The 62,200-nt window shown below is 33.3% G+C and overlaps 4 protein-coding genes and 1 long non-coding RNA gene across 7 annotated transcripts in view; 3 read left to right on the forward strand and 2 right to left on the reverse strand.

Annotated features, from left to right (window-relative positions):
• The window catches only part of LOC114378462 (protein NRT1/ PTR FAMILY 4.3-like), a 5,058-nt gene extending 4,906 nt beyond the window's left edge, over window positions 1-152 (forward strand). Inside the window, exon 5 of the mRNA XM_028337055.1 lies at window positions 1-152. This exon is cut by the window's left edge and continues 857 nt beyond it. Coding sequence (XP_028192856.1) covers window positions 1-44 — 44 coding nt within the window. The 3' untranslated portion in view covers window positions 45-152.
• A 20,136-nt stretch (window positions 153-20,288) lies between these two features.
• LOC114380144 lies at window positions 20,289-26,101 on the forward strand. Of its 2 annotated transcripts, none has more exons than XR_003659655.1 (5): window positions 20,289-21,317; window positions 21,544-21,653; window positions 23,820-23,868; window positions 24,103-24,246; window positions 25,340-26,101. It is a non-coding gene; the product is annotated as an uncharacterized LOC114380144 (long non-coding RNA). The 2 variants fall into 2 exon arrangements; XR_003659656.1 differs by having other exon boundaries at window positions 21,551-21,653.
• Window positions 26,102-27,475: 1,374 nt separating this feature from the next.
• On the reverse strand, window positions 27,476-28,179 carry LOC114378877. The gene has a single exon (XM_028337469.1). The coding sequence runs from the start codon at window positions 28,130-28,132 to the stop codon at window positions 27,698-27,700; it is 435 nt and encodes a 144-aa protein (XP_028193270.1). The 5' UTR covers window positions 28,133-28,179; the 3' UTR covers window positions 27,476-27,697.
• Window positions 28,180-29,624: 1,445 nt separating this feature from the next.
• LOC114379599 (auxin response factor 1-like) lies at window positions 29,625-36,176 on the reverse strand. Its single transcript, XM_028338285.1, has 14 exons — window positions 35,929-36,176; window positions 35,352-35,467; window positions 34,857-34,952; window positions 34,691-34,747; window positions 34,357-34,509; window positions 34,176-34,260; window positions 33,191-33,281; window positions 32,896-33,060; window positions 32,504-32,623; window positions 32,342-32,417; window positions 31,769-31,934; window positions 31,194-31,684; window positions 30,360-30,550; window positions 29,625-30,251 (listed from the first exon to the last, which is right to left on the reverse strand). Exons 1-14 carry the CDS (start codon window positions 35,945-35,947, stop codon window positions 30,080-30,082), a joined length of 1,998 nt encoding a protein of 665 aa, XP_028194086.1. The 5' UTR covers window positions 35,948-36,176; the 3' UTR covers window positions 29,625-30,079.
• Window positions 36,177-40,895: 4,719 nt separating this feature from the next.
• On the forward strand, window positions 40,896-58,040 carry LOC114380097 (squamous cell carcinoma antigen recognized by T-cells 3). Of its 2 annotated transcripts, none has more exons than XM_028339025.1 (16): window positions 40,896-41,165; window positions 41,246-41,385; window positions 41,460-41,517; window positions 41,748-41,963; window positions 42,781-43,056; window positions 43,189-43,323; window positions 43,550-43,675; window positions 45,517-45,561; window positions 45,716-45,817; window positions 46,034-46,176; window positions 46,277-46,400; window positions 53,620-53,694; window positions 54,551-54,904; window positions 54,971-55,063; window positions 55,747-55,903; window positions 57,385-58,040. In XM_028339025.1, the coding sequence occupies exons 1-16, from the start codon at window positions 40,953-40,955 to the stop codon at window positions 57,639-57,641; spliced, it is 2,514 nt and encodes an 837-aa protein (XP_028194826.1). In that variant the 5' UTR covers window positions 40,896-40,952; the 3' UTR covers window positions 57,642-58,040. The 2 variants fall into 2 exon arrangements, with proteins under 2 accessions (XP_028194826.1, XP_028194827.1); XM_028339026.1 differs by having other exon boundaries at window positions 57,388-58,040.
• The last annotated feature ends 4,160 nt before the right edge of the window (window positions 58,041-62,200 follow it).

Raw genomic sequence — 62,200 nt, forward strand, 5'->3', positions numbered from 1 at the left:
GCCACAGCTCTAAAAACTACTCTGGAGATGACAATATTCCGTAGCAAGTTGTTAATCATATATACTCTACATTAATTAATTAATTAATTAGTCTTGTATTAAAATTAAAGTATAAAGTACGTTATATAAGAAATCTGCACTTATCTCTTTCCGATCGGGCTAGCTATAGATTCTGTTAAGTTAATTTGCAACACACCTTACTCTTTATTTATATTATTCTTGAAACTTTAATGAACTTTAAAATTGGACTGCAATATTTCTTAAACTATATTTTTGAGAGATTGTATAGAGAGAAAAAAAGAGAAAGATAAAAAATAACTATATATAATATCAATTTTTATATTCAAATTAAACTAAAAATGAAAATAATATTGTGACGTAAATATATGATTAATGTGTTTTATGGTCGATGCAAGTAAAAATACCTTTACATATCATATATTCTATCAACATCTCACATGTATAGTTGTGATTTGTGAATTGTGACTTGTGAGTATATATATGTGTAGTGTTGGAGTACAATTATGATGTGAAGTCTCATATTGAGTAAAAGTGGAAAAGTTGATCACCATATAGGAGAAGAGAAAATTCATAAACCTGAATCTTAAGGTTTTGGGTTAAAGTGTAGTGTCAAGTCCCCTTATGTGGTTACCTCATGGTTCATTAGTGTAAATCTCCCTTGGTGCCACAAAGATATTTCTTAAAAGATACTCTGATTTGCTTACCAACCATGCAATGAGAACATTTCCCTTGGTGCCACAAAGATGTCTCCATATCCATAGCATTCACACCAAGTTACCCTTGGTGAGTTTTCACTTTCCATAACCAAAGTGGTTATCATAACCAGATCATCACTCTGGATATGCCTTGTTTTGCGACAATAATGTCACTCAACATTCTTGTACCGAGACCTAGACTTACTCTTGCTCTTATCTCTATCACCCTTCATCTTCTTCTGGTTTCTCCCCCTGTTTTCAGTAACAAGCACCTCTAACTGAGAAGAAGTACCTTGTGCCTTCCTTCTCATCTCTTCATTAAGAGCACTAGTCTTTGCCATTTGCAAAGGAACAATACCATTGGGGACAACACTAATCATGGAAACTCGGAATGTCTCCCACGAATAAGATACAGTTATTAATAGGAACAATCCCAACACATCATCATCAAAGTTTATACATACGGCTGACGACTGATCACAACGTCCTTGAAATTCACTCAAGTGCTCAGTAAATGGAGTTTCGTCCTTGTACTTCAATTCAACAAAGTTCTTCAATAGGTACAATTTGTTGCTCCCTGATTTATAAGCATATAAGGACTCAAGAGTTTGTCACATAGTTCTCGCATGTGTCTAAGAAATAAGATTATAAATAGGTTCATCTACAAAGTGTCTAATAAAATCGCATACACATTCATGTTCAAAACCCCACTCTTCATCAAACATAGAATCTATCTTTTGTGTGCCAAAGACCAGAAGATGCATATTCTTCACAAATAGCAAGTCCTTCATCTTGCCCTTTCAAAAGTCATAGTTTGCTCCACTCAAAGATATCATCTTCATATGTATCTCCATCGTTCAAGCAAGTAGAAAAATAACTCCTTAACCAAAGAGCTCTGATATCACTTTGATGGGAAAAACAGACCAACACAATAACAAACTCAATAACAGAGTAATAGACAACAAAAATAAATTTTCCAAAACTTACAAGAACCTGTGAAAAACATCAATAAAAATAGAATGCAAAATAGAAATCAAGAGCACACAAAAGACACAATTTGTATAACGTGAAAAACCTCTCCATCAAGGATAAAAATCACGGATCGTCCAGACCAAAGAAATAACTCAACTATAATCAATAAAGGTACAAGAGAGTCTCCAACAAGTGCACTGAAACGTGCTACAAACAGTCAAAAGCACTAATGCTTACAATAGAGAGACAAGAAAATGAAACTCCCAAATACAAAGTAGAGAATGTGAAATACTTATCTCCCTCTCCATATATTGTTTTGACAATCCAACCAAACAATTTGAAGTATCACGTGTGTAAAACCTTTTGTCCAAAAATCAACTTGATTCAACGATGAATGAATCTATAGTTGCAATTTGAAAAATGCTCTTTGGTGGATATGCGAAAATCACACTGATTTTTCCTCTCCTTTCTCTCTCAATGTTTTGTAACTATTTTTCCCTCACAAATAAGTCTCTCTCTAATCTAATCCCTTTCCATTTAAGTAAGACAAAATAAATCTTCTCATTTAAACCTTTACTCTGCATAGAAAAAGAGTCTAAAAAACCTAAGGAGCCGTAACGACAAACTCTGAATTAAAGAAAGATTCACTTTATTGGTATCCAAGCACTTTTAGGTTGGCCCTTAAGCATCAATAAGGACAAACTTAGTAACAAGATTCATTGCATTCTCTTCGTGTTTCTCCTTCGATATTCCTGACTATGGGATACTTTTCAGAGTTTTTCCTATATCAAATTCAAAGCAAACATGTGTAAGTGACATAACAATGCTTTCTCACTTTTAGGAGGGAACTTTGAGAAGAGATCCAACTATCATGATGCGATGCTTGCACAATATGAAACATAATGAAAGCTCCGTATTTAAAGTCAACAATAAATTGCGTGTGCGTGGTGGTGGTGGTGGGGTGGGGGTAAATACAATTCCTTTCTTCGTTAGCAGGGATTTCTTCTGCATCATTGAGTTCACTTTTTATTGGTCACAAAATTTTTTCTGCTCGTTACTTTCTTTTTTACAATCATGCACCTTTGTGTGACGAGACATGTCTCAAACATGTTTTACTGTTGAAGTCTGGCTCCACCCCCTCTCTCTCTGCACCCCCCAACTCTGCAAAACCATTTCAAATTGGCATCCTCCTAAGACAATAGATACATAAAAATGTAGGCTAAAAGATTAACAAAGCCCCCACTTCCCCGGACAAAAACAGAAAAAAGCTTGTATGCGTTGTGCCCACTTCGGTCGTTGGACTGATTATTGTTAATTGGTTCCACTGACCTCACTTGGTCAGCAATTTTTTATTCTTCTGGCTCCCTGTTTATCACTTTTTTAATTTTAGGTTTGACATTTGATGTGAAATGATGTTAAAATGGATATGTGTTAATGCGCACTTATGTTAGAGCTTCAAAATGTTTATACAAGTGATCGCAAGCAATAGTGAAACTAGTAGGGTTAAGGGGCATATAATATGCTGGTTTTAGTATAATTTAACAGCATTGATGTAGTGCAAATAATAATAATGATGATGACAACACATGTGATAAATTAAAAGAAATAATGATGACAGGAATAATCATGACAAGGAAAATAGAAACTAATGAATGTAACAATTGTTATTGAGAAAATGGTTATGATTTTGATGCTTCACGTAATTAAGTCAACTAAATATATTTTATATAAATATTAAAATAATCATTTCTTTAAAATATTTTTTTATAATCTATACGAAATCAAAAATAAAATATTAAAAAGTTTATAACCAAATGTATCAACAGACTCATCTGGTTAAGGATTCTAACAAAAATCCTTTTAGGAGTTATAACAATTATTTTTATTTTCAAATAATATTAGAAGGTTTTATTATTGTTATGGAAATTATATTTTTTCCTCGAATTTATTATCTTTTCTTAAGAGGATTCGAAATCGTAAAATCTTATATCAATTTGCAATCAATTCATTCCATTTTTTTTCAAAGATAAACTAATATATTTAAATCATGATATATATATATATATATATATATATATATATATGCCATTTTTTTTAGAAAATAAAAAATAAAAAATTAATAGATTTTTATTTTTCACTGCTTAATTAACCGAACTAAATTAGTTCCTTCAAAATAGATAAACAAAAGAAACCTCTCTATATTAGTAATCATTTCCCTACCATTTATGAGTTTAATTTGCTATTAGTTGTGTATTATTCTGTTTGGATAAATTTATTAATAAACATTTATAAATAAATTTATAAGAATTTAAATTATTGAGTTTCTTGTAATTTAAAATCAATTACGTATTGATTTTTTTTATAGAAATTTTGATAGGGATCAAAAAATTTACGGTAGTAGTGGGACAACTTTAGATATAAAATATTAGTTATTTTATATAATATATATGGATAAAGTTAATTTTAGCTTATAAAAAAAATTAACATATTTTATTCTCATTTTTTATTTACTTGTAAGTGCTTGTGAAAGAAATAATGTAAACCAGACCTATACCTCTGTACATCTCTCACGCTTGATTTATACAAAATATTTCTATTCGATATTATATACGTATTTATAGTGAAAATTGAGTTGTGTTGAAACCCACACACACATATATTGTTAATGAAGATTTCCATTAACTTCTATTTCTAACAGCATTTATAACAAGAGTTACTTAATGAATTGTTTATAAAAAAAATATATATATATTTTGATGTGCCATATTTTTTTTCACATACGGTAACTCACATACATGATTTTGAGTTGTTTAAATTGAAGAAAATTGTTTATATAAATAATTATTTCTCACGAGTTGCTTAAATTGGAGTTCTGCCTTCTTTTTTGGTACAAACATCTTTTTGGTACAGTTCTGTCTTCTTTATATCGATAAATTTTTACTTATATTGCTATTGACTTATTGGCTATAATATTCCTATTCATTGTGAACTTGAAAGAAACATTTTTAATTCCTCTGAAAGCCATAGAAAATAGCTACTGCTAAGTGTCAAATTATTGGTTTATTATCCAATTTGCATTTGATATTATACAGAGATAAGTGAAGACAAATTAATATTATCCATTTTTTTAAAAAATATACGGTTTTGTTCCCTTGGGGTCTGTCTTCCATGTGCAACTAGTAAACTTGTATCTGCAGGATCACCGATATGGTGTATGCAATAATTACTGTTTGCTCTGCCGTGTTTGTGTCATGCATCTTTGAGGATTTGATTCTAGTGTGCTAATATAGTCAGAGAAGCTTTGTGTGGCAACATTCTGTGAAATATATGCAGTACCTTAGGGGGTTAGATAGTAATCAAACAGGTCAAATAGAGTTCTTTGTAACAAATTTATGGCTGAACATTTAAACTGTTATATGTCTAAATATATGTTTTCCTAGGCTAATGCAAGTTACCACGTCGCATCAATTTGAATAGTTGGATAAAAATTTTGAGAGACATAGTCGTAGATAATTTTTTGAGCAACTCTGATCTCCAAGTTTAATAATTGCAAGCATAAATTTGCATTTAGTGTGAACAATGATTTTATTTTAATTTGTAAAGGGGATGTGACTGAGTCATTTAAAAGAAGTAAAATAAAGTAGGGATTTGTAAAGGGATGCTTATGGTGAGAACAAATCCATTGTCTTATGACATTATGGCAGCATTGGTTATGTACCAGCTAATTTATCTGAGCCATATGTTATTTCTACTGGGTTGAAAGCTTTAGTTTCTGATCTCGTAGGACTAATGACTTGAGTCATTTGTGGTTTCCAAAGGTTGACTGATTAGTCATTTTAGATTTATCATGTGCATGAGTTTTTGTTTCTAAATTTTTTACTTCTGATTATCCAATTTTAGTTGAAAAATTTGTGTCTAAGAGGATGGAGTTGAATGATTTTCCCATTATGAAATAGAAATAAAGATGAAATTACTTGTCTCTGATTGAATGCATTATATCTGTCTTGTTGGTTTTGCTTGGTTTCTACTAGTACGTTACTGTAATTGTTCTGCTTGGTTTCTAGCTACTCTCTGACACTTTGTTGCTAGCAGGGAAATGTTGTTATTCAATTATGTTTGTGTAATTGTGTTGCAAGGATTCAACGCCTTCCGCAACTTGTTACTTGAAAGATTCACGGATTACCCAACAGACAACAGTGAGAGACGGCAGAAGGAGAGGTGGAAGAAGGAAGTTTGTAATAAGGGGGAAATTTTTTAAAATTTAAGGAGGTGCAGGTAGCAACAGCCGAAAATAGGAATAGGATGGTTACATTCATCGGTGCACCCAGCAATATTGCTGGTGCACCTAGCAATTTATTAAATGGGCCATTTTGCCCTTAACTAAAAATTTAGAAAAGGAGCAGGCTCCCTCCCTCCCCCACCTTTTTGGCTTCTTTCTTTTCTTTTTCTGCTCCTTCATCTTCTCCGCGCCTTCCTACTGTCATTTCCGATCGTTTGTGCTGGTGCCGATACTGCGTTTTTGTAGTCGAGGTTAGTCTCCCCTAACTCCCCTCCCCTTTAATGTCCAATGGTCTTGTAGCATTTAGCCTAGGATAGAAGAACCTTAGGATAGAAGACGTCGTCGGAAAAAATGAGAAAAAGTGGACCTGAAATGTTTTTTTCGTCCAGATGAACATTTGGTTCTTCCGGAAGTAGGAATTTTTTTAAAAAAAATTGTTTTGATTTTTTTATAAATGAAGTTGTTATTTAATTTTTATAAATTAAGTAGTGTATGTTTTAGAATTTTTATAAAAAAAAATAGGTTTGGTTTTTTTATGACAAATGAAGTTGTTTTTTTTATAATTTAAGTTGTGTATGTTTATTAATTATTTATTTTTAAATTATCTGTGTTTTTGTTTATAAATAGAGTTGTTTATTTTTATAAATTAAGTTGTGTGTGTTTTGGAATTTGTTCTTTTTAAATAATCTTTTTTATATAAATGAAGTTGGTTATTTTTATAAATTAAGTTGTGTATGTTTTGAAATTTTTTTAATTAGTTTTTTTATATAATTTTAGTTGTGTATGTTTACTAATTATTTATTTTTAAATTAGTTGTGTTTTTTTGTTTATAAATGAAGTTGTTTATTTTTATAAATTAAGTTGTGTGTGTTTTGGAATTATTTTTTTTTTAAAATAGTCTTTTAAAAAAAATAGGCTTGGTTTTTTTATGACAAATGAAGTTGCTTTTTTTATAATTTAAGTTGTGTATGTTTACTAATTATTTATTTTTAAATTATTTGTGTTTTTGTTTATAAATGAAGTTGTTTATTTTTATAAATTAAGTTGTGTGTGTTTTGGAATTTGTTCTTTTTTAAATAATCTTTTTTATATAAATGAAGTTGGTTATTTTTATAAATTAAGTTGTGTATGTTTTGAAATTTTTTTAATTAGTTTTTTATAGAATTTTAGTTGTGTATGTTTACTAATTATTTATTTTTAAATTAGTTGTGTTTTTTTGTTTATAAATTAAGTTCTGTGTGTTTTGGAATTTGTTTTTTTTAAATAGTCTTTATTTTATAAATGAAGTTGGTTATTTTTATAAATTAAGTTGTGTATGTTTTGAAATTTTTTTTAATTAGTTTTATTTTTATATATAATTTTAGTTGTGTATGTTACTAATTATTTATTTTTAAATTAGTTGTGTTTTTTTATATAAATGAAGTTGTTTATTTTTATAAATTAAGTTGTGTGTGTTTTGGAATTTTTTTTTTTAAATAGTATTTTTTTATAAATGAAGTTGGTTATTCTTATAAATTAAGTTGTGTATGTTTTGAAATTTTTTTAATTAGTTTTGCTTTTTTTCTATATAATTTTAGTTGTGTATGCTTACTAATTATTTATTTTTCAATTAGTTGTGTTTTTTTTTTTTTACAAATGAAGTTGTTTATTTTTATAAATTAAGATGTGTGTGTTTTGGAATTTGTTTTTTTTAAATAGTCTTCTTTTTTATAAATGAAGTTGGTTATTTTTATAAATTAAGTTGTGTATGTTTTGAATTTTTTTTAATTAGTTTTGTTTTTTTATATAATTTTAGTTTTGTATGTTTACTAATTATTTATTTTTAAATTAGTTGTGTTTTTTTGTTTATAAATGAAGTTGTTTTTTTTTATAAATTAAGTTGTGTGTGTTTTGGAATTTGTTTTTTTTAAATAGTCTTTTTTTTTTATAAATGAAGTTGGTTATTTTTATAAATTAAGTTGTGTATGTTTTGAATTTTTTTTTAATTAGTTTTGTTTTTTTATATAATTTTAGTTGTGTATGTTTACTAATTATTTATATTTAAATTAGTTGTGTTTTTTTTGTTTATAAATAAAGTTGTTTATTTTTATAAATTAAGTTGTGTGTGTTTTGGAATTTGTTTTTTTTTAAATAGTCTTTTTTTTATAAATGAAGTTGGTTACTTTTATAAATTAAGTTGTGTATGTTTTGAAATTTTTTTTAATTAGTTTTTTTATATAATTTTAGTTGTGTATGTTTACTAATTATTTATTTTTAAATTAGTTGTGTTTTTTTGTTTATAAATGAAGTTGTTTATTTTTATAAATTAAGTTGTGTGTGTTTTGGAATTTGTTTTTTTTATATATAATTTTAGTTGTGTATGTTTACTAATTATTTATTTTGAAATTAGTTGTGTTTTTTTGTTTATAAATGAAGTTGTTTTTTTTATAAATTAAGTTGTGGATGTTTACTAATTAATTATTTTTACATTAGTTGTGCTTTTTTTATAAATGAAGTTGTTATTTTTTTATAAATTATGTTGTGTGTGTTTTGAAATAAATTTTTTTAAATTAGTCTTATTTTTTTATAAATGAACTTGTTTTATTTTTATAAAGTATTGTATGTTTTAAAATAATTATATGAATAGTTTATTTGACCCAAAAAAATATGTGTTCTACATGATTTGCAGATCATGGTTAGAACACGAGGTTTAGGTCGTGCTTTAGCTAGGGTTATAGGCAGAGGTAGATAGGATGAGCATGATGCAGTTGATGTTCCCCAGAGGCGTAGGCCTACTGCATCAATCCGTAGGCAACGGGTTCATCAGATGACTGAGGATGTCCCTCATATGGCTGAGGATGCACCTGAGATGACTGCGGACGTACAGGCGACTGTTGCAAAGGACTTAGGTCGTGATGGTGCTAAGGGGTCACATGCTGATGATGCTGAGGGATTTCCAGGTGGGCCACGTGACCCATCAGTGCTGACTTCATTTGCGGACCATGTTACACATGCCATTTGGAGTGGACAGGTATTTTAATTTGTTAATTATTTTTTATTGTTGATTTGTTTGTCATTAAAAAAAATTATATTTGTATATTTGGAATGCTTTGTACTTCAATTCAGGAACGTCCTGAGTTGAAGTTGGTGTCGCACGGGAGGAAGGTGACGTTAATTGGGAGGTCAGTGCCTGAGATTGAAGAACTAGTTGTTGCCACAGGATTAAGTCCATTGATCGGGTGTTCAGTTGTAGCCGGCGATCCTGGACTTATATCCGCATTTGTGGAGAGGTGACACAGGGAGACCAGCATCTTCCACCTTTCAGTATGAGAGTTGACGATCACACTGGATGATGTGTCGACACTCCTCCATCTACCTATCAGTTGCACCTTCCACAGCTTTCATGCTCTTTCTGTGGACGAGGCGGTATTTTTGTTGATGGAGTTGCTTGAGGTATCTAGTGAGAAGGCTAGAGTCGAGACAACACGATCACGCGGGGCATATGTACGGCTGGGATGGGTTCAAGACATCTATGAGATGAGATGCCAGGCACGACGATGGATTGTAGCAGCTCGTGCTTATTTGCTGCACTTGGTCGGTTGCACTCTTTTTTCTATGAGATGAGGGGCGCTCCTGTAATTCCCTTCATATGTGCCTTCGTTGTCAGCCACCGTGAAGGTGCTGACGAGCTACTACAATCCATCGTCGTGTCTGGCATCTCATCTCATAAATGTCTTGAACCCATCCCAGCCGTACATATGCCCCGCGTGATCATGTTGTCTCGACTCTAGCCTCCTCACCAAACACCTCAAGCAACTCCATCAACAAAAATACCGCCTCGTCCACATAAAGAGCATGAAAGCTGTGGAAGGTGCCACTGATAGGCAAATGGAGGAGTGACGACACATCATCCAGTGTGATCGTCAACTCTCCTACTGGAAGGTGGAAGGTGTTGGTCTCCCTATGCCATGTAACATCCCAATTTTTCGTAAATAAATTTAAAAAGCTTTTTAGTAAAAAATAAATAAATATAGAGCAAATAATAGACTGAGTACCCTAGGTATAAATAGTTATGTTAAGTCAGCTGCCTCCTTTTTGGCTTTATTTTCGTTTTTCCCATTCTCCTCTCAAAACCCTTTCTTTTTCTTGCAGCCCACCAAACCTGTCTTAGAAAAATGATGATCTCGAACCCGTTTACCGTTGGATCTTCGTGAAATTTGAGTATCATGTTCGCAACCCAATTCCGAACAATCTCACCGTTGGGAATTTCAAAATCATATCTGAGCTTAGAGGAAAACCCTTCGCATTGTAGCATTTTAATTTCCCGCAGAAACCCAAAACTGTCTCGGTAAAACTATGATCCCGGTTTCGTTAGCTGTTGGATTTTCATGAAATTTGGATATGTTATTCGAAATTCAATTCCGCACGCTTCCACCGTTGGGATTTGCGAGATAATATTCATGGAGGGAGAAAAAGGAATCGCATGAAGACAGTACAAGTGGAGGTTTCAATCTCTTCTCCGTCTCTCTGACGTTTGGGAATTCTATCGGAGCAGTCGGATGAATAATTGAAGGAATTTCAGGGAACCGCTGGAGATGTTGCTATCGCTGGCTGAAGACACGTGAGTCCGCTCAGAGGTAAGGGATGAGTTATTCACAGTTGAGGATTAGTGAGAACATGTGTAGGGATCCTTAGAGGATTAATTTGGGGTTTTATTTTGGGATATTTGTTAAATTGCAATTTTTTCTTTATGATTATAAATAAAATATTGATGTCCTAATGAAAATTGCTTGATAAATTGTGCTCTTAATATTTGTATATTTTGACCTACGATTTTGATATAATTGTGTAATATTATTCAAGGGGTTTTAGTCCTAATGTTGTGATAGTCCTTTATATAAATTGTTATATTGAGGATATGAAATGATGATTCAAATTGTGAGTATGTGATGAATTGTAGAAGAACATGTTGCTTTGAGATTATAATATTGTTATTGAGATTGAGTATAAGTGTAAAGTTCAACATGTGTTAATTTGTGAGATACGTGTAAACATGTGATGGTGAATTGTGATACTATGAGATGTGAAATTGTGAATGAGTTATAGTTGTGGATAAGTGTGTAGTTAACACTTGATGTGAAATTACTTGTGTTGTAAGCTATGAATTGTACAATAACCCGACCAGCGTTATCTTGAGAAAAGCGTTGATGCGCAGTGTTAAAGAGAAAATGTAGGTTTCCTATTTAGGAACCAGTGTTAAATCGTAGCGCAATTGTGTTGAACGTGTTTAAAACACGAGTGTAAGGTCGTGGGTATTGTATAATTCATGAGCAGTGTCTACATGTAAAAAAAAAAATTATTTTAGGGGTTGGACCTGAATCAGGAGGGAGAGGCCCTGACGGACTCTTCGGAGTGTAGGCCTTGGGGGTCACCGGGTTTGAGTGCTCCTTTAAGCCTATGCTGATCCCATAAGGTTGGAGCATTCTCGCAAAACATCGTGACCCTGACTGGTCTCCCTATGATCTTACTTAGTGAGAGTGACCTGACAAACTCATTGTTTGGTGTGTCTTGTTATGTACTCCTAAGCGCCCCAGGGTGGTTTTCACTGACATGGTACCACATTGCATATAGGATTGAGTCTTAGCATAACTATTGCATATGCTTGCTAATTGATGTGTTATTATATCTTGATCGAAGTGTGGGATTCTTGTGTAATGTGATTGATAATTGAAAAGTGAATTTTGAATGATGAAGTGGTGAAGTTATGTGAGCTATGTTTAAGCAAGTGGTATCTCATTTATATAATATGTATATTTAATTGTCTTGTTTCTCTATTAGCTAGGAATGTGATAACTCACTCCCTGTGTGTTGTTGTGTTTGAATCCTGTGATGATCTTGAACTTGTGTTCGGGGGAGCAGATGAATAGGTGGATGACTATGAAGAACCTCATGCTAGAGGACACGGGAACACAACGCTCTGATAGGATGTGACATTAGGATATAGGTTCTATATTAATTGTATGAAGCTTAGACGACCTTGTTGAGTCGAGAATACTTTATTATTTATTTGGACAAGTTTGAATATGATGTAGAAGAAAATGAATGTGAGCCTTTTTCCCCTTTGAAAGACTTGTTTAAAAAAAATGTTTTAAAAATACTTTTAATTAATATTTGAATTTTTTTATTCCTTATTAGTATATATGTGAGGGGTAGAGGGTGTCACATTTAGTGGTATCAGAGAAGGTCGAACCTTTCGGCCAGTATGTTATGTGCTTACCATATTCTGGTGTGCACTCTGTGTGGTTACTTATGAGTACTTTTGTTGAGCATGCTTGAATTTTTATTTGTATTTTCTCCTACATGATTAAATAAGACTTAATAATAATGCTTGTATGTGCCTTGCATCCTTAATGTCTGCTATACCATAAATTCACTGTTGAGTCATAAGTTATGAGACTGGCCATCTCTATAATTTGCGAAGTGCGGTTGGACATTATGGCAAGCCATTGGGTGATGCAAGTAGTCTTGATATTGATTGATAATGTGTTAACAAACCTCTAGCATCCTGTGTGTATGTTGTTAGTTAGCTTATTTCTCCTTTGATGCGTGGATTAGTGTTGCAAGAACCTTTTGGACCATATATATATCTTGGATGAGTGTGTCTTTCTTGATGTGTAAACGCATGACTACTTAACTCCCTTATTTTGTGTGTAGTCGTGAATGTAGTTATTGAAGCTTGTGATTCCTCAATACATCCTTATTAATTGTTTAATTCTTACTTCTTAAATGTACGTTATATACTTGTTATAGGAACCTTATAATTCTAAGTATATATAGTTGTAGTATGGTGTTCTGCCTTAATTGCATAGGTAGTATGGTTGTTTGTGATTTCTTGTTCATAGTGATGCTAATACTCTATAGTTGGATGACTCATATCAAGTTATATTTCATAAGGAATACTCTTTTGATCGTACCTTCTAATTCTAGTGCAACCTATTTTTTTTTGTGTTGCGTGCTTAAGTCAAATAAATTGATTTCACTTGAAAGCCTGAGTATAATTAATTCTTTGTGTTATGAGACTACATCAAACAATTGGATTACTGATGTTTCTATCACAATCAAGTGATTGTTAATGTCTTCATATGAGTGTACATTGTGGTCATGTTTTTGTTGCTAGAATTCATTGAAATATTGTTGTTGATTCTGAATAAGTGATCATTTTTTTTATTCAAAATTATTATCTCCTAATCAATCGAGTGTTCATCTTGTTATTAGTTGCTCATCTTCCAATCATGTCTAGTTAAACTACTTGATAATCTTTCTTGTTGTTACTTCTATTACGAATAAAGAGAGACTTCGTCCTTGACAATCACGTTAAGATGTTTTGAGAGGAAACACTTGAGTATGCATTATCCTTGTTACCCATAGACGAAAGTCAAACTTAGTAAGTCATGTATTTGTGTTCCTTGAGGATATGCTTAGTTACCACCTAAGTGCAAGATTGAGAATCTTATAAGTGTAGTACCCATAGAAACTTGTAATCGTAGTTCGTGAGAAATATCTAGTATAGAGTTGTTTGAGAACATAGGGTAGTTGGAAAGTTATGAAGTATAGCTAAGAGGTTTAATGTGGAACCTTAAGAAGAGTGTAAGGTAGTTAGTAAGACATTAATTGTTAAACATAGAAGGATTCAAGAGTGAGTGTTCTTGCGTAAGGTAGGTGACCTAAAAGATTATTGATGATAGTTGTATGATTAGCGAGATAAATATTAGTTCTTTTTACCTTAATATGGAAAAAGTTTGTGGATGCTTTAAGAAATACCTTAGTACCTATTGTGACCTCTATGTGTACCTGGTCATGTCATAATATGATTGATGTACATGTGTGTTCGTGGAATGCGGGACAGGATCTCCCACCCTGAGTTAGCTCTTGTTGTGGTTTTGATGATTAGTGTTTAGTATGTTTCCAGTTAAGTTGAATTATGATGTGTATTATAAGGTTGTTATAGACCCTTGGGACTCATGTTTCGTGCTAAGAGTTTTGTTATGCATTTTAGTTAGATGATGTTGACCCTTAGAGTATGTTATTTCTAGGTGAGAGATAACTTTAAATCCTTCTTGGGCAGAAGTTGTTTTGAGATGAATGAAACCTAAGATTAAGATAAAATTCCCTTAACCAGTAGTCGAACCAAAAGTTATTTTAGCATTCCTTGAATTAACCTTAATTCTAGTTGGAGATGACTCAAGTAAGTTTAAGTTTTCGGATGAGATCCTTGTAAGGAGTAAGTCATAAGTCCATAGAAAAGTCGGTCACTGTAAACTGTTGAGTGATATCTTGGTCGCGTAGATCCTTATTGGAGTAGTAAAATAATTGAAATAATTTTAAGTTTAGAGGAGTGCTTGTAGAAGGAGTGATCAATATTTCTTGACAACTTAAGACTTATGAAAAGATTTATCCTATATGTGATTTAGAATAGATAACCATGGTGTTCACCATAATATTTTGGGAGACATTACCGTTAGTTTGATACATTATGAGGATCTTTGGAGTTGAATCCAGAATAAAAGAGATGGATAAAATTCTCAAGAATCTTGTTGTGAGTTTAGTTTTAAACGTTAGAACTAGCTTAGTAGTTAGAGCTTGAATAGGAAACCGATGATATGACTAGTGTCCTAGTTATAGAGTTAGATATTGTAAACAACAATCGAAACCTCAAGTTCAAGTGCAAAGTTATAGGGTGACATGAGTATATATGTGTGAAGATTACCTTAAGGTGAACAAACTTACAGAAGTAGGGAGTAATCTGTATTGCTTATCTAATTAGCACCCAGTTAGTATCAAGTAGGCAACCTTAGAGTTGAATCGTTACAATTCTTGGACCTAAGTGAGATTTATGAGTCAAGTATACGAAAGTGAGAAATATCATGTTGAAGGAAGAGGCTTAGACTCAAGGGTAGGCAAATCATGTATTCTCGATAGTCATTGTGAACTAGGATTGGTGGAGCGTGAAAGTCTCGACACTTTTCTTCTTCCTTCTATTCTTGAATCGTCCCATGTTAAAAAAAAAAAAAGGGGTCGACCATGTGTTTAGTCGCGTTTTCTTGTGTATATTTGTTTGTTTCTAATTGTTATTCGTGTTTCTTATGATATTACCCTAATCCAAATAGTATGTCTTTCACATTCTATTATAGTTGAGATGTCACTCTCGTGAGAAGACTTACTTATGAAATACTATCATTGAGTAAACGAGGATCACCGAATTTAGTAGTTAAGTGCAGAGGAGTCTTGTGATCGAAGTAACGGAAAAAGAGTTTCAACTAGACACACAACTTGATATTGAGAATCATATGTGTGATATCTTTTTCTCGATCTTTCGGCAAGTTTCGGGGACGAAACTTCTTTTAAGAGGGGTGGAATTGTAACATCCCAATTTTTCGTAAATAAATTTAAAAAGTTTTTTAGTAAAAATTAAATAAATAAATAAATATAGAGCAAATAATAGACTGAGTACCCTAGGTATAAATAGTTATGTTAAGTCAGCTGTCTCCTTTTTGGTCTCATTTTCGTTTTTCTCCTTCTCCTCTCAAAACCCTTTCTTTTTCCCGCAGCCCACCAAACCTGTCTCAGAAAAACGACGATCTCGAACCCGTTCACCGTTGGATCTTCGTGAAATTTGAGTATCATGTTCGCAACCCAATTCCGAACATTCTCACCGTTGGGAATTTCAAAATCATATCTGAGCTTAGAGGAAAACCCTTCGCATTGTAGCATTTTAATTTCCCGCAGAAACCCAAAACTGTCTCGGTAAAACTATGATCCCGGTTTCGTTAGCTGTTGGATTTTCATGAAATTTGGATATGTTATTCGAAATTCAATTCCGCACGCTTCCACAATTGGGATTTGCGAGATAATATTCGTGGAGGGAGAAAAAGGAATCGCATGAAGACAGTACAAGTGGAGGTTTCAATCTCTTCTCCGTCTCTCTGACGTTTGGGAATTCTATCGGAGCAGTCGGATGAATAATTGAAAGAATTTCAGGGAACCGCTGGAGATGTTGCTATCGCTGGCTGAAGACACGTGAGTCCGCTCAGAGGTAAGGGATGAGTTATTCACAGTTGAGGATTAGTGAGAACATGTGTAGGGATCCTTAGAGGATTAATTTGGGGTTTTATTTTGGGATATTTGTTAAATTGCAATTTTTTCTTTATGATTATAAATAAAATATTGATGTCCTAATGAAAATTGCTTGATAAATTGTGCTCTTAATATTTGTATATTTTGACCTACGATTTTGATATAATTGTGTAATATTATTCAAGGGGTTTTAGTCCTAATGTTGTGATAGTCCTTTATATAAATTGTTATATTGAGGATATGAAATGATGATTCAAATTGTGAGTATGTGATGAATTGTAGAAGAACATGTTGCTTTGAGATTATAATATTGTTATTGAGATTGAGTATAAGTGTAAAGTTCAACATGTGTTAATTTGTGAGATACGTGTAAACATGTGATGGTGAATTGTGATACTATGAGATGTGAAATTGTGAATGAGTTATAGTTGTGGATAAGTGTGTAGTTAACACTTGATGTGAAATTACTTTTGTTGTAAGCTATGAATTGTACAATAACCCGACCAGCGTTATCTTGAGAAAAGCGTTGATGCGCAGTGTTAAAGAGAAAATGTAGGTTTCCTATTTAGGAACCAGTGTCAAATCGTATCGCAATTGTGTTGAACGTGTTTAAAACACGAGTGTAAGATCGTGGGTATTGTTTAATTCATGAGCAGTGTCTACATGTAAAAAAAAAATTATTTTAGGGGTTGGACCTGAATCAGGAGGGAGAGGCCCTGACGGACTCTTCGGAGTGTAGGCCTTGGGGGTCACCGGGTTTGAGTGCTCCTTTAAGCCTATGCTAATCCCATAAGGTTGGAGCATTCTCGCAAAACATCGTGACCCTGACTGGTCTCCCTATGATCTTACTTAGTGAGAGTGACCTGACAAACCCATTGTGTGGTGTGTCTTGTTTTGTACTCCTAAGCGCCCCAGGGTGGTTTTCACTGACATGGTACCACATTGCATATAGGATTGAGTCTTAGCATAACTATTGCATATGCTTGCTAATTGATGTGTTATTATATCTTAATCGAAGTGTGGGATTCTTGTGTAATGTGATTGATAATTGAAAAGTGAATTTTGAATGATGAAGTGGTGAAGTTACGTGAGCTATGTTTAAGCAAGTGGTATCTCATTTATATAATATGTATATTTAATTGTCTTGTTTCTCTATTAGCTAGGAATGTGATAACTCACTCCCTGTGTGTTGTTGTGTTTGGATCATGTGATGATCTTGAACTTGTGTTCGGGGGAGCAGATGAATAGATGGATGACTATGAAGAACCTCATGGTAGAGGACACGGGAACACAACGCTCTGATAGGATGTGACATTTGGATATAGGTTCTATATTAATTGTATGAAGCTTAGACGACCTTGTTGAGTCGAGAATACTTTATTATTTATTTGGACAAGTTTGAATATGATGTAGAAGAAAATGAATGTGAGCCTTTTTTCCCTTTGAAAGACTTGTTTAAAAAAATGTTTTAAAAATACTTTTAATTAATATTTGAATTTTTTATTCCTTATTAGTATATATGTGAGGGGTAGAGGGTGTCACATGCCACCTCTCCAAAAATGCGGATATAAGTCCAGGATCGCCGGTTACAACTGAACACCCAATTAATGGACTTAATCCTGTGGCAGCAACCAGTCCTTCAATCTCAGACACTGGCCTCCCAATTAACGTCACCTTCCTCCCGTGCGACACCAACTTCAACTCAGGACATTCCTGAATTGAAGTACAAAGCATTCCAAATATACAAATATAAAAAAAATTAATGACTAACAAATCAACAATAACAAATAATTAACAAATTAAAATATCTGTCCACTCCAAATGGCATGTGCAACATGGTCCGCAAATGAAGTCAGCACTGATGGGTCACGTGACCCACCTGGGAATCCCTCAGCATCATCAGCATGTGACCCCTCAGCACCATCACGACCTAAGTCCTTTGCAACAGTCGCCTGTACGTCCGCAGTCATCTCAGGTGCATCCTCAGCCATATGAGGGACATCCTCAATCATGTGAGGAACATCCTCAATCATCTGATGAACCCGTTGCCTACGGGCTGATGCAATAGGCCTACACCTCTGAGGAACATCAACTACATCATCCTCATCCTGTCTACCTCTGTCTATAATCATAGCTAAAGTATGACCTACATCTCGTGTTCTAATCATGATCTGCAAATCATGTAGAACACGTATTTTTTTTGGATCAAATAAACTATTCATATAATTATTTCAAAACATACACAACATTCTTTATAAAAATAAAACAAGTTCATTTATAAAAAAAATAAAGACTAATTTAAAAAAATTTATTTCAAAACACACACAGCAAAATTTATAAAAAAAAATAAACAACTTCATTTATAAACAAAAACACAACTAATGTAAAAATAATTAATTAGTAAACATCCACAACTTAATTTAAAAAAAAACAACTTCATTTATAAACAAAAAAATACAACTAATTTAAAAATAATAATTAGTAAACATACAAAACTAAAATTATATATAAAAAAAACTAATTAAAAAAAATTCAAAACATACACAACTCAATTTATAAAAATAACCAACTTCATTTATATAAAAAAAGACTATTTAAAAAAAAACAAATTCCAAAACACACACAACTTAATTTATAAAAATAAACAATTTCATTTATAAACAAAAAAACACAACTAATTTAAAATTAAATAATTAGTAAACATACACAACTAAAATTATATAAAAAAAGAAGCAAAACTAATTAAAAAAAATCAAAACATACACAACTTAATTTATAAAAATAACCAACTTCATTTATAAAAAAAAGACTATTTAAAAAAAACAAATTCCAAAACACACAACTTAATTTATAAAAAAAACAACTTCATTTATAAACAAAAAAAACACAACTAATTTAAAAATAAATAATTAGTAAACATACACAACTTAAATTATATATAAAAAACAAAACTAATTAAAATAAATTTCAAAACATACACAACTTAATTTATAAAAATAACCAACTTCATTTATAAAAAAAAATATTTTAAAAAAACAAATTCCAAAACACACACAACTTAATTTATAAAAATAAACAACTTTATTTATAAACAAAAACACAAATAATTTAAAAATAAATAATTAGTAAACATACACAACTTAAATTATAAAAAAAAGCAACTTCATTTGTCATAAAAAAACCAAACCTAATTTTAAAAAAAAAAATCTAAAACATACACTACTTAATTTATAAAAATAAAATAACAACTTCATTTATAAAAAAAAAACATAACTAATGTAAAAGTAATTAATTGGTAAACATCCTCAACTTAATTTATAAAAAAAAACTTCATTTATATACAAAAAAACACAACTAATTTAAAAATAAATAATTAGTAAACATACACAACTAAAATTATATATATATAAAAAACAAAACTAATTAAAAAAAATTTCAAAACATACACAACTTAATTTATAAAAATAACCAACTTCATTTATAAAAAAATAGACTATTTAAAAAAAAAACAAATTCCAAAACACACACAACTTAATTTATAAAAATAAACAACTTCATTTATAAACAAAAAACACAACTAATTTAAAAATAAATAATTAGTAAACATACACAACTAAAATTATAAAAAAAACAAAACTAATTAAAAAAATTCAAAACATACACAATTTAATTTATAAAAATAACCAAATTTATTGATAAAAAAATATTATTTAAAAAAAAACAAATTCCAAAACACACACAACTTAATTTATAAAAAAAAACAACTTTATTTATAAACAAAAAAAACACAACTAATTTAAAAATAAATAATTAGTAAACATACACAACTTAAATTATATATATAAAAAATAAAACTAATTAAAAAAAATTTCAAAACATACACAACTTAATTTATAAAAATAACCAACTTCATTTATAAAAAAAAATAACTTCATTTATAAAAAAAGACTATTTAAAAAAAACAAATTCCAAAACATACACAACTTAATTTTTAAAAATAAACAACTTCTCTTGTAAACAAAAAACACAAATAATTTAAAAATAAATAATTAGTAAACATACACAACTTAAATAATAAAAAAAAAAGCAACTTCATTTATCATAAAAAAAAACCAAACCTAATTTTTAAAAAAAAAAATTAAAACATGCACTACTTAATTTATAAAAATAAAATAACAACTTCATTTATAAAAAAAAAAACGTCCGTAAAACCTTCTCCGAAGTTTCTAGGTTTTCCCGGATGAACATTGCTTCTTCCGGACAAACCTTCTTTCAGGGAAACTTCTGGAAGAAGTTGTTCTCGAGAGTTACCGGAGAGAGGTTCTTCCGGATGACCATTTGTTCTTCCCGAAACTTTTCAAAACTACTTCTTCAGGAAGATTTGGAAGAAGTTTTTTGGGAAGTTTCCGGAAGAAGTTTTTTGGCTAGAAGATCCAAACGTTTCAAGTCCGCTTTTCCCCCATTTTTTATGACGACGTCTTCTACCCTACGGTTCTTCTATCCTAGGCTAAATGCTACAAAACCATTGTACATTAAAGGGGATGAGAGTTAGGGGAGACTAACCTGGACGGCAAAAACGCAGCAACAACATCAGCGCGATCGAAAATGGCAGCAGGAAGGCACGGAGGAGAAGAAGGAGCAGAAGAAGAAAAGAAAGAAGCCAAAAAGGTGGGGGAGGGAGGGAGCTGTGCGTTTTTTAAATTTTTATGTTAAGGACAAAATGATCCATTCACTAAATTCCTGGGTGCACCTAGCATGTCCCATGTTTGATTTGTGTTCCCTGAGGGTGAAGAGAAGGATGAAGAGAAAGGTTTGATGGAAGACGAAAAGTGTATGTGTCGAGTGGAGAAGAGGAAGGCAATGAAGAAAATGAAGTGCCTCAACGACCCGGAGGATGAGAGAATGCAGAGAGAGAAAGCTTGGATGGAGATGATTATGATTATCCAAAAACAGCAGCAGCAGCAGCAAGAAGAAGAAGAAGAATACGAATATTTGGCAAGGAAACGAGATCATCTTAAAGAAGGAACAATTCAGAGTTAGGTTTACCAACGAGACCTATCAAAACGACCACCAGCCAATGTCCATGTACAATGCTACATGCATTCATCTCACTGACAGTATGCACCATTCGCAGGATAATAGACCTACTACATCCAATCCCTTACCCCCGGAATCTGAATCACACACTTGGAATGTAGCTCAACAAATACCCAATTTCGGAACTGAACGTGTAGCTTGTACGTTTCATTTCAATAAATATTCCTTGTGACATTTTTTTTTCATGTAGGAGGGGAAGATTTTTGTTTCACATCATGTTTCAATTAATACTATGTCAGCATAATATTTTAACAGATTCAATAGACTGAATATTTAAAACACTTTTTCCCCCTCAAATCTTTGTTACAACTTCCAAAATCTCATACTCTAATAATTTGCATGTTCTTGCTCCTTAACCATAAGTAGTTGTCAGGCGTTATCCAAGTCTTGGCTTATGGAGCTATGTTGCAGACTAATGGTCATGACCTTCAAAGGGTTTGAGATTGTGACAGCAAGACCTTAAAAATGTCAATTCAGTAAGTTATTCTTAAAATACATTGCTGTTGCTATTGTGTTTTTTTCCTGCAGGAGGGAGGGAGGATTATACCCATAAACGTTTTTGTGTCATGTTTGGATCTACTTATGTCAATAAACCTCTGAAGTCTCTATTGCAGATCATGTTTTTCATTCTGTTTTCATGTTTTATTGGTTCTTGTGTAGATAGAAGCATTTAGATTTAAGTGCATCTCATATTGCACTTCATATCTGATGGCACATTTTGGGTGTTAATATTTTCATTTTGATACTGGGACTATATATATCATTATGAACCATAAAACTCCAGTCCTTTAGCAGGCACAGTATTTTATAAATATTGTTATTTTAAGACTCTTGTTAACTAGTGCCCTTAGGTTACTGGTTAAGATAAAACAAATGTCTTAGTTTTCATCAAACGATACTATTTTATATACAAATTATATCTAATTTTAAAAATCATTACAAATTTCAACACTATATAACTGACAAGTTTTTAGGTAAAATGGCTTTAATACCATCAGAATATTTATCATTCCTTGTCTAGTTTCAAGGCTGGTTAGCAAAACCTAAATTATAACTTGGAGCACTGGGCTCTCCATTTCATTACAGTCAAATTAACCGTTTTAGGGGAGTACTTCTGTAAGTCATCTGGAACGGATGCATCAACACCAATCCAGATGAACAATCAATCACATGTCACTTTAGATGAAACTAGTACTCTAGTTGTTTGGAATACTTCAGGCCTGTCCCTTGGGCTTTGGAGTATAATGCAGAGGTTTGGGAGATAAGAATGAAGGAAAGGTTTTACGCAGATTTCCTATGTTTGCATTGGTTTGGAGTAGAGTGTTAGGATTTCTAAATCAGTTTGTGTGAATGCAACTGTTGTGGTAGAGGATTTTATTTTTGGCTTCTCTTTTTTGTTTTCTTCCTGCCAACATTCTGTATAAAGTTGTTAATTTCACTGGAATCCAATGAGGGTACACTTTCTTTGTTTTTTCCCAATATCATTTCTTCTTTTTGATTTCCAATGTTATACTTCTTCCCATATGCCATAAGCCAAACTGTGTAGCATTTTTTTATCACTTTTGTACTATAACTATAGAGAAAGCTGAAACTGGCTTCTATTCCTCTAATTCTCTTCACATTCTTTTCTTTTTCGGGGGGAGGGGGTATGCCACTTACGATGTTTCATTTTGAAAACACAGAAACAACTAAAAGACTTATGCAAAACTTTTGACAACATAGACTGTTTTGGGTCCTGATAAGAACTAGCACTTTTGGTGCTCTCACTCTATCTTCTATAACTCTCTCTCTCTCTCTCTCTGCACACACATTCGCATCATGTGTATGTGTTCCACTCACAATATGTTTGGTAAGTTATGACTGTTTTTGAGGAAATAATCGATCCTTTTTTTATTTTTTATTTTCTCAAAAACTCTCTTAAGAAGCTTTTAGTTAAATCTCTTTTGGCCTCAAAATAAGTTTGATCGAAACCTGGGTTAGTACCAAGAGTAAGTATTGTCATATTTACACTGTTTAATAACTCTACATTGAATTTCATCAATCCTAATGTCAGATTGAAAATTTTCTTCAAATGGATTGATTTAGTCTGCAAAATTTCGTAAATTTAAAATTTACTTGAGTCAAGACTTCATTATGCAACTTCATTTTAAGATATTTTGAAAATATAAGTGATTATCAACAATATTATTACATACTTATGAATGTAAATTTGGTTATGTTAGAAATAATGTCGCGTGATTGAACGGTTAGATTTATTGAATCTGCATTATACAAAACAGTATTAAAGGATGTATAAGTGTCTTAGACTTACTTCAGATATGTGTGTGTGTATTTGGTCGGATTAATGCTTTATATTTATTACTACTTTTGGTCCTTTATATAAGAATCAGATAACTAATTTGAGACCAAGGAAAATAGTAAAGTTAGTTAATTTTAATTAACAATGTTATAAATTAAAATTTTATTCAAGAAATACCCATAAAATTAAATAGTTTAAGTGATGGTTATATTTAATGACCCTACTTGTAATTCAAGGAATAATTTTTCCCACCAATGAGTGTGACTTATATAGTTAATAGTCCAATGAATGAATCCACTTGCTTGACATTATGTTTATCTCATCTGGCTATGATTTATGGCAGGTAAGTTTTCAATTTGTTAACTTGAAAAGATGGAAGGTTGCCATATGTGGTGAGTATTTGAAATCAGGTTTCAAGGTATCCAATTATATTGATAACTAGTATCTTATATTCTTATAGTTTGTCTTTTGGATACCACCGAATGCTGCTGGGTTTAATTTGTGCAAATCATATATCCTCTTGGTTGGTTTCAACTGAAGCTTTTAACTTCGAAAAAGATGTTATAAAAATTTTGGATTGCTGAATCATGCTAACGATGATGTTCTTTTCTTGTGCATCTTAACAGACTTGTTCTCATGGAACAGCATGCAATTTTATCCACTGTTTTTGTAATCCTGGTGGAGACTATTGCTCTATTTGGTTATTCTGATGATTATGAGACTTCAAGGGAGCAAGGAAATTTGAGATTGTCAGAAACGGATTCTAACAGGTGTACTCTCACCTTTTTTGTTCCTCATTACAATTTGCAGGACATGATTGATTAACTTGGTTACTGGACAAATTGTAACCTATGTAGATGATAGTAAATTAAGCAAATTTGTGGTAAATTTTAGCATGATGGAGGATAGGGCAGTGTTTGTGATTGGTGTTGTAAATAAAGGTTGAAGGCTTTGGAACAGGATGCAACTTCTATTTAATGTTGTATTTATTGATCATCCAAAAAGATCAAGGTCAAGAATCTTCTAGAGAGAATGTGGGGAGAACATATTGATGAGATTGCTGCTGGCACCTATGATTTTGACAAGATGCTGACAATTCTGAGTTGCTTTATAGTTTCAAAATAAATAAATAAAACAATAACCAGGCCACAATGTTTTGTTGTGAATCATGTTTATAGACAAACCATTAGCCTCTAAATCCTTATTTGTTTTGCCTATGGTTTTTCTGACTCTCCCGCTGCTTCTGGCTGTCCTCCATTTGATCTACTCTCCTAACTGGGTTTTCTAAAAACCACCTATAGTAATATTATAGCATCTTTTCTACCATAGGTGCTATCCCAACTTTTTCTCCAATTCGTACATTTCTAATCCTATCTTGTCCAGTACATCCAATGTAATAATCTCATCTCTACTACATTGAGTTGATTCTTTTTGTTAGCTTTTTATGGCACGGCATTTAGTTCCACACTACATTGCATGTCTTATATTTGGATGGTAAAATTTTCCTTTGGTTTTAAGTGGTACATTCTGGCATAAATAAAATTTTCCATTTCATTCTTCCTGCATGAATCCTATGGTTTACGTCCACATATTTCTCCATTGTCTTGCATGATGGACCCTAGATAGTTAAGCTGTGACTTGTGGTGGAACTATCTAAAAGTTCCTATCAAATACAAGAAAAGTTTTTTAAGACTGCACTGTACAATTTTACTTTCTCTCTTGCTGCATTTAGGGAAACAACTACAGTTTTAGTCGTTCAATTCATTATTTATTGTATCATATTTTGTTTAATTATGTCAATATTTCTGTATATTTTTGCATGTGAATTTATACGTATTCTCATGGTATCATAATCTTTTGCAGGTAACACTCTAGAAGGTCAAGATCTAGGGAGATGGATCGGTTAAATTGCAGTAATTCTGGTAGAAGAAAACAGGAAGATGAATGAAAGCAAAGAACTCCTGATAAGGATTGGAATGCCAACTTTAAAAGGAAATCCAGAGGCAGAACTCCTGATTCTGATGCTGACAGGGAATGGTTAGAAAAACAGGAAAATAGGGAAACGCACTGTGAATACACTATGAATAGCTCATTTAACAGAAACAGGGATGACAATAGCAGAAGCCATGAAGAAGGTTCTGATGTGGATTGGGATAGGATGACAGAGAATGAAGAAACTCAAGAAAGTGGAACAGAGATAATAGGGATAGAGGAGACAAAGATATCAGAGTGGCGATGCTTCTGAATCTGACAAAGATGTGCTTGGTAGAGGAAAGATGAAAACACAACATGACTCTAGGAAAAGCTCAAGACACAGAAGATCTGGCCTTCAGGATGACTAAAAATACTATGAGAATGAAAATGTCAAAGTTGATGGAGGATGGTCTCGGAAGGACTGTTACAAGAGAGATATTGATGTGATGCACCAACGGCTTTGTATTTCATTTCCTTCTTTATTTCCAAACCATGCGCTTCTCTGTTAATATTTCAACGGCTTTGATGTGATGCACCAAAACTACCTTGACAAAGTTTTTTTTTTATATGTATTACAGAATAAAATAAACGTGTATTCTATAACTGAAAATAGATAATAATGATTATTAAAAAAAACTATAATTGTTAGAATATTGTTTTCATCATCACTATATCCTTAACATTAATTTTAATTTTGATATTATATAAAAAATTTGTCTATCAAGAAGTAGATGCAATTAAATTTCATAATTTCCTTTATTTTATTTTATTTCTTATTTTCAAATTTTGCAAGTTGCACAATTATCATTTGTTAATTTTAAATTTTTGTTAGGAGAAAATAATTATAATACCATGTCAAAATCTCATTTAAATATATTGCTACCATAAAATTTTACGATGCTTTAGATGAGATAAATGAGATAAATACGATAAGATATAAATTTTAAATACGTAAATATTTTAAATATGACTTTGAATTTAGAATCAAAAGATAATTTAGAATGATAGGATTTTCTAATGTTTTTCATATTTATCACATCTTATTTGAATTTGAAGTTTTCACATTTGTTTAATCAAGGTCATATGATAAGAGTAATATAATATCTTTGAAATTTTCAAATATTTTTATTTTTAATAGTAAGAGTTATGATTTCGTGACAAGTCCACTGAGTAGGCCTCCCGATTTGCCCGATCCAAGACGACGAACGCTTGCCTTAACATAATAACAACCCAATATATTATAACAAAAGATTATGAATATAACCTAATCATATCTTATTATAGAAAAAAAAAAAAAGGAGGAGAATCTAATCAGATCATGGATTCTCATCATATTTTTATCTATAGGAATCAGGGGATATGATCTATCATATACCATCCTTGATGATCACTATATAATGAATACTACTAAGTCTAGGAGAACGGACAAATTACACACTTTGATGTTCTGCTCTGGGTAGGTAGCTTCTAACCTTAGATGAGAAAGTCCATCTCAAAACAATTAGTAAATAAGATTAGATGTCCAATTTTATTGACCATATTCACAAGGAACAGGATCCACTGCAGTAAAAAAAAAAAAACATGACTTCCTGAGTTCCTGTAGTGTATCCCATCTCACCTTTATTTATTTAAGGCTTTCTTTTTATAATAAAGTTATTATAACAAAAAAGAAAATTAATGGATAGTTAAGATCCTATACAGTTGTAATGTCACTCCAAAGGATTCGTTCCTCATATTGGGATAGGATCCATTGCAGTGAAAAAAAAAAAAAAATGACTTCCAGCCTCGCAGTCACAGCATTATGCTACATATCAATTCATTTCCATATTTCTCATAAAGTTTCAGGACGATACTTACCCAAGTGAATACACAAGGAAAGCCGAAACTTGAGCGATACACATGAATTCAAGTAAATCTGATTAAAGCTTACTACTAGCGTCTAGCTTTACCAAATCTCCAATACTCAGTTTTGAGAAGCCTATCAAAATAAACTAGTTTACACTATAATTAATCTGGTTTACTAGATTAAGCAGACAAACATTATAAGCAGGTTTTATTAAAAGATTAATCCAACAAGTGAAAGGATGAAATAATGCACGTGATGCAACTAGTACTTATTACAACCTTTACCATTTACACTAATTAGGGTTTCTATATTTGATCTCCAAGCACTTAAAGATGCATAAATTTTTGGGGTGGTACATAAAAATCAACAAGAGGAGCATGCATGAGTTGCGAAAGCGGTAATCAAACTACTTGTCGGATGTAGAAACATGGAAATAAGCAGCGGAACAAATAAGAACCAAAGCTAAAAAGACATCCAAATTGACCAGCTGATCTTTCTGTTCGAGATGCATGAATTACCGGGACTGGAATGCCATAAACAGGTTCCGAAACTGATACCATATATTGCTGATACGATGAGTTTAGGCTGGCAATCTCTTGTGGTTGCGGTTCCGGCTCCGGCTCCGGCTCCGGGGTTGGTAAGAATGTTCCATAGTTGCTGTATTCAAAATCAAGGCATGAGGATGAAGGTAAGGGTGGAGCTGATGGTTGGATGGATGAGGAACAATAGCAGCTGCAGCAATAGTGAGGAGGATGCTCATGGCCATGGGTCTTTTTCTTCCTTTTCTTTTTGGACCACAACTTGAGTTTCTTCACAGCTTTGATCACGTTTTTCATCAAGCTTCAAATGATACGCTAAGTTATCCTTGCATATATAATATATGTCAATGCAATTACAACATCTTTGAAAACAGATGCACCGTTAATAGGAGCGCCCTCAGTAGTACATTTTCAAATATTTGACCGTTATCTATCCACTAGCTTAGTTTACGTTACAATACAGTAAACTCTCATTCTCAATTTATTTATTATGATTTTTTTCCCTGTTTTAATCAAATTTCTAATCTTTTCCGTTCCAATGTGTGCTAAAGAAATTGCCCCAAAAGTTATCCGGGTGTAAAAATCTTGATTTGGAAGGCAAAATTAAGCTTGAACGTTAAGCATCGACAAACGTACAGTCGAGAATTCAAAAATTGGATTCGCTCATCCTTTTCCTTAACTTTCCTTTTAAGCCATCGAAGACACATCATCATGACTGCACTTTTCCATTTTTGTCAATATTATCTGACTTTGATGCCTCAAGCCAGTAGAATCGAGATATTTACCCATAATAAATGACTGAGGTGGCCCACTTATCGTATTGAGATTTAAGTTTATTTTTTCTTTAACTTTAATATTTTTTTTGTTCCAGCAAAAGGTCAAAAGTTGCATTGTAGCGAGGAATATTTTTTTTCTTTTGTAAAAGATATTTTCTTACTTAACATTTGAAACAGAAAAAAAAAAGGCTGAGATCAGATTTTGTACAAGGAAATAAATGGCTCGATATACATACATTAAATAGTATGTATATAGTAGAAAGTTATATATACAGAAATGAGATGATGCATCATAACAGTGAATTACAAAAGAACCAAAAAAAATAATCCAAATGCATATACATAGTAAGATATACTTTGGTGCTGTTATGCTGCTCGCAACCAAAAAAAAACCAAAAGACAATTCTGCACGCTCGCAACCAATACAAAACTGAACAAGCAAGGGCATTGAAACTCGGTGATTACAGAGCTATGAAAGAAAGAGAAAAGCCACAATACCCCAAGTGATAGAGAACTATCCTGAGAAAGCAAGGAGTAAAAGATTTCAAGAAGAATTTGGTATGAGATTAAATTCTCTCATTAACTAAAGAGGAGAAGTGAGTAAAATTCATTTATTTTAATAAACTTTTAGACTAAGATTTATTTTTGTTTTTAATTATATTTTTGAGTTTATCTTTAGACTTGTAATGAGTTATTTTCAAGTTTTTAATTATTAGATTAGTTAGTAAGTCTTAGCCTAATTTAAGATTATTAGTAGGAATTATAAATAGACTCTTGAATACTTTATTGTCAATTTTTATACATAAAACCTTATATTTTTATCAAAGAATCCTATTTTTTTTTGTGGAATCCTATTTCCATCTTTTTCTCTAATTCAGCTTCTTTTTTTTTCCAATCTCATAAAGACCCGAATTGGTTCCCCAGTGCTAAAAATTGGATCCTCACATCATGATTCCATCGGTTGAGATCAGATTGCTACAGCTCTGCTAGGAAAAAAAATGGCTCGATATACATACATTAAATAGTATGTATATAATAGAAAGTTATATATACATAAATGAGATGATGCATCATAACAAGTGAATTACAAAAGAACCAAAAAAAAAATCCAAATGCATACATAGTAAGATACTTCGGTGCTGTTATGCTGCTCGCAACCAAAAAAAAAAAAACAAGACATTTCTGCACGCTCGCAACCAATACAAAACTGAACAAGCAAGGCATCGAAACTCGGTGATTACAGAGCTATGAAAGAAAGAGAAAAGCCACAATACCCCAAGCCCTCTGCTTTGGTGCTGTTATGCTGCTCCTGTATAGATGCAGAATACACTAACCATATGCTCCTTATAGGCCATGATGAAGGGCTTGCCAGGTACATACTCGTTTCTCTCACGTTCTACTTCCTATTTTCATGCCAATATCTATTGTATATATATATAACAACTGAAATGTTGGAAGACCTAAGACATTAGCAACCAGGCCCCACAATAGATGACTGATCCTCAGGATTGGCTACTGCTTCAGAGTCCATTTTGCTGGGTTTAACTTCTTCACTGATTGGAAGTCCTATTTTGGGTGAAAGCTTCCTCACCTCCTCTGCAGTGTAGATGAAAATTTTCCTCACAATGCTACAAAATTCACTGCAGTAAAATAGCAAGTCCGAATTTAATATACACATACAAATTTACAAAATGTTATGCCACAATAAAGTGTCCAAGTAAATGTAAGCTAGTATCAAATGATCTTACAGCCATGGATCATCCCCAACCATCATCATATCATCTTCATTATCAGTGTACACAACCTGCCATTTTTTTGTCGATCCGCAGAGCTCACCAGTGATGTCAAACATCTCTTCCAATTTCCTTAGCAGATCCTCATATCCATCAAACCGTGTTAAATCCACAGCCCTTCCAACAGCCATACCTTGCATGTGGACCTGGAATAGTATAAAACTTGCATCATAAATAATTTTATTACACTATGCAGGGATTGCCCTCTTGTCAAACAGAGAATCCTAAACTACTTTCCAGTCCAAGGAAAACAAGATGAATAAAAATTAATTGGAATCATCCAAAAAGAAAGAAGCCTTAACCCTCGCTACTTACTATAACTTTTGTGACTGTTGCTAAAGACCGTTCTAGCTAATGATTTATGGATTCTATTTCAATGAAAATGTTGAAAGATTTTTCCAGATGAACCCAATTGATAAAGATTGTGGACCATGGAAACATTGGAACTTGTAGTGTATCTGGACCATGGAAACATTGGAACTTGTAGTGTGTATCAGTGTGTGAATAAAATATATTAGATCTTCACATCCAACATTATGTTACGGACTGTGTATCAGATGATGTCAATAGTTCAGATAGATTCTAAAAACATATTATCAGGAGCTAAAAATCATCATACAATTCTATAAAACAAAGATGCAAATATGCAATACATAAAACTTGTCATACAGTCAACTAAATTAGAACATAAGAAAATTATGCCAACTGCCAAGAATGTTGCAGGATTGTAAATTAAAATGGGGAGGGGATGCAAAGTGTATTACACCAACACAAAAACAATAATACTACCTTTGTGCAACTTCTTATTTGCCTGCTCTGTGACTCCTGGGGAGACCGCAGGCATGATTTTTCAGCATCACAGCTTACCGAAGGGATATCAGATCGATTAACATTTGATGGTTCAGAATGCTGGTCAGACTCAGCATCCAAAGATGGAAGGGGGCCATCATCACCCATCCTTCCTGACAAAGTGACCATTGGTAGACTTTCTTCATTAGAATTAGAATTGTCATGTAACTGAATCCCAAAGAGTCTACAGCCATTTGCAGTCCCTTGTCTCTTCTCTCCAAATTCTTTAAGTGCTACAGGAGAAAAAGATTCTGTGGAGTTTTCCATCCTACTGGACCAATATATTGACTTGTTGGAAGCATAGCAGTTCCCACCAAAACCAAGAAAACCAGTTGCAGTGGAATTGAAATTGGTTGATGGATAGACATCTCGCCCATGTTGATGGTCACAATAAGAGAATGGTGCAGATTCAACTGGTGATTTCCATACACCTGATGCACAGAGAAAAAGAAAATTTGAGTAAAAGCAGCATGAATAACAGAATTTTATGGAGAAATTATGTATGTCCGAGCCACCTTGCAGAGAAGAATCAGGCATTGTTGAAGGTAGAATGGGAGGCCGCGATCTCTTGTTTCTTTGGGATGGCTGGGGGTTTGTAGGAGGGGTAGACACAAGTGGCTCCAATTCCCATGGAGAAACTCTATCAGGACGCAAAATAGACGATGGTTCATCCCATTGAACCTGAAATACATTATAGATCATAAGACTAATGAACCAAAAGCTGCTAAATAAATTTCAAATCCTGGTAATTTATCGAGGTGCCAGCAGGTAGTCTTTTGCCCTCATCATGCACACAAAATCTTAGCCATTTTCTCGCAGCTAAATTCACTTTTTTTTTAATAACATCTCTTTCCTTATAGGCCAGTTAATGTCTCCAACCATCAAGGAAATATCATTACTAGATTGTTCCATAAACAAAGCATCATCATTATTGACCTTTCTTAACCAATTTAAAGAGAAGGAAGAATAATGTCTGCTTTTTGGTAGTTTATACCAAAATTAAAATATACATGGAAATTTTTTTTAAAAATTGAATTCTACTGCCAAAAAGAAAAAAGAATTGGAAGTGTAAATAAAGCCTTACTAACCTTTAATGATCGCCACTCAGAATCAGCCCAGACTGACGATTTGTTATCTCCAACACCCACAATCGTTCCACTGAACCTGTATTCAGGGGGAGGGGTCAGTTTATCAGATTGCACAATGCACTAAAATCAAAATATAATTTTTCAATCAACCAGCTAGTGCACCTTCTTTCAGGAACTTCATCACCCTCAAATCTCATTTTGAATCTCATCCCAACAGAAAGTTTATGACTTCGAGCTTCAAGGTATTTGTTGACACTCACAATAAACTCAGACCGGCTAGTTCTATAAAATAAATATTGATAAGTCAGCAGAAAATCTCAATAAAGCAACAAATGCAAACTTAAATATCATCCCGATCAAGTCAAATTCTTTCACCAACAAAGAAAATTGTCCATTAATTGCACAAAAGCAGGCACACAAACATACAAATACAAACAAAACACAATTCTATGTTAGTTCAAGGTATCATTAACGTTAGCAAAACATAACAAGCTGGGCAAGAACAACATCATGAAATGAGAAAACTAATAACTACATAGCATGAAAAACAAGACCTGGGCTTGTAAAATACAGAAAACAATGTTCCTGTGGCAATGGCGTGAGATGCAGTAGCCAGAACACCCAGATGCATACTGTGACTGGATATAACAGAAGATGGCATGTTGCTTTGCTGTCTCATGAGCCTCCTAACTCCAACTCGCAGCTCTCCATTTTCACCCCTAGAATATTGCATACAAGAAAAACAAAACCACAATCACCAACAAGGAGGAGCAAAAAGCAATGAAAAATATGCAAAGTACTTTGTCTTGCCCTCAGAGGAAAGTACAATACTTCAACTGAACAACTTGCCTTAAGAATATAAATGCATCACCAGCCACTAATTTTTTGGAACTGACAAAGACACTCCACCCAGTGGTCAGTAAGTGGCGCCTGGGTTGCCCTGCATATTACTCTGCACAGTCAGGATCTCACTGACATTATGAACATCAAATCTAATCTCATCACCTCATCTAATGTTATACAATTCAATAACATAACAGCAGGGCATTCACTTCAGAACCCCCAAAGTTATAAATGTCATCAGGATTTACATCAGAGAACCTTTTCTGAAAAAGCTACTAATGAGTAAAATTCGTTCAACCCACAAAAAAATTTAGCAGACCAACTGAAAAGCTTAATGGTAAAGTAAACTACACACCCCAAAAAGCATGAGTAAATTACATTAACCACCTTGAGGTTTCAGGAAATTACACAAACTTCCCTGCTTTTTTAACTTTTACAGCAACCTCCCTTGAAGGGGAACATGGTGTAATGTTTTTCAAACAATTATGCTGTGTTTGGTTGAGAGGATGGAAATTGAAGAGAAATTTTTTAATTAAAGTAGAGTGTAGGAGGTGTGGGACCCACACAATTTATTCTCTCCCTCCCCCCTCAACCAAACACAGCATTAAGGAGGATTGGAGTAGGGGTGGAAAAAACAGGGGAATGAAGCTCTATTCTGTAAGAAAGAAAAAGTTAAGTACCTGTAGGTGAACTACCAATATGAAAAAGAGATACATATCTATGCATTGCTTAAAAGATTGATATCATAAAAAGCAAACTAATCCCTTTCCAATTACAACTCTGTACAAAAATAAAAAAATATTGAGCATGCTTGGCATTACACCCAAGTCCTAAAATTTGTTTTACTTTGAAAAAATTGTTGCATATTCCAAAGCAGTATGCTTACTTGGCATATTCAATCTGTAGAAATATCCAATGATCACACTCTTTAACAGGTTCACATGATAAAACAGTCCAAAGATTGGGGGTGGGGGCCTGGCAAGCTACATACCTCGAAAAATATGTCTAAAATGCCATTCATTCCCATGCAGATCAGTTGCAACTAATTCTTGCCATGGGGGCTGCTGAGTCATATCCTGAACAAAACATGAAAATTATATAGTAAAGGACAACTGAAGACAATCATGAACAAGTGTGTCTAATGACTTTCAGAATGAAAAAAAATTACTAACCAGTGGTGGCAAACAATCATCTGCATGTCTTCGAAGAACAGAGAAACCTCCATGAGTGCTAGTGTCAGAAGCAGTGAGTGTCTTGCAAAATGAATGGACTGTACACCTTGGAGATTCAGGCAGGGGATCATCAGGGCTTGTCACCTCACTTTGCTAAACCAACAAGACACAGAAAATTAATAAATACATAAAATGAGATTTAAATATAAAAAAAAAAAAAAAAAACTAAATGGGCAAGAAACCATATTACTGGAAAATGAGTTGAGAGATAATCGAAAACAGAAAATGTTTAAAGATAGAAACCATGTCAAGCAAAGAAAAAGAGCGCACTCACATCTGCTTCAGGAAGCAAAGTTATTTGTGCATATACTTCATCTGTTTCAGGTTCAGCCTACATGACCAAGATGAATTTAACCAGACAATATGATAGTAAAGCACAACAAATTTCCAAATCAAAACAAAAGTATCCAGTAAGATTGCAGAAGAAAATCATGACTCACTCGAAGATGAACATTGACCACTTTACATAAAATTTTAGAAGGCAGATTAAAGGAAGGCATTTGCTGCTCCAATCCCTGATTCATGGATGCCTCAAGCTATAAAATAAAAAAAGTAAACGTAAGATAAAATAAAACTTTACAATACAACAAAAATCATAAGCATAAACAATTCAATAGAGTACATAACTTAGATGAAGCAAGCAAAAGAAATGTGACCAAGCACAGCTAGTGCAGATTTGAAACTCAACAAGCAACATACCATAAACAAAGACATCTCCCACCAAAAAGCAAGGCAAGTCAAGAAAGAACAAATATTTTCCAGATAAAATTGTAAGGTGAACCGTGGCAACATCTATAAGATATTAATTGGAAACAAAACAATTAAGCTAGTAAACAAAACAGGGTTTGGAGCAAGATAAAAAAAAAAGTAGTAGCAGAAGCATCTCACTTCAATTAAAGTCAGAAATTAAGAGAACATGCCCAGGCAAGTTGTACCTGTTCCATATGACCTTGAGGGAAGTAATAAACTCTCTCCCCTTCACGCGGAAGAGTGACAAGGGGTCCAGCACAGGCATGCCACAATTCCTTGTATAAAGCATCATTGGTTGCACCTATAAAACAAAAATGAATAGGTCATGGATGACACATAAAACAAAAATTAAAGAGAAAGATACTGAAAGGGCTTATATGCTTTTAAAAATGCTAAAACTACTTCTCATCTTCTTCTTTTTTCTCATCTTATGAGATGATATAATTTTATTCAAGCTGTAGGTAGCTGTCGTGGTAACATTGTTTTGTTTTAAATGAGGAAAAAGATACGGGTGAGGGAGGCAAAGCACGAGGAACAGCAATTACGAAGCTATGTTTGAGGCGAAGTCCTAATAGTAGTGGTGTTTGCTTATATTTAGTAGCAAGCAGATATGAATGTGGAATCGAAGAGACAGTAGCAAAAGTAGAGTTGTGAATGAATAAGAATAACAAGCAGTTAGATGTGAGGGAAATATGTTAATTAATTTAGGAAGGAAGCAATGGAAATGAAATCAGTAATAAAAGTGAAAGAGTGGATCGAAACCTGGCGCAGCGGAAGCCATGTCAAAGTTATTGTGTGATGTGCCCCAACTTACTGAGAATTGAGATGAAAATGGATCCAGTCCACCAGAATTGCAGAAGCAAGTAGGTAGGGTTTACGATTTGCACAGATCGAAATTGGATCGCCGATAAGGTCGTGTTTGGTTTCAAGCCGACACGACCCCCCCTCTTTCTCTTTCTCTTTCTAATTCTAATTCTGTACACCGCACGGCACGATACTTACTTCCCGAGTATTGGTAAGTTAGTAGTAAGTATTGGATATATTCGGTTCGAGTAATAAATAAACGCGTAAATAATAATTTTTTATTTCGAGTAGTGTTAATAAATTTGTTTTTTACAGATAAAAATTCAAATTTTAATGTCTGAAAGTAAAAAAAAGTACGATAAATTTATTCATCTGTTAAATTTTATTCATCTTATTATTAATAAAAGAGTTTATATGACACATTCTTTAGAAATAAAGTTGTTTGTGTTCTACACAACTAGGGACGATAATAACTATTTATGTAAAATATAATTTAATCTTCATTTTTTTTCGAGTTGCAAGCATAAGGTTATCATAAACACTTAAAAAAATATAAAAGCAAAAATAAGTTATAACAAACATAATAATAAATATAATGTTGCTCCGAAATTTATAGTGTGACAATGACAAAATTAGTCTCATTTTTTTTTAAAGATTAACTTAATGGTTTTACATTTTTGTTTGAGTCTCATTTTGGATAAGGTATTATCATAATATAAATTTCATAGCAATAAACAAAATATGTCTATTAATCAATATTATGTTTATTATGATATTTGTTCTAACTTATGTTTTATTTTCCTATTTTTTAAGTGTTTATTGTAATGTTATACTTACAAAGATTAAAAAAGAGAGAAAATATGAAGATTAAATTATATTTTGGGTAAATAGTTATTTTCATCACGGGTGAGTAGAGCATTGACAAATTCGATCCTCAATGTGTAGCGTATGTCATTTCATTAACTATAACGGATGAAAGTTAACATATAAATATATTTGTCGCACTTTTTTCATTCTTAGGAACTAAAATTTTAATTTTCATCTTTTTGGGACAAATTTGTTCGTGCTTTATACATCAAGGAACAAAAATAATTATTTACCCTAAATAAATATCTCTTTTATTTTAGGCTTAATTACAAAATTCATCCTCGTATTTTACTTATTTCACCAAATCGGTTTTCCTATTTTTTAAATTCATTATTTGAGTCCTGTTATATTTCAAAATTCATTATCTTATTCCGCATAGTTGATTTTAACCATTGACTTTTAAATTTTAATTAGAAAGTTGATCAATATTTTCTTAAAAAATAAAAACTTAAAAAAAATATTGACTAGAACCATGGTCTTTAAAGTAAAAAAAGACACTATTTTATTACTACACTCAAATGCTCATTTAAATATTTGGTGTCAAATATAGTATTAATATAAGTTTTATGTAAAAATAATTCAAAATTTAAATTTTATTCTTTTTTAATTTATTATATTTTTATAACCTTATATATTATTTTTTAAATATAATATATAAGATTAAATTTTATTTTCACATAAATTAGAATATTTAGATTTATATAAATTTTATTTTCATTTTATATATTATATTATATTTATATTTTAAAATAATACTTGTGATTTAGTGACAACATTTTCTTATTTATATTAAGATATTCATGTTATTTATTGTAATATAGATAAAAAAAATAATTTCAATAAATCATATACATAAATATTTTTAAAAATAGAAACTACTGTAATTTTATTTAATTACACAACTTTATTATAAAATTTAATTCTTTAAAAAATTAGGTACCTAATTAAATAACGTTAAATATAAACAAGAAAATATTATTATAATAAATAACAAGAATATCTTAATATAGGTAAAAAAAGTATTATTATTAAATCATATATATATATATATATATATATATATATATATTAAAAGATAATAAAATACTATGATTTTATGAAATTATAATTTATATAAAAAATATACATTAAAGATAAATTTTATATTATATATTTACTATATAAAATAAGTTTTGAATAATGTGATAAAAATACATAAAATTATAAAAATATAATATATAAAATAAAAATAAAGCTTATATAAGTATAAATATTGTAATTTATGTGAAAATAAAATATAATATTATATATTATATTTTAAAAGATAATATACAATATTATAAAAATATAATAAATTAAAAAAAATAGAATTTTGAACTATTTTTGCATATAACTTATATTAATACTATGTTTTACACTAAATATCCAAATGATTATGTAGGTATAGTGGTAAAAGAATATGTCATTCACTTCAATGATCATGGTTTTAAGTTCTTATTTGTAAAAAAATATTGGTCAACTTTCTATTTTAGTCAATGTTTAAAATTTAGTTGTTAATGGTTAGTCAACAATTAAAATCTACTTTGGGGACTAAGATAATAAATTTTAAAATATAGAGAGACTCAAATAAGAAATTAAAAAAATATGGGAATCAATTTGGTGAAATAGACAAATTAAGGAAACAAATTTTGTAATTAAGTCTTTATTTTATTTCATCTCTTATACGCTCTCTACTGTGTAGAAATCACACTGAATAATGAATCACTCATTTTAGCGTGCTTGGTAGAGAAATGATAAATAATATTAAAAAAATATTTTTTTATCATATTTTTTACATTTTACTCTAATTTTTTAATTTTTTATCTTATGTTTTTATTTTTATTAATAAGAGAACACTTATGATAATCTTGAAAACATGTATACAAAGAAATAAACTTGACCAAAACTGTGTCATGTCGATAGAATCAAAGTTATTAAAAGGAACGTGATCTTAACCGCGGACGACTCCGATAGAACCAACCCTATCAAGTTCTTACCCCAAGAACAAATGAAAAACTCTTACAATAGAGAAATTCTCAATTTTCATTAATCTTTAAATTATGTCTTTTGAGAGTAAAAAGTTCTCTATTTATAGGTTAATCTTGAAATGTCATAATAAATTTTTACTAGTATGTATCTACTGAATGCATTTGTAATTACATGCCACTAAATGAAAATAATATGACAATAAACATGAAAAAAAATTCTCACACACCACTAAATGACCTAGAACATTCTATAAACATTTAGTAAGACTAAGAGAAAATAAAAAGTCACCAGAAAATTAAGCCCAAAAAACACTATGAAAATTACAAATAAAATGACAAAAATTAGACTTATTATTAACTAATCAGTCTAACATTAATAGTCTACCAAAGTTTATTAACTCAATCCATGTAAATTGAGCCTCCCAAAGTAATTATTCAAGTTGGCCTCAAATCATCTTCATCAATTCATAGAAAAGTGACTTAATTAGATGCAACCCTTGATTCACATGGTCTACTTTCTCTTTAATCTTTAAAATCAAGTCTTACAATTCATTCTCTTAGTCTTTACTTTATCATAGGACCTTTAATCCCATATAAAAGGATTATTAGACAGACTCGCTACACATTTATTATTTATTCTCTAAATTAATCACACCCTAAAACAAAAATGTCAAAATAATTATGTTATAACTTTCTTTTTAAAGTTAATTGAGATTAAATTTAACTGTTTTTCAAACATTCATTAATTTATGTCTTTTCCGTTAGGCATTATGTATACTATTTTTCTCAACCTATTTGGTTTCACATTCTATTAAATGTTATTAGCCCCATTCAACATATTTTCATGTTTCCTTGCTTTCTTTATCGTGAACATTGTTTACACATTTATACTTGTAAACTTATCACAGCAAACAAAGGCTAACACCTTCATCCACCTCTTCCACCTATGGAGAAAAGATCCAAACTAAAAAGAAAAAAAATTAAATATTTGACAAAACAAAAAAAAAGTCATTAGAATTTGTGTGGTATTCCCATCTTAACCACAAAATGCTAAAACCATGGAATGTTGTGTTCTTCATTCTCCTCATGTTTCGCCTTTTATGGCTCTATAATAAAACTAACCATTATTTTTGTATCAGATGAAGAATATAGTTAAGATTTTGCTCAAATAATTCAAACTCAATATAACTCAAAGTAATATAATGTTGATTATCAACCATTTTAATTAATAACATGAAATTAAATAATGTAATTAAATCATATTAACAGTGAAAATTATTGATATTTTAATAATTACTTTAAAAATTATATACAAATAATTTTTAATTAATTAATATATAAAAGTCTTTACATTATCCATCAAAATTAAACTAAAATGTGAATGAATTAGTTACCTAAAAAATAATTGAATGAATTAGAATAAGATTTAAGAAGTAAGATATATAATTTATGCTTAATTATTAATTTTATCTTCAAATTTTTTAAAAATCAAATTTAATCATTTAATTTTTAAAAATACATCAATTTAATTTTTTCCTTTCCAATTGAATTGAAGCTATTAGAATTGTGAATTCCTGACTATTTTAGCTTATGGAGAACTAATAATTAATGAATGAGGAACTAACTTTAATTTATGAAAAATTAATTTGATTTTTTTAAGTGCTTATAAAAAAAAAACTTACTCAATCATGTGCAAGGTACGAATCCGTGACGTTTTTGATTGGATTTGGTTTGGATATGACAATCCCTCATAGAGGGGTAAGTTTGTGCGGTAATGTGAGAGTGGGGTAATTTTGGAGAGAGGTAAATTTTAAAATGTTAGATAAAATTATGGTTAAATTAGTTTTGTCTCTATATTTTGATGATTTTTATTTTTTTAATTTTTATAATTTAAAAATAATTTTTTAATTTTTATAATTTATATTTTAATTTTTTTATTAATTTTTATAATTTTAATAGTAACATTTTTAGTCTTAATAAAACTAAAAAAATAAAAATCATAAAAAAATGAATAATTTAACCTAAAATTATTTGACAGGTGTCCATTTTGTATCCATATGGAGCGAAGCGGCCTGAAGCAAGAAGCAAGAAGCACCATCCACTGTAGAAATGGAGCAAAACCTAAACCTGACCGCAGAAGCCATGTCTGATTCCGACGAGAGGATGAAGGAAACCCTAGCCCTGTCCTCAGAAGCAGAGCGTGACAGAGACAAATCCATGTCTGATTCTGATTCTGAGGACGAAGCTCAGCAGAACCTCCAAATCGAATCTCTACAGACCGAGCTTGTTACTAACCCCTCTAACTACGATGCTCATTTGCAAGTAATTTCATCTCTACTCTACTTTTCTTCTTTTTCCCATTTCTCAAGTCAAGTCTGGTGTTGATGATCCTCTTTTTTCAGTATATACGGCTTCTGAGGAGAATGGGTGATGTTGATAAACTGTCAAGAGCCAGGGAAGCTATGAGTGAACTCTTTCCGTTGAGCCCTACAATGTGGCGTCAATGGATCAAAGATGAGCTTTCTCTCAACACTGCTGCTCGGTCCTTTTCTCTTTCCTTGACTCTTATTTTTCCCGTCCCATTACTTTTTCTTACACTTTCCCTTTACCTTGCAGACCCGAGGCTTTCTCTAGAATTCTGAAGCTTTACGAACGAGGGGTGTTTGATTATCTGGTTGGTTATGCTATTATATTTCAATATAATGTCTGCTTAAGCAATTCATTTGTTTGTCTTTTCCTAGTTAAGAAGAAGGTTTCTCTTTTAAACTGTAGATCCTTTAATTGGATACTTAAGGGTTTAGATGTGGTAGGAGAACCAGGAGCAACTCCCCCCGCTCCCATCATTTATAACCATATTATTATTTTTAAGGTTTTGCTCAACTGTTGCATTATCCTCAATTTCAGTCTGTCTCACTTTGGTGTGACTACATTAATTTTGTACAAGAGTTTGATCCAATGGTACGCCAATTTTCACCTACTGGTATTTCTAAGGCAAGGGATCTGTTTGAGAGTGCCCTTACTGCAGCTGGTCTGCATGTTGCTGAAGGCAGTAAAATATGGGAAGCATACAAGAAATATGAGCAGGACATACTTTTAACCTTCGATGATACTGATGAACAGGTCTGAACATTTGTAACTTTACCATAGATCTATCTTGATGGTGCTAAACAACATGCTAGTATTAGTTTTTACATGTTAATACAATGTTTTACCTTGTGCCACAAGCATTGCATCTAGTTAAGTATTTTTGTATGGAATTATATGTCAAAAGAAAATGTGGATGTTGATTACTTAGGTAGATGCTTATATATATCATTTACATTCCCATTGTAGACAAAATTAATTTTTTTCATTGATTAGAAACTAGAGGTATTACTTGGCTGATAATATTGAGGATAGAACAACATACTTGCAGCAAAAATAAGTTGTATTCCTGAGGTAGTGCCTTGAATGCACAAATATGGCCACAGCTAAATGAGAAAATTTAGTTGATACTTGAGAGCATAGTTTAATTTTGGTTTGTTGAAGGGACTTAAAGAACAAAGAAAATCCAGTAGCCAAAGAGAAACTTGATTTAGAGATTAACTTTTGGCATTTACCAAAAATTTTTGGTTTAGCTTGTTAACTTGGCAGATACAATTGAGTACAGAACAAGGTAGTTGAAGGAAACAAAAAGTGTTATTGCTGAGGTAGTGCATTGATTGCACAAAATGACCTTAGATACATGTGAAAGTTCAACTGAGAGTGTAGTTTAGTATTGGTCTGTTGAAGTCTTGAAGAGAGTTATATAATGAAGAACATCCAGCAGCCAAAGAGAAACTTGATTTGGAGATTAACTTTTGAAATTTGCAAAATGAATCTGGCTTATTGAAGCTTTTGGTGGCATAATATAGGTTGTTGTTTCAGTAGTACATTAAGTTTTCTTCTACATTTGCAGGCCAAAGAAAAGCAAGTTCAACGCATTCGTAGTTTATTCCACCGCCAGTTGTCTGTTCCCCTTGCTGGTATGAGTTCAACAATTACTGCCTATAAGACTTGGGAGATGGAACAAGGAAGTCTTCAAGATGTTGAATCCATTGATTTGGTTGATATTTATCCTCATGTTGCGGCTTCATACCAGAAGGCCTTGGAGATGTATAATGCTCGTTTTCATCTTGAAGAACAGATTTTGAGCCCGAATATTTCAGATTCAGAAAGATTACAACACTACATGGTATGTTTCCAAGCCCAAGTCAAAATATGACTATTTACTTGTCAGAGATAGAATCCTAGAATTTTATTTTTTTATTGTTCAATAGTATGTGACTATGTGTAAGTCCTTTTAATAATGAGATTTGTATTGCAGAACTATTTGAAATTTGAGCAGTCTTCTGGAATGCCAGCCAGAATTCAAGTTCTATATGAACGAGCCATTACTGACTTTCCTATAACACCTGATCTCTGGCTGGATTGTACTCGCAATTTGGACAACACTTTGAAGGTTTTAAATTTTCCCTTTTGTTACTATCTTTGTCACATCTTATGGTAATTAATATCCTTGAAGAGTTGGTCTTTAACCAAACCGAATGACATCATGTGATCTATGTTAGCCAACCTCACTTAGTGGGATAGGAATTTTGTTTTATTATCTTTGTCACATTACAACATCCATTACCTATGTCCAAATTTCTAATTTGGAGTTTTCTCCCTTTTGCTTCTTTCTCTAGGTTGGTAATATTGTCAGCAATGTTTATTCTAGGGCAACTAAGAACTGCCCTTGGGTTGGAGAACTTTGGGTTCGATATATGCTTTCGTTGGAGCGTGGTCATGCTTCGGAGAAAGACTTGTCTGAAGTATGTTCTTGGATACAACCCACCTTTATTGGCAAATTTCCCCTTTCTTGATGCAAATTAATGAAAATCCAATTAATTTTTCTTTATTCCTCAATAGGTTGAATGGTTTAGTAATGAGTAAATAATGTTATTTCTGGTTTAATAGCCTAGGCAAGTTCTTGGTAAAAAGATGCAATTGTCTTTCTAAAACTCCCTCATTAATTTGAATGTTATTCTATCCCAAGAGGAAGAAATATTGACACACATGATAATGTTTACCATACTGACATATATGACCTTGGGATTTTGTTATGGAAGGCATATTGTCAAATGTGATAATATTTGCAGTTGAAAAAAGCAATGATAGCATTTGTGTTTTGTTTTTCATAAATTTAGCGCACAGTTATATATAGATTCTTTCAGTGTTTTAGTTGTAACTCAAATAGTCAATTTTTTTATCAATAAAAGGCAGGGTAGCGTGTGATATAACCCATCTGGCCATCTTGTGCCGTCTAATTGCAAGGCTGTGGAGTTAACTTGAGTACAGTGTGCATCTTTAGATTTCTCCTTGAACATTCTGTTTAATTTAAAGTCTTGTAGAAGGTGGAGGTAGATGTTCAATCTTTTGTATGCATTATATTGATTGATGAGCCTTCATGTAGAGATGTAGTATTGCTAATGCCATACGGCCCATCTCGGTTAATTTTTAAGTATAGGGACTAAATGGTAGAGTTTGTACAACTATATGGACCCAATGAGTACTTAACCTATATATAAAACCGATTATAGAGGGAGAAAGATGGTTTTGCAGACTATGTTCCTAAAGTCTACTGCTTCAGAATAGATACAGTAAAAAACAGCTTTACAGTTGACGCTAAATCAAGCTACAACAGTAAGTCTAACATAACCTAACAATTTCAACCATGAGTTCACAAGCGTTAAGATCCATAGCTCAGTATTTTGCTTCAGCGCTAGATTTAATGACAACTTTCTGTTTCTTACTTTTCCATATAAGATTCTCTTGCATCTTCTCTCTGTTATCTCTTTCTCATGCACTTTAATTTAGTTTACTCACTTTAGAAATTTGCATGATAGGGAATTCTCTGAATTACAGTCTCTTTTGGTTTATTTTCTTGCAAATCCTATTTCCACTTTCTCTCTTCATTTCCTTGTAATGCTTCTTTCCTTTTGTATAAGTTTCCATATATGGTTAGATCCTTTGTTGGACTGTTGCTTTAAGTAGGATTAATACCAATGCTTCTCTTCAAATTTGAAGACCTCTAACTGCTTGTCTCCTGATTATATTATGTGCAGACTGAATTTAAACTATTGATTGTTCTTGGATTGTTCAGCAGTTTCCTTTCTTTGGAATAGCTTGTTTGGTCATTTGGTGTTTTGGATGAACATTGAGTTTGTCCCCACAATCTTTAATTGTCCCTGTGTGTTCATGTTAGAGGTGGTACTACTAGAGATGGTAAAAGGATGACACTGTTCTCAACTTGCAGTTCTTTGGTGTATTGGTTGGAAATAAATGCTAGAATTTTTGTTAGTTGTTGGTCTGGTTGTCTTGAGTTCATTTGGGATTAAGTAATTTACCTAGCTTCTTTGTGCTGTTCTGCTCATGATCTTTTTAGAGGGGCTGCCTTTGTTGGATCAACAAAGATTGGCACGCTGTGTTGCATTTTTCTTTTTTTTTTTTCTTTTTCTTTTATTTCTGATCTTGTCTTTTAGTTCTTGAGGGTTTCATATCCTATTGTATTTATACTCTCATCCTCTGAATAAATCCTTTGATTATAAAAAAAGTATGGTAGAGTTTTTCATACTTGCTTGAGTCATTTAGGCAATTTTGCTAATAATTTCAGATCTTTGAGAAGTCCCTGCTGTGTACCTTTTCAACTCTTGACGAGGTATGTCCAATATTCAATTAGTCTTATTGCATCATCCTCTACAGTGTTTGTAATGTTATCTTTTTTTAATTTTATTCCCCCATTTCCCTTAACTTTCAATAATCAATATATTGCACTTATAAACTTTTTTTTTCTATTTATATTTTTGTTTCAGTATCTTGATTTGTTTCTTACCCGGGTAGATGGCTTAAGGCGAAGAATGGCATCCAGCAGTGAAGAGGATTTGGAATATAAAATAATACGGGAGACCTTTCAGGTTGTTTATATTTATTTTCAGTATATCTATGCTATGTTACATTTGAAAGTAAAACTAGTTCAGTCTTTTCTTCAGCATAAAAATTAAGTGTGTAATGTGTTGCATGAGCAGGATTTTCACCAACTAATCAACTCATCACTGTTGTGAATCAGCTAAAATGTATCCTTTGCAACTTAATGTATTATGCGTTATATGCTAACTATTTACTATTTTTAGCGTGCATCGGATTATCTGTCGCCTTACTTGAAGAATACAGAGGGTTTGCTACATTTACATGCTTATTGGGCTCGTTTAGAAACAAAACTTGGGAAAGATATAACTGCAGCTCGTGGAGTTTGGGAGAATTGTCTTAAGCTATGGTTTGATAATGTTCATCAAATAGTTTTATTTTGTTTTATTCATCTACTTAATTATAAACTACTTTTTGACTTCTTTTTTTTTAATATTTTCTTCTGGTAGTGGTTCAATGTTGGAGTCATGGACTGGTTATATAGCAATGGAAGTGGAATTAGGTCACATAAATGAAGCAAGGTCCATATACAAGAGATGCTACAGTAAAAGATTTTCTGGAACTGGTTCAGAGGTATAATCAACTTTATGTTATTTCTTGAAAGAAACTATTTTAGATTGTGAAATTAAATTTGATTAGGCAGTTGCCCTGCTTAAAAGTTTGGTTGAATGAGAAGGACTATCATATGAATAAACAATGAAGAGACAAAGGCAAGCCTTGGTTGCTTAACTGCATAAGACAATTGATACAGCTTCTTAACACTTGATTTGAGGTCCTTCTATAAATGGCCAAAACTATGAGGAGATATGTTTGAAGCCTTGGGTTTTGCCTGCATATTTGATTGGAGGATTGATAGCTGTTGAAAGGATGATGATGGCAGGAATGTGACTCATTTGAACAGGATAGCGTGAAAGGGATCTAGTGTGGGTGTGGTGAGGTTGACAGTGTAGTGCGGTCACACAGGAAAGAAGACATGAAGCCATGAATGGAATGGGAGAGACGAACAAGAAAGAGAGACAAAAGAGAAACAGGGTCTGAGTCTATGAGATGAGACTGAGTGGGCAAGGGAGGGAGGACCATAATGGTGAGGGGCAGCAGAAGGGAGAAGTGAGGGCAGAGAGCTGTGATAAGAGCGGGCAGACACAGGGCTGAGTGAAAGAGTGCGAGATAAGTCATCTTGTATTAGATACTTTATCCTCATTAATTTATTTAATGCAAGAAAATATGTGTGGGTTGGCTTGCCAACCTGCAGAATAAACCTGTTTAACGTATGTGCTATGGAGACCAAACCCACATAGGCCTGCAATTAAATGGGTAGCTTATTTTTAGGAAGATCTTTTGATCACATTTCAGAATACATGGAAATGGCAACATTACAGAGAGGAAATAATTGAGATAAAAAAACTGATGATGGAATCTTAACATCTTTCCCAGACAGATCAGATCTGATCTGGATTTCAACAATCATTCTTTTTATTTTATTTTTTGCCAGATCTTACATGATTTACAATCTTCTGCCCTTTTCTTATCCTAGATAGGATCTCTATTTTGACAAACTTGCTTGGGAATATATACAAAACCTTTTCATCATGAGCAAGGAGGCTGTTTTAGGCTTTTAGCAACTGGAACCCATGATCATAGGGTTACAAACTGCAACCATAATGTGCTAAGACTCATGCTCAAATAATGCTAGATACCTTGAGGGAAAGCACAATAGTATAGTCAGTGGTGGATCCAGAATTTTTTTTAGTGGGGGCAAAAAAATAGTTTATAATATTTTTTCAGACGAAAATATTAGAAGTTTTTGCAATAGACATAATCTCCTGACAAACAAAAAACCAAAATATCTAAACTTCTACAAACTACAATTGTCCTATACGCATTTTCATATTAGGTGTTAGTGAAATTGGGAGCGGTTAAAATTAAAAAGGTAAAGTGGGTAAAGTTAGAACCAATTTATTTTTGTGAGTAAATCTAGTGCCTATTTATTTTTCTCCATAAAATTAGTACTGATTTTATTTTTCTTTTATAATTTTTTATATTCATTTTTTAAAATAATTATCCTATGGGAGTAATACTTATTTTTTTATGGGGGCAAATTACTTGACATATTAAGTAAAAAAATTAATTTGTGGGGCAATTGCCCCCGCTGTGGATCCGCTAGTGAGTTTAGTTGATAGGTAACTAGTGCACAAGGGTAAATTTCCAAATAGTAAGGAGAAACATAAGGGCACTGTATGGAAAGTCTACACTAGGAGAAAAAAGATAGAATCAAGGGGTGAGAGTTAGCTACGTGACGTGGCAAGATATCATAACAAAATCTGTTAGAATGGTATCATATAAGGAGAGAGAGAGTATAGGGAAAGAGAGAATTCGGTTAGTAAAGGAGAGTATTCTTTGAGTTAGAAGTCTGTGACTCTGGCTATTTTCTTACTAGCTGTAATAGAGATTTGGGGGTTATCCCTTCCTGATAAATAATACTATTACACTACGTTATCTGAATTTACTGATATTCTTGTTGTTAGCAATGTGAGTTCTATCATTGGTCCGACCTGCCGGATCCGAAAATAGGACGCGATTCACGTGACCTCAAGGGAAATTCTATGCCACCAAAAATGACAGAGAGGGTTGACGCGTTGGAGGCGAGAATGGCGGCATTGGAGAACTCCTTGACACAAACCATGGACGAGTTTTGTCGAGCTCTGATGACAGAGTTTGCTAAGCTGCGCGATTGTCGTGGCAATGATGAACATCGGTCGCCATTGCTTAGTGAGGAATCAGTGCCGGAATACAAAATGGCTGCAAAGAAGGTTGAACTTCCACCATTTGACGGGGAGGACCCTATGGTGTGGATTACCCGCGCCGAGACCTATTTTGAAGTACATGGGTCATCAGAGGAGGTAAAAGTGAGGTTGGTGAAGCTAAGTATGGAAGGGGGCGACCATTCACTGGTTCAATTTGTTGCGTGAGACTAAAGATGAACTCACTTGGGTTAAGCTGAAGAGATCCTTGATTGAAAGATACGGGGAAAGAAAGAGTGGAAATCCGTTTGAAGAGTTAAAGGATTTATAGCAAGTAGGGGATGTGGATGAGTACGTCACCGATTTTGAGTTTGTGCCATCTCAGGTGGGTCGTCTCCTAGAAGAGCAATATCTGGGATATTTCATGGGAGGTCTCAGGTCAGATATCCGACTGAGAGTGAGAACTTTCAACCCAAAAAATAGTCCAGGCGATGGTGAGGATAGCTTGTGATGTGGAGGCAGAGTTGTGAGGATTGTTGTTGCCACGTAGTGGTGGCAGGGCGCGACAATGGAGAGGAGGTTGGGAATCGGACTTGGGAATGGGAGGAAAAGGAGGTGTCGAGTCGAGTTATATCGCTGGTGTAAAAAGCAATAGTGTCTCATTTTAGCCCAGGCCCATTTAAAGGAACCTTAGGGTTTGGACCAGGGAGTAGCGGTCCTGCTGGGGACCGAACGCGTGAACCTAGTATGACCAGTGTGCATACAAGCGCGAGTACCAATTCTGAGACAAGGACGGGAGGAGGGCAGCCGGATAAACACCCCTCGAAATAGGGGAGTAAAGCATCTACCCTACTCGGAATTGATGGATCGTAAGGCCCGAGGTCTGTGTTTCTGTTGTGGGGAACAGTATCTTCCCCTCCACCAGTGTGCAGAGAAGCAGTTTTGTTTGGTGATCCTAGGAGACGACAAAGCCATTAACACAGAGGGTGAAGTGATAGTCATAGAGGTGCGGGGGAGATGAAGAAGCGACTCTAGATTGTAGTGTTATGGGTGTGTTTGGGCTGACTGAAGGCATGAAAACGATGAAACAACCCACAACAATGCGTTTGGAAGGAAAGTTAAAGGGTGTTGGGGTCTAGGTGTTGGCGGACAGTGAAGTGAGTCACAATTTTATTGCCCCTCAGGTCGCCCCTGCCTTAGGGTTGAAGGTGGAACAAAATAGATGCCTGGGAGCAAGATTAGGAGATGGTCACCGAGTCACTACTAGGGGGAAGTGCCAGAATTTGGAGGTTCTGTTGGGAAACTTCCCTACAGTGGTGGGCGCGTATGTTTTGGGATTGGGAGATTTGGATTTAATCTTGGGAGCCTCCTGGATGCAGAGGTTTGGGAAAGTGACCTTCGACTGGGATGAAATGAAGTTGAGTTTTCCTTGGCAGGGAAAAATAAAGGAAATACAGGGGTGAACTGTAGAAGGGAATGGGATAAGGAGAATCTGATGTCAGGACATCAGATGTCATCTCTGTATGGTTTGTTGTGGGAAGATGAGTCTGAGGGGGAAGCAGTAAAAGAGGGTGATCTGGACCAGCAACAACAAAGGGAGTTGGAGGAGGTGTTGAAGCAATTTCCTGAAGTATTCCCTGAAATCACAGGTCTTCCTCCCGAAAGGAAAACAATGCATTCCATTGTTTTAACCAAGGAGGTAGAACCGGTGAGTGTACGTCCTTATAGGTATCCTTATCACCACAAAGAGGAGATCGAGAGACAAGTGCAACACATGATGGAACTAGGAATTATTAGGCATAGTTCCAGTGCTTTTTCTAGTCCAGTCATCTTAGTTAAAAAGAAAGATGCATCATGGTGTATGTGTGTGGATTACAGGGAGCTGAATAAGGTTACTATACCTGACAAATATCCAATTCCGGTGGTAGAAGAACACTTGGATGAATTACATGGAGCTGCATACTTCTTGAAGTTGGATTTGAAATCGGGATATCATCAAATTAGGATGAAGGAGGAGGATGTGCATAAAACTGCATTTCAAACACATGAAGGATATTACGAGTTCTTGGTGATGCCATTTGTGTTGATCAATGCTCTAGCTACCTTCCAAGCTACCATGAACCAAGTGTTCAAACCGCTGCTAAGGAAAATAGTGTTGGTATTTTTTGATGATATACTCGTGTTCAGCAGGGGATGGTAGGAACATATGGAGCATTTGAAATAAGTTCTGAACGTGCTTCAAGACAATCAACTGGTAGTAAACAAAAAGAAATGCACTTTCAGTAAAAGGCAGTTGGAGTATTTGGGTCATGTAATTTCAGGTGAGGGGTAACTGTGGATCCGGAAGAGGTAAGGAGTGTCATGAATGGGCCTATACCTCGCAATGTCAAAGGTGTAAGGGGTTTTTTGGGATTGACAGGATATTATAGAAAGTTTATTGCAGGATATGGAATGATAGCTAAACCTCTGACAGAGTTAACAAAGAAAGAGAGGGGTTTCAGTGGGAAACCGAGGCACTCAAAGCTTTTGAAAAGTTAAAGAGAGTGATTACCCAAGCTCCAGTGTTGACACTTCCAGTCTTCATTCGACCCTTTGAAATTGAATGTGATGCGTCGGGAAGAGGAGTAGGAGCTCTGTTGATGCAAAACAAGAGACCCATAGCATATTTCAGTAAGGTTTTGTCTGAAAGTAACTTAAGCAAGTCAGCATATGAGAAATAATTGATGGCATTAGTGTTGGCAGTGCAGCACTGGTGACCATACTTGTTGGGTAGGAAATTCATGGTGTATTCAGATCAAAAAAGCCTGAGACATTTGTTACAACAGAGGATAACAACAGCTGATCAACAGAACTGGTTAGCTAAACTCTTGGGCTATCAATTTGATATTATTTATAAACCAGGGGCAGACAATAAAGCTGCCGATTCATTGTCTCGAATATGAAGAGGGAGAACTGCAGAACATCACTTCATTTCCAGTTTGGATGCAAGAGCAGCAGGTTCAACTGAAGGTTTTTCAAGACCCTTTTTTAAAACAAGTGATAACAGGGTTGTAGACGGATCCAGCCTCACAGCCCGGATTCAGTATGAAGCATGGCACCCTATTCTATAAAGATAGGTTGGTATTGTCCTCCAAATCTTCTTGTATCCCTATATTGTTGAAGGAATTCCATGCTTCCCCTATGGGAGGACACTCTGGGTTCCTACGAACCTACAGGAGAATGGCTTGTATTGAGTTGGAATGAAGACCACCATCCAGGAATTTGTGAAGAGTTGTGACGTTTGTCAAAGGCAAAAATATTCAGCATCAGCACCAGTCGGGCTACTGCACCCACTTCCAATCCCAGCTCATATTTGGGAGGACATATCCTTAGATTTTGTCACAGGGCTTCCTAAGTCTAAGGGATTCGAGGTAGTGTTTGTGGTGGTGGATAGATTATCCAAGTATGCTCACTTCATACTTTTAAAACATCCTTATACAGCTAGCAAGGTAGCAGAGGTGTTTATGAAGGAGATAGTGCGTTTACATAGGATACCACAATCAATAGTAAGTGATCGAGATCCACTTTTTGTCAGTCTATTTTGGAAGGAGCTGTGTAGATTGCAGGGAACGGTTTCGAAAATGAGTTCTTCATATCATCCGGAGACGGATGGGCAAACAAAAGTAGTTAACAGGTGCTTAGAATCATATATGTGATGTTTTGCCTCTGAACAACCAAAAAATTGGACATATTGGGTATCGTGGGCAGAATTATGGTACAATACTACTTTTCATGTGTCCACCACTGGAATGACACTGTTTGAGACTGTGTATGGAAGGAAACCTCCTTCATTGGTTCGTGTTTTGCAAGGAGAAACAAGGGTAGAAGTAGTGGAAGCAGAATTGATGGATAGGGATGAGGCATTGCATCAACTGAAACATCATTTGAGTCATGCTCAAGAATTGATGAGAAAATATGCTAACCAGAAACGAAGGGACATGTCATTCGAGGTAGGAGAATGGGTGTTCCTGAAACTCAGACCCCATAGACAGGTATCTGTAGCTAAAAGAAATAACCCGAAATTGGCTCCTAGGTTCTTTGGACCTTTTCCAATATTGGAGAGAGTTGGGGCTGTGTCGTATAAGTTGAAATTACCAGAAGGAGCTAGGGTGCACCTGGTATTTCATGTATCACAATTGAAGAAAGCAGTGGGGAATTATTCTGTTGAGGCAGTGCTGCCTGCAGGGTTGGAGCTGGAACTGGAGGAAAATGAGGAACGGGAGGAGTTACTAGCTTCAAGGGAGATATTTGAAGGGGAACAGCCTATCAAACAGTGGCTGGTCAAATGGAAAGGCAGGGCAACTGAGGATACTACTTGGGAAGATGAGACATTACTGAGAAGTCAGTTTCCCACACTTCGCCTTGAGGACAAGGCTGTCTCTTCAAGGGGAAGTAATGATAGGGAACTGGTGCACAAGGGTGAATTTCCAAATTATAAGGAGAAACATAAGGACACTTTATGGAAAGTCTACACTAGGAGAAAAAAGATAGAATCAAGGGGTGAGAGTTAGTTACATGATGTGGCAGGAGATCATAACAAAATCTGTTAGAATGGTATCATATAAGGAGGGAGAGAGAGAGAATAGGGGAAGGAGAATTTGGTTAGTAAAGGAGAGTATTCTCTGAGTTAGGAGTCTGTGACTCTGGCTATTTTCTTACTAGCTGTAATAGAGATTTGGGGGTTATCCCTTCCTGATAAATAATACTATTACACTGCGTTATCTGAATTTACTGATATTCTTGTTGTTAGCACTGTGAGCTGTATCATTAGTCAATTAAAATAGGAAGAAATCTATTGATGAAATCATCATTTCATTGTTCTCAAGTTTCCAGGATGCTTAGCTGTGAAAGCATAGTGATGGTACTTTCTTTATTTTCTAATCTTTCCTTGAAAAATGAAAAAAAAAAATGTGCTTATTGTGTTATGCAATATGTATGGGTGATTTTACTTTTTATGTAATACTGTTTGGATTAGATGATACCTTCTGTTCCTAAAAAACAGAATAATTCAGGACATATGCCAGTCATGGTTACGCTTTGAGAGGGAATTTGGCAAGTTGGAAGATTTTGATCATGCATTACACAAGGTATTTTTTTTTCTCTTCAAATTTATTTTCATTATTTTTGAACTGTGCATTATCTTTGTTCTTATAAAAAAATATGTTGCAGATATAGAAGTAGCCTCTGCCTAACAGCCTAAGCTTTTAGAAGAGATTGTGTTCAACAATTATATTGCATGTTGGGGTGATATCCAATGATTATTTGGAAGTAATATTTTACTCATTGAGTCATGATATCCTAATATCTTCCTTCCCAGCTGATTAGTTCTACCAATCAAACTAAATATGTCATTAAAATTTAAAAGAAAAAGAATTCTATTGGCGTTTTAGTCGAAGATTTATTATAATTCAATGTAAAGTGAATACATTACTAATAATTGAAAAATTTAATTTGTTATTGTTTTGACCCGAGTTATGAGACTTGAGCCCCACATTAGAAGTATGCGAATCTTGGGTTATACCCTAACCTTAATGTCTAGCTTTTGGGTATGATTGTCTGGAGGCTTGTAACAGTTATCTTGAGTATAAGGAATGCCCTATATGAAGCATTTGGCAGACTTAATCTCTGTCAATTAGATTGCCTTGTTGGGCAACTTAAAAAAGTACAACTGGTTACACTACCCTTCCACCTGGAGGAGTATGGGGAGGGTAGATGGACACAGCCTTACTCCTTTTAGCGAAGAGAGTGTTTCTAGGATTTTGTACTTGGTAACCTCCAGGTCACATGGCAACAACATTACCATTGTGCCAAGCATTTGCCCTCTTCTTTGGCACCTCAGTTTTATTAAAATTAAAGTTCATGGTAACAGATTCTAATATCATCATGTGTCTTTTAACTGACAATGAAATGGTCAACCTTACTCCATGAACTACCTTTCCTTAGGTTACCCCTCGGATGGATGAGCTGAAGTTATTTAGGATGCAGCAGGAATCCAAGTCAGCAGAGGAAAGTGAAAAGAATACTAAGAGAAATGCTCGTGAAAAGAGAAAGCTGGGATCAGATATAACTGAAGAACAGTCTCCATCAAAGCGATTTAGAGATGTTGGAAATCCAAAGAAAGCACCTGAGGAGAATAAATATCATGTGCAGAACATTTCTCAGGTGACAAAAGTGGAAGGGGTCAATTGGAAGAATACTAAAATTGATGATAATCCCAGTGAGCAACAGTTTAGCTACGAAAAGAACAGGGGATACTCTGACCAGTGCACCGCATTTTTATCAAATCTTCATCCTACGGTAGACAGTTCTCTCAGCCTCTCTATTTCTGTGTGTTTCTGTGACTAATATGTTGTGTTGTTGCAGGCAAACTATGAACATATTCGTAATTTCTTCAGTGATGTTGGTGGAATTGTTGCCATCCGCATCCTACATGATAAATTCACTGGAAAATCAAGGGTATCAAATGAATTATTCTTTATCATTTTTATTTATTTTATTTACTTTTGTGCTATAATTGATTTAGAAAGTAAACTGCATGGTGACTATAAAACTTAAAGTGGATTTCACTAAAGCAAATCCCCCCACCCCCCCCCCCCCCCACACACAAGAATTTCCGTAGTTGGGTGTGTATGGGCTGGATTGTTGCCTCCTTCGGTTCAATAACCTTGCCAGTTCTGGGATTTTGTCTTACATTTTTTACCATAATTTTTGTTGAGAATAAAAATAGAAAATACTTTCAGTTCAGGGATTTTGTTGAGCACAAAATATAGGGAGGTCTTGTTCCATGGGTTTAGTGAGTAACTAATACTTATGGAGTTAACACCATACCTGAGTGAAAACCTTAAATAATTAAGTTCATTTTTACCACATATATGGTCCTCATGCTAATGTAGTCCATTTTTCCCATGTGGGACTTTTTTCATTCACTTAGAATTTTCTGACAAGTAATACAAACATTAATTACCAGTTTGGCTGAAACAGGTTATATTGTACTTCAATTGTTTTTATCAACACATACATGCCAAAACATTCATGTAACCTAGTGAGAAGTCTTGTCACATCACAGCAAATGAGTGCTATATGCCTATTCATTGACCATACCATGAGTTACAATTTTGTTTATCTTGATATTGATGAAGGGACTAGCATATGTGGACTTTTTGGATGAAGAACACCTTGCTGCTGCAATAGCTAAGAACAGGCTAAAGTTAATTGGAAAGAAACTAAGTATTGCTCGATCTGACCCAAAGCGAGGCGGAAGGGAATCTTCTAATCCAAAAACATTGACAGAACATGGTACGTATAGTGAACTTTGAATGTTTTTACTTTGACACAAGTTCATGCATGAATGTGCTGTGCACCTGTAAAACTCCCTGCTAGTGATCTCAATTTTATAAAGATATATAGAAAGTGTAATAAATAATAATTCCATGTGAGGCTCAAACACCTGTTTGAAGTGTTACAGTTTTGGACACTTTTCAAGCATTGACACCTACCTAACATTTGTCTGACATGTGTCAGACTCTTCTCATTAGGTGTCCAGTTAAAAGTTTAGGGTGTGTTTGGTTTGAGAAAATGTTTTCTATTTTCATTTCTTATTTTTATTTTGTGAAAAATATTTTCATTTTCAAGTTTTCATCATTTAGAAAAACATGTTTGTTGGTTTTCTTTTCATTTTTATTTTTATTTTCTGATTTTCTTCAATAATTTTTTTCCACTCATTACTTTGAAAAATTTATCCAATGCCATTCGAAGTACTGCACTGGTTGGGAGAAATTGCAAGTTTGAGTGCACCATCACGTTATTGCCGTTGACGGTTACTAGCTTCGAAGAGAGAGAATGTATGATGCAAATGAAAAGGTCTAAAAAATTTCGTAAGTGCCATTGCACGATTAGTGGAAATGCAGAAAATGACTTTTTTTCGTTTTCGGAATTTTCTAAAATACTGAATTTGTTTTCTAAAATTGAAAATGAAAATATCTAACCGAACATATTTTCTATTTTCATTGAAAATGAAAACAGAAAATGATGAAAGCAAACAGGCCCTTATTTTGTCAGCTGCTTGAATTGATAATTATATATGGATGGACACATTAGCAAAAAAAATATTATTTTTTAATGTTTAGAAAAGTCAGCTTAAATATATTATAAAATATTAAAAAATAATGTCTTATGCCTTTTTTCTTTGTGAAACTTGTTATCATAGAAAAAAAAACATTGTTGGTTTAAGAAGGTGAATATACCTTTTTCAAAACATATAACTTCATTTTCTTGGGATTGTTTTTGTAAAGAAACCAAGTTCTTTTGTTGTAAGATAATGTTTCTTAATATTCTTTTGTGAGACTCATTATCACAAAAAAAGTGAATATATGCAATTATTGATTATCAATTAGATCTTTTGTTATGTTGGGTTACTTCTATTTTATCTCTATCCCAGTTTCTCCTATCTAGACATTAACCATTTTAGTGTCCATGTCGTGTCGTGTTTGGTGTTGGTGTTAACTCCATGCTGCATATTCCAATCAACCAAGTTCGGTACTGATGATCAAATATGATAGTATCGAAAACTATGGAGTTGGTAAACATACTTTTTGGCTTGTAATTGGTTTGTTTAGGGAAGTCGAAACAACACAGCAGGTTCTTTGACATACACATCACAGCATGTTTTATTTTGAAGCTATAGTTGTGTTACTTATTGGCATCCTTCACTGATATTTGTTACACTTGCTTCCTTACCTTTTCAAATGTTTCTCTAACATTTGAACTTGATTTTTCAGCAGATGCCACTAATCATTCTAGTCAAAAGGCTTCCGGATCCAAAGAAACCGATGATACTTACAAGGGAGATGTAAAGGATGTGAAGTTCTCTTCTAGAAAGCCAGGAAATGATAACATCCAGCTTAAAGGGAAGAATACTTTTGCCGTGCCTAGAAATGTCAGACCACTTGGTTTTACTACAAATAAACCAAAAGCAGAAGAGGGGGATGAAAAGCCAAAATCTAATGAGGAATTCAGAAAGATATTCATTCGTTAAGGATTTTGTGCCCTTAATTTGTGACTCCGAAGATGGCAGTTATCTTTCAGATTTTAGGCAAAGGTGGAAATGATATAAATTATTGTCTCCAGGATGGCTGTCTGTTCTGTCTGTTGCATTACTAATTAGATCAGTCTACCTAGATTAACTTTTCGGTAGCCTGTACTCTTTAAAAATTACAATTGATTTACAAAATATTTTTTGGTTGCGGCTCTGTATAGTGTCCGTACTTGAAATTTTCACAGTACAATTCTCTATGATAGATGTTACATTTTACGTTGTAATACAAATGGGCTATATTTCCCCCCAAGTTTATACGAGTCACTTGTGTGCGCATAACCGGCAAATAAAGTGTATTATGCTGTGATGGGATATTAATTATATTCGGTTGATTTAAAAGTGGAGTGCGTGGCTGTATGAGCTGACCTTAAAAGAGTTTAATTTCTATACCTGGTTGGTGGTTAGGATAGGATAATTATCTTATCCTGTTATAACACGTTCTTTGTTGCATTAATAACATGTTATCCTATCCTATTGGTCTAGTAGTATTCTGAGGGGATGCTTGGGTTAAGATCAAGAAGATATGATTTTTTTTCATATATATATATATCCTATCTATAGTTTTATTATAAGGTTCATTTTTTATAAGGTTTAATTTAATTTTTTTTATTAATTATTTTTCACAAAAATATTCTTCATTAAAATTAGTTTTAGAATATTCTAGAATAATGTGATAGTGAAAAAAATATAATTGGAGTAATTTTGCAAAAAATAATATTAATTCAAGAAATTGAATTTTTTATAGCTTTAAGGGAAATTTAATACTCTTAGTTATATTAACCAAATTATTTTTATCTTGATAAATTAGTTAATTAGAATTTATAATACATACTGGAGGTAGTAATATATTTAAATATTATAATAGCTATTACATATATAATTAGAGATTATATTACAATTACATTTGTATTATTAGTGTATAATCTATTTTTTTTTCTGAAAAATATAAATAAAAAACTTTTTAAAAACGAAAAGGTTTTGGTTATTTAGAAAGTTTAATTTTTATACACCAACGGTTATTATAGAGAAATTTTATACGATCTTTTTTTTTTTACTGAAGAAATTTTATATGATCAATCGATTTAAAATAACTTTAAACATAATCATTATAAAAATCAACAAAATTACTATAACATTCAAGGATTAATAATTAACCGACAATATAAAAAATCTTTGCTAGATAGCATTTTCTCACATGAGGCATTCATCAGGGCTCAGGTTATACTCTCTACCCAAAAATAGGTATTCAAGCTTTTCTCATCAAGTGAGTTTTCATTCATGGATAGCTTGTATTCAGGCTTACCTATTTTCTCATCAAGAATAAGTGAGTTTTTAAACTTAAAAATAGAGCGAATAGACAATTTAGTCCCTGAGATCGTAACCAGTTTGCATGACTTAAATTTTAATTTAAAATAGTCCCTAACTTTACCTCCGTTATGCAAATAAGTCCCTGCTGTTAAAATCTAATTTCCTTTGTTAGTTAAATGTCTATTTGACAAACCTCAGTCCAAGTAAGCATCCCAATGTGGCAAGTTTGAGTCCAAGTCAGCAATCCCATGTGGCGAGGACTGAATTGAAAAATTAGGTTAAAAAGAAATAAAAAATGAAGTAAACACATTTTCCCTTTCATTGTCTTACTGCTTGTAGGATTTTTTTAATTGTTTGCAGTTTGCTCTTGCCTCCACTGCATTTCATTTGTCGATGATTGTGAGTCTTCACGCTTAGCAGTCAGGTTGGTGGTTTTTCTGTGTTCATTTCGTTTGCATTGTTTTGGTGGATTCATTTGGGGTTTTATATGTTCAAGGGTTTTCATTTGCATTGTCTTCGCGCTTCGAATGGAGGTTTATGGTCCTTTATTATTTTCGTTTATGATGCTCTATTTTTATAGATGACATTGCATGTTGTTGTGTGATGTGCCTATGTTTGAGTTTGAGTTAGGTTTTTTATTTCCTAATATATGACAATGTTTGTGGTTTCGGATTATGTAGAATGAATGACAATATAACTTTAATACTGCACCATGGAGGAAGATTCACTCCACGTGCCAGTGATGGAAAGGTTGAATATATAGGCGGAGAATTTGACGTCTGGGAGGATATATCTGCAGATTGCCTGAATGCATTTATCTTATATGATCTGGTGAAAGCTTGTAAGAAGTATAACAATATAGGAGATTGTTTTTGGTTGATTGATAAAGACTTAGATTTTAATCATGGGTTAAGGAGTTATACAACTGATGGAGATATATTACACTTAGTTAGGGATGCTTTTGAAAATGAGAACGAGATAAATGTTTATTTTCATCATGAAGTAGATATCCAATTTTAGAAGAAGTCCCACAGATGTTGTACTTGGAATGTGATTCAATTCCAGAAGCTGTTGAGAATGAGGATAACTTAGATGATGTACCTGTTGCTGGCCATGAGGAAGGTAGGTTTTAATTCATGTGTACTTGGTCCAACATGATTACCATAATTAATTAATATGATTAATTTTTACTTGATCACCACTATTGCAGATTTTGGTGGTGGAGAGAGAGGTTGGTGCTGGTGAGCATGTTGGTGCTAGAGAGCAGAGAGATGGTGATGGTGAAGAGAGAGATGTTGGTGGTAGTGAGGAGGAAAAGGAAGTTGACAGTGATGAGTGGTTTACAAATTTCTCTTGTATAATGAATGAAGTTGAAGTTGAAGTTGAGACAGATGGTTATCATTCAGAGGAGCTTATTAAAATCCTCATTAGTAGTGATGATGAAGATGAGGATGTTGAAGTTTAACCTCAATATAATCAAAGTACTGGGGTTGGTGAACAGAAGTAGGAATTAGGGATGAAGTTTGGTACTCTGGATGAATTTAAATCTGCCTTGAGGGAGTATAGCATATTGACGTGCAAGGAGTTGTTCAAGTGGAAGAAGAATGATAAACAGAGGGCTAGAGCAAAATGCAAGAAGGCATCTTGTGATTGGGAGATCTACTGTGCAAAGAATGAAGTTAGAAACTCTTTTCAGATAAAGTCATTTAAGCATAATCATAATTGCTGCAAAGAAGTGAACAACAAACAAGCAAATAGACAGTGGGTGGTGAGTCAACTTGAGGGCAAACTCAGAATGCAGCCAACCCTTAAATGTGTTGAAGCTTTGGATTATTTCAAGTAAGAGTTTGGAGTGCACATTGAAGTTACAAAGATGTGGAGAGCCATAAAAGAAGCAAGGCAACTAGTGGAAGGGAATGGGAGGAAACAATATGCCAAAGTATTTGATTATGCACATGAGTTGTTGAGGACAATCCTGAATCAATAGTTAAGATCAACACAGTGCCAAGTCCAGAAGGTCCACCACAATTTCAGAGGCTATATATTTGTCTTGCTGGCTGTAAGAAGGGGTTTGTTGCTGGATGTAGACCATTCATAGGTCTAGATGGATGTTTCCTAAAGAGTGCATTTGGAGGAAACTTGCTCTCTGTTGTTGGGGTTGATGGCAATAATCACATCTTTGTTATTGTTTATGCTGTGGTGGACATTGAGAACAAAGACAATTGTAAATGGTTTTTAACTTTGTTGCATGAAGATCTTGGGGATTACATACAGAATGGGTGGAATGTCATGAGTGGTTGTCAATAGAGGCTTATAACAAGACATACCAACATTTTATTGAACCAGTCCAAGGACCACAATATTTGGCCAGACACAGTATACACATCCTGTTCCCACCACATAAAAGGGTCCAAAGAGGAAGGCCTAAGAAAAATAGAAGTAGATCTGTAGATGAGGACAATGTCACAGGACATAGGCTAAAGAGGAAATTGGCTGACTTTACATGTGGAAGGTGTGGCCAAACAAATCATAACATCAGAAGCTGTAAAAAATATTGGAGTTCCTATTATGCCAAAGAAATATGTTGCACCACCAACTTCAAATGAGGATGACCACCTACTATCTTAAGATGAATAAGCTTTGAATGAGGCTGAAGAAGCTGCTGCTCATGTTCAACAAGATCCTGTGGAGATTAATTTATCTCAACCTCATTTGTCACAAGATAGTGACATGGAGTTGATGGTAAATATTTGTCACAACAAAGTATTTTTATCTCAACCTAATTTGTTGCAGCACTCCATTTTTATATATTACAATTATTGATGTTTGGCATTTGCATGTAGGTCCCTGTCACTATTGTTCCACCAATAGCAAGGAATAAGCTAACCATAACAAGAGACAAACAAAGGAAGGTTGCTGATAAAGATGATGCAGTATAAAGAAAACTGAAGACCCATTCTTTGTTGCATTTTGAAGGTTGCTGATGAAGAAAACTGAAGACCCATTTTTTGTTGCATTTTGATATTAGGATGTGTAGTTGTATATTTTGAAAGCTTTACTGGTATGTGAAATGATGTAAACATTATGGCTTGCTGAACAATTGCTTCTAACTATCATGCTTTGGGTTGTCAAACATTATGTGAAATTGATTTAATGTCATGTTTCTTCTCTTTCTTTTATAAATTATACAC

This window comes from Glycine soja, chromosome 12, assembly GCF_004193775.1.
Source record: "Glycine soja cultivar W05 chromosome 12, ASM419377v2, whole genome shotgun sequence".
Classification (NCBI taxonomy): domain Eukaryota; kingdom Viridiplantae; phylum Streptophyta; class Magnoliopsida; order Fabales; family Fabaceae; genus Glycine; species Glycine soja.

Coding starts and splice junctions, on each gene's coding strand:
- LOC114378877 (XM_028337469.1), bottom strand. CDS start 28,132: ATGAAAAACGTGATCAAAGCTGTGAAGAAACTCAAGTTGTGGTCCAAA.
- LOC114379599 (XM_028338285.1), bottom strand. Junction 33,282..34,175: donor TTTTAGACATATTTTTCGAG/GTATGTAGCTTG, acceptor AGTAATATGCAG/GGCAACCCAGGCGCCACTTA. Junction 30,551..31,193: donor AAATAAGAAGTTGCACAAAG/GTAGTATTATTG, acceptor ATACTATTCCAG/GTCCACATGCAAGGTATGGC.
- LOC114380097 (XM_028339025.1), top strand. CDS start 40,953: ATGGAGCAAAACCTAAACCTGACCGCAGAAGCCATGTCTGATTCCGAC. Junction 43,676..45,516: donor CGGAGAAAGACTTGTCTGAA/GTATGTTCTTGG, acceptor TAATAATTTCAG/ATCTTTGAGAAGTCCCTGCT. Junction 45,818..46,033: donor TAATACGGGAGACCTTTCAG/GTTGTTTATATT, acceptor TACTATTTTTAG/CGTGCATCGGATTATCTGTC.